Source organism: Cupressus sempervirens, chromosome 11 (genome assembly GCF_028749045.1).
Source record: "Cupressus sempervirens isolate cs-2001-9-10 chromosome 11, ASM2874904v1, whole genome shotgun sequence".
Classification (NCBI taxonomy): Eukaryota; Viridiplantae; Streptophyta; class Pinopsida; order Cupressales; family Cupressaceae; genus Cupressus; species Cupressus sempervirens.
In genome coordinates, this window is record NC_143128.1 from 102,119,998 (window position 1) to 102,192,086 (window position 72,089).

At 35.9% G+C, this 72,089-nt stretch overlaps 2 protein-coding genes across 5 annotated transcripts; one reads left to right on the plus strand and one right to left on the minus strand.

Annotated features, from left to right (window-relative positions):
* The first annotated feature begins 8,912 nt into the window (after nt 1-8,912).
* Nucleotides 8,913-17,712, plus strand: LOC149528411 (sucrose synthase 4-like). Of its 2 annotated transcripts, none has more exons than XM_089811437.1 (18): nt 8,913-9,099; nt 9,190-9,315; nt 9,789-9,921; nt 10,027-10,181; nt 11,125-11,317; nt 11,787-11,905; nt 12,132-12,348; nt 12,909-13,004; nt 13,188-13,361; nt 13,533-13,649; nt 13,767-13,933; nt 14,128-14,352; nt 14,600-14,921; nt 15,356-15,600; nt 15,904-16,042; nt 16,371-16,462; nt 17,225-17,251; nt 17,334-17,712. In XM_089811437.1, the coding sequence occupies exons 2-18, from the start codon at nt 9,221-9,223 to the stop codon at nt 17,413-17,415; spliced, it is 2,598 nt and encodes an 865-aa protein (XP_089667563.1). In that variant the 5' UTR covers nt 8,913-9,099; nt 9,190-9,220; the 3' UTR covers nt 17,416-17,712. The 2 variants fall into 2 exon arrangements, with proteins under 2 accessions (XP_089667563.1, XP_089667562.1); XM_089811436.1 differs by having other exon boundaries at nt 9,198-9,315.
* A 92-nt stretch (nt 17,713-17,804) lies between these two features.
* On the minus strand, nt 17,805-21,112 carry LOC149528412 (Tetratricopeptide repeat (TPR)-like superfamily protein). 3 transcript variants are annotated; one of them, XM_089811440.1, is made up of 3 exons: nt 20,732-21,112; nt 19,200-20,579; nt 17,805-18,398 (listed from the first exon to the last, which is right to left on the minus strand). In XM_089811440.1, the coding sequence occupies exons 1-2, from the start codon at nt 20,774-20,776 to the stop codon at nt 19,305-19,307; spliced, it is 1,320 nt and encodes a 439-aa protein (XP_089667566.1). In that variant the 5' UTR covers nt 20,777-21,112; the 3' UTR covers nt 17,805-18,398; nt 19,200-19,304. The 3 variants fall into 3 exon arrangements, with proteins under 3 accessions (XP_089667566.1, XP_089667565.1, XP_089667564.1); XM_089811439.1 differs by having other exon boundaries at nt 19,200-21,075; XM_089811438.1 differs by having other exon boundaries at nt 17,913-18,398; nt 18,530-21,082.
* Nucleotides 21,113-72,089: the final 50,977 nt, after the last annotated feature.

Consider the following 72,089-nt stretch of genomic DNA (forward strand, 5'->3'; position numbering starts at 1 on the left):
ACACCTAAATTTGATTACACCGCTTTAGTAATCCTATTTAGTTATCTCTAAGGGCATCATTAATTAAATTCCTATTTAATTAATCCTTTGCCATCCCTAGCTAATTAATTTAATTAATCATCTATAGTCCTAATTGATAAATCAAATAACCTATCATTTATCAATTAAATCCTATTCTTCTATCTAATTCCAAAAATCCCCATTTATTAAATAAATCTATTTGATAAATAAAATCCTCAAATCCAAAAACCCTTAACTTATCCCTAATCCTCCATTTAGCCTAATCCACCCCATCCACCCATACTAACCAAGGTTAGCCACTAACTCACCCACCCTCATTAATGTCATCCACTTGCACATCTCTAACATTCCTAATCTAATCCTAAACCCAAGCCTAATCCACCCCTTAATGATGTCACATTCCCTAAACAAGTTTAAGACTTTCCTAAACCAAACCAAAGTCCCCCCTCAAAAATCCCAACCACCAAGTCATGAGTGCTCTTACAAACCATAAAAGACTCTTACAGGCCCACTCATGACTCTTACATCCATCTTCCACACTCTTCCCTCTTCCACACTCATTCCTCTTACATCTCTCTTACATACTCAACCCCACTCATCATGCCTTTAACCAACCCTTCACCCTACCCTCTCACACTCATCCTCCTTGTGACAAGTGTCACCTTCCCATTGGTGCTAAACAAGCACAATCCATGTGCTCCCCTTTAAGTGCATCTTAACCCTCCTTAACCATCTCCCCATCCTTGCATCTAAGCCCTCCATCCCTCTACCCCTTCGCCTATAAATTGAATCCCATCCCAAGCCATTCATCAACAATCTTTGAGCTAAAGTTATCATGCCCTTTTGAGATCCAAAATCCATACCCATACCCTTATAATGCCAAATTGAGAGCTCACAAAGCTACCAATTTGCCATTACCCATCTCCATTGAAGCAGCTTTGAGCATCTTGAGCATACATCCACATCAAAGGACACATCTACAAAATAATAAAGCATGGAGTGTTTTCTCTTGTGAGGTTTGCACTTTCTTGTTTGCTTTTCTTTGTCTAAACATATATGTGAATTTAGTTTTGGTTTGTGAATGTTTACTTTATTGTTAATGTTCTTTGCATACTAAAATCTTGTTCTACACCAAGTACCCAAGTCAACTTTCATATGTTCATAAAATGCTTCCACATAAGAATTCAGGTAGAACTCTTGCAAACTTGCAATAAATGGATTAGAAAAAGCAAATGGGACCTCATAATATATGAATTCATTAATTTGGTTCATTCTAGGAACCTTTGCATCCATTTTTACGATGTCTTTATGCTACAATATCTCCATGCTTGGAGACAAATTCATGACTATTTGAGCCTTCTCTATTCTCTCGGCTACATCATGAGTCTTCTGCCTTGTTGCAATTATTGACCTTTTGATAGGCCATACCACCTTCTTTCTTAACTTCAAATGCCATCTCTTGGTTCCATCAATAACCATCACATCTACATCTTTTCCATCTTTATGAACCTTTTCATCACAAGGCTCATCAACAATTACCACTTCAACCTCTTTACTATCTTCAAGAACCTTTTTAGCATAAGGTCCGTCGAAAACTATTTGTTGCAAACTTTTTATATCAGCATCGATTTGTTCATTTTGTCCTTCCAATGGAGAAGTCTTCTCTCCATTGGTAACTGAGTTTTCTATTCCATCTTCACAAGCTTCTATAATTTCAATGGATTGTTTCTCCAAATCACTATTTATTTATTTTTCATATTTTTCTTCAACTCTTCTTTTAGTCTCACTAAACTTTCTTCCCCTTTTTAAAGTTCCCTCATTAGGAATCTCATTTTCTCTTCTATCTCTTGATTCATTCTATCTTCCTCTTCTCTTTTCTTTTCTTTCTCTTACTATGTTTTCTTTTTCTAAAAATTATAATATGAAACCCATGCATCTAAAAGTATCCTCTTATCATGAGATAAATCCCCTCTTGTGACCATTTTCTCCTATCTAGGTTCTCTCCACTCAACCTAGTCTTTTGGCCACTCTAAAGGTTCTCTTCCGAACCTGTTACAACAAACACAAACTCATAATTCACCTTTTCTCAGGCCTTTTCCTGAGCTCTAATACCAAAAATGATGCATAGATAAACTCAATGGAAGCAAAAACAAAAGGAACCAGCACCAGAAAGAGATAGATAACAATATTCTTCTAATTGATTCATCAAATGAACAGTTTATTCACTTGCTCTCCTAAAGATTTCTTCTTCCCGTAATTTTGTACCTAGAAATTTGGCTAAACCTAAACCTAAAAACTCTATTTATACTTGCTAGGATGGTCTACGAAACATTCTAGATTATTACGAAATAGGAAAACTGACCCAAAGAGATCTCTTGCCAAAATGACTTACAGAATGTTCTAGATCTTGCCAAAATGGAATGTTCTAGATCATTATAGAATAGGAAAACTGACCCCAAAATGGTTTGGGCACATCCCAAGAAAAGATCTTTATGTGGTTGCTCTTGCACCACAATGGTTGGGAATCTTGTAAATGCATTTGTGATGTTGTAGCTTCTTGATTTTGGCCACTAGAATTATAGGTTTTGTGAGTATGTTTGGCTAACCTTCATTCACTTCCACACATGTAGGACGCTTACCCGTGTTCATGTTCAACATCTCCCAAGAAATATAGGCTGCCATAAAATTCAAGTTGTTCAAAAAGTGCCAGTCGACTATAGTCTATTACATATATTTATCTAAATAGTATTCATTAGTTGTATGACCTACACTATAAAATATAGATGTCCTAGGTCTCCCTGGTTACTACATGACTCAGTGGTACTAGTCATTAGTCCTAGGTGATAATTGACCACTAATAGTGTAACTTGTATTTACTAAATATTAATGCACTAAAATTACAGAGAATAGACAAATAGGGGTTTGAGTTACTCACCTTTGCCTAAATTAAATTCATTGCACTCATGACTTGCTTGATAATGATCTCAGTAGTTTGAGAAATTGAGACTTCCCTATTGATTGGAATTGAGACAACCTATTGATATTTGAATGTATTTATACCACTCTTTTTTGGTGAATTTCATGGGAATATTATAGAACATACAAAATATTTGGTGAAGCCCACATAATAAAAATATGCCTTATGAAATTTCCAAGGCAAATATGGTTCATCCATTGTATGATCATGCATAATATAGTTGGCAAAATTGAATTTGTGTGTGGCATGCATCCACATATTTGTGGGGTGAATGTCATCCCCCTCCTAAAATATTTTTTAAACCAAGGGCCAATTGAGGGTATCCAAAAAGTTTCACTTAAAAAATCATAGGCGAATGTGTTTAATTTGTCATGTGCAAAAAATATTTTTGATTGGCTATTTCATTTTGAAAGGAGATTCGATGGCATAAGTCTTATGGTGATGGACCCGATGGTGTGACCCATTTTTGGTAAACTTGGGGCGATGCACCATAACACATATGTGGGAAACATTTGTTGAACCAATGTTGGTCAATGAGCCAAATTCACCAATTGGCGAATATCCACCACTAAAGTTAACCCTAACCTAGTCCAGGACTAGATTGGCCTCGACCTAGTCTATTTAGGACTAGGTCAACCTAGACCTAGGCTGCGGTGGTTTTGGGCCAAAAAGTCCTCGAGATTGCCAATTAATTAATTTTACTCCCTCGTCAACCTAATTTGTTTTCCTACTCGAAAATTAGTATAAAAGGAGGCTTGGGGACTTCATTTTCATATCTCATTCTCATCTCATTATCTCAAGACTTCCACAAGGCATCAAGTAAGGCAAGGCAAGGAGTTCAAGCATTCAACTATTCAAGCAAGCAAGTTTCTTCAAGCATTCAAGGATCATTTGTTAACATTTCCTCTTCAAGATCTAGCATATTATTGGCCATCAAGGGAGGTAATCTACATTAAAGCATTCATTATCTTCTTCATTGATGCACATTTACATGGATCCATAATTTGTTTATGGTAGACCCATTGCAATTGTGGAGATATTTTACATCCTTCATACCAAATTCAAGATCTAGAACATACATTATGATAAATCCTTACTGACAAGGGTTTCTACAAGAAAGGCAAATATTTACATTTATCTTGTTTACTTTACATTTATCATTTACCATTTATGGTTAATTCCTTAACCTAGGGTTTGACCAAGACAAGCCCTCCCCCAACAAAACCCCTAAAACCCTTCTTTTATGTCTTTATCTACCAGATATTAGTTGAAGCTTACAGATCTAGAACCTATTCTTTAGGAGCTTTCTGGGGAAGTATGTTGCAAGTCATTAGACTATGTCAACCTAAATGTAGGGCACCCTTCCAAGTTGAACTAGACCTTTAGTGCCCTTTTCCAAGGAGATTTCTATGGTTTTTTCCTTTCATCATTTAATTGCAAGATCCACATACATATATTTAAAAAATAGTTTAGGTTTGTGACTTTTAAAACTATGTATTTCAAGGTGAGTTTTTTATATTTTATTTCCTTTCATATCTTTACCTTAGGTTTATATCTTAATTGGATTGGTCGTACACACATAGCATCTAGATTTACTTTATTTAAGCAATTAGTTCAATTTTACATTCACATTATCTTATTAAGGGCCAAAAAGTACATTTCCTTGTATTGCATTCCCATTTATAATTCAAATTTAGTATAGGTGCCCTTCATCTTTTCGGTTCTAGCTAATCTAATTTGGATCATAAGTGGAATCATATTTGGAAATTCCCCTCTTTCCCTTTCATACACATTTGAATGGCTTAGGGGCCCAAAATTGTGGAGACCTACAATTGTATTAAAGTGTCTCGTCTTTCCCCCTAAATAGTTATATTTAAATATTGTAACTATTATTTTATGTCTATCTAATCTTGAAACAACACTCTATTGGCAAGGAAAACGATTCAAGAGGCTGAAAATTATGCAACACTTAAATGGAACCTTCAAGGAAAGCAAAAGACCTCATAGATACTCCAACTATGTTGCATTTGAGAGTGAAGTAATCAAATCACAACTGTCTAGTGTTGAGGAAGCTTTCAAAAATCAAGTTTGGAAAGATGGCATGATAGAAGAATATCAATATATTCTTAAGAACAATGTTTGGGACATTGTACCTAAACCAAAAGATAGATCAGTGATTTTATCTAAATGGCTCTTGAAAATCAATCATGCTATAGATGGCAGTATTGAAAAATATAAAGAAAGATTTGTTGCCAGACTTCTCTCAAAATGAGGGAATTGATTATGAAGAAACATTTTCTCCAGTTGCTAGATATACATCCACTGGGGTTGCTTGCTAATGTCACATCAAAAGAATGAAAGATTTACCAAATGGGTATAAATAATGTTTTTCTTACTAGCATAATAGAAGAGGAAGTACACCTAGAGCAACATGAAGGATTTGTGGCACATGGTAATGGTTCTTATGTTTGCAAAATAAAAAAAGGCTCTATATGGTCTTAAACAAGCTCCTCAAGCCTAGTATGAAAATATAGATCACTTCCTTTTAGGATTGAATTTCTCCAAGAATGATGCATATCTAAATCTATACTTCAAGGTAATTACTAGTGAAATGTTGATCCTCATTCTTTATGTTGATGACCTATTAATTATAGGAGAAGACCATCTCGTTACTAAATGTAAACAAGACCTAGCATCTAAATTTGACATAAAGGATTTGGGTCCTCTGCAATGTTTTCTTGGTTTAGAAGTATGGCCACAAGTTGATGGTATTAATCTAAAACAAGAAAAATAGACTATTGACATTCTAGAAAGGTTCAAAATGATGGATTGTAAAGTCGTGGCTATTCTCATGGAAACAAATTTACATAAGTTAAAAGAAGCTACAACAAACTCATAATTGGCAAATTCCACTCTCTGTTAACAAATGATTGGTTCCTTAATGTACTTGGTTAACACTAGACCAGATATTTGTTATGCAGTTTATGTACTTAGTCAATTCGTGTGTGAACCAAGAGAGTTACATCTACTTGTAGCAAAACACATTCTGAGGTACCTGCATGGTACAATTGGATATGGTTTAAAATATAATAATATATATTTAAATATGTGATTCAAATTGGCCTAAAGGTATAGTTGACCAAAAAAGTACTTTGGAATGTTGCTTCAACTAGGGTCACCTATTATCTCCTAGATTAGTAGGAAGCTATTTATAGTTGTACAAAGTTCCATAGAAGTTGAGTACATTGCAACATCTATGGGAGCACGAGAAGTCATTTGGTTAAGAAAACTTATGTAGGATTGTTTGGACAATTGTTAGATCTCACTATCATTCACTGTGACAACAAGAGTTGTATAAAGCTTTTAGTAAATCATGTGTTCTATGAAATATCAAAGCATGTATAAATTCCCTATCATTATGTTAGAGACGTGGCAAAGAGAAATGTTATCTAGTTGAGATATATTAGTACAGGTGAACAAACGACATACATTCTCACCAAGCCCCTCTCCAAAACAAAGGTCGAATACATTAGAGGTAAACTTGGTATGGTAGAAATGTAAATTCATCTGAGATTGAGTCTTAACAATAATAATTTGTTGTACTAATCTATTCTAAAGATGTTTTATTTGTAAACTCTCTTATTGCCACGTGTGTGACTCCATGGGCCCCTATGAACATCATTAAGAGGTGACAATCTTTCAATGATGAACACTTGTACTTCTGATTATTATTGTAAGCTGACAACTTTATAATGTTTGACCACACTATCACGATGGACTTAATAATCGTGGATATGTCAAGATAGTTAATATCTCTTAAGTAATAACAAATTATGATGGATATCATGAAACTTGATATCTATGGGTAGTCATAATATTACTAAGATAATCATCATGGATATTAGGCATCATGTGAATTGATGCATGTGCACATAATATAATGGATACAATGAGTATGGTGAATATCATTTGACTATATATTCATGGATATGCCATAACTTTTGACACCATAATAAGGTGATATCTTTATCTCACACAATAAATGGATCAATTGTGCTTAAATCATGGGTAGAAGTTCTCCCTAGCTAAGAGGGAGTGCTAGAGGATTGTAGCTTAGATTATATTACTCTAACCAATGAAATCAAATGCATAAGTAGCCTATTGGTCTTGGGCATTTGATTTATGTCCTTTCCATACACTGATATGATTATTTGCTATGATTATCATAATGCATGATCAATAATTAGTAAATTAATAATCACACACACACACACACTTGTGTGTGTGGGGGGGGGGGGGTGTCAAGGTTAATATAAAAATTATAAAGCATGTCATGTATCCATGTTAGTTATGATTATCACAACATACATTTCAATTTGTTAATGATTGTTGAAGACTTGTTATTAGGTGGATTAGTTATGAGAACATGTCTCCTAAACATCTTATATGTGTGAAGACCAATATCGGTATCTTGTAAGTACATAAATCAATCAATGCAAAATAAAGATATAGCAATGACTCACAATATATCTCAACAACACTGCATTATCTTAGTTTATGTTTGATTTATAGGAAATTATTACTATCATTATAATCTCATATTAATATCAATATTAAGATTATAGCAAATAGAAATCAAATCATATCAAATTGATATTCATCTACCTAATTTTGTGATCAAAAAAAGATATTAAACAAAGTATTGTTCGATCTACATTGATTAACATATACATCCACAAAATAATGATTAAAATTAAAAAAACCTTATAACACATAAAGTTGATCAAACTTTAACAATAAATACAAGTAAGATTAACAAAACCCACAACCTTCTTACAATATCGGATGAAAAATGAAAGAGGCACACAAATGCAAACCAAAACCAACCCCTCTTGCTTTCCAAACAAGATTTCAAAAAAAAAAACTCTCCATTTCATTCATTAGTTTACTTTTTCCTAAAATTAATTATTTTACATTTATAAAGCATTTAAACAAGAATTGTCTCTCACCTAAAGGAATACATCTTGAGAACACTTAGTTAAGACCATTTCATTTATAACCCGATTACCTCATCATTCTAGCATATGTTATTGACTCTAGCATATATTATATATTCTATCAGATATATTATATATTCTATCAGATAACAAGAATTTTCAAACCACCCCAGGTAGAAACTCTACCAACCAAGCGTATTTCTTTTGAGAAATACATCTATATCATCTTCTCCAAAAGAATTGTTTTGTAAATCAAAAAGGTTGATGGCAAATACCCTGATTTCAATTTGAGTCCCACCTACAATAAATATGAAAAGAAAAGATTTGGAAAACAATATTCAAGTTGACGGAAGGCATATTTAGCCATGCAAGCAAAGTTTATGCCAATATTATGCACATATATATTTTATCCAAAATACCTCCATAAATCAGCCAGAAAAGTTCTACAGCACATAAACCAATCTGAAGACAAGCTACATGCCGTTTTTGCACATCACGTTTTCATTTTCTCATATTTTAAGGGGACCCAAATCCAGCTATGAAATGGCTGTACATATAGCCTTAAGAAAGCATGTTTAGATTCTGTTATCCATTTTCTTCATTCTTTGACTCAAATGCTTTTTGCTATTGCTTGCAGCTTATTCAAATATGAACTGGGAAAGAATACATCTTTGTTGTCTTGACAATTATATTCTTTTCTCTGATAACATTCTTTGTGAAGAATATGGAAAACTGAGTCTCATTATTTTTCCTTTAAGGTTATTCAGGCAATCCTTTGCTTCATCAAAAATGTTTGGAAAATACTTTAAAACTAGAGAATATTCACTGCAACAGTTGGAGTTTGGATATGGACTTAAATCATGTTTCTTTTACACATAATTTTACTATAAAACCAAAGCGTTCCAAGAATTGCTTTCAAGCTTGCTGTTTCTTGGTACTTGCAATAGTTTGAAGTTAATACACCATTTTCAAATCTGTCCATATTTTAGGATTGATCAGCTGCATTCTCCTGATCTGGTTGAAGTTGGATCATCTATTCCTTCAAATTATATAATCATTCCTTGGCGAAAATTCAAGTTGTGTGGAACTCCTTGATACCATTTTGTAAGTTGTCGTGTATTGTTCTAGTGTGTGACCATCTGCTCTTTAAAAGATTGTAAGTTTGTTTTCAAGACTAATACAATCATCCTCAAGTTGGGCAGAACTTGTACGTTCTTCAAGAAAAATGGCCCTCTCCATACAACGGTCGGATAGTATAGCAGAAAGGCTGCCAGAAGCAGTGAGGCAAAATCGATATCAAGTTCGAAGGTGCTTTTCAAGGTAGTGTTCCATCCAACTCATATAGTTGTTCAAAACAGAGCTAATAGGCACAATTTCGGCAATTTGCAATTCACAGGCTTGCTTAATTAAGGATTGTTGGGTTGTACTTTCATTGGCATATTTATTGCAATCACACTTCTGTTATTGGTCATTCCCAAACATTAATATAATTTCTTGTATGCATTTGCTTTACTCATATTCCCGCATTAATTTAATTTCTCTCCTCCTTTTACTTGCAAACAGACGAGAAGCATATGTCTTTCTAATTAACAACATAAGAGAATTTTACACTTGACTATCATCAATATGCTGAATTATAATTTATAACATAGATGTTCCACAATAGCTTAGTGTTATACATCGAGGCAGTGGCTAAGATTGGTTAAGGCTGCACGGATGCATATACCAGAGGGAGTTAATGATAGAATTAGATGTAATTGAATTCTGAAAAGGGTCACAATGACGTGTTACAGGTATGCATCTCAAGGCAAAAGGATCATGCAGCCACAACAGTTATACAATGAATTTGCAGATTTCATAGAAGACCCTGCTGAAAGGAAGAAGATTCAACAAGGCACGCTTGGTCAGATGCTGCAGTCCACACAGGTATATTCAACCCAGCGCATATTTGGGTTTATTTTTTGGAATTTTCTGTCTGAATGTACATTGAAAAAAATATGTTGTCTCATTCCAAAAATCACTGATGTATAGGAAGCTGTTGTAGTTCCACCATTTATTGGCTTGGCTGTACGACAAAAACCTGGAATTTGGGAGTATGTCCGAGTAAAAGTTGATGATCTTTCAATAGAGCAGCTTACAGTGGCTGAGTACCTTCAACTAAAGGAATGCATTGTAGATGAAGAGTGGTAAGGAACTGAAATTATATGAAGTATTTAATAAACAGTGTCTACAATTGTGGTTGCATGCTTGAATGTTTATTTTGTTCTTCCAAAATCTACTTTTACATGTCGTGACCTGATGACAAAAATGAAAGCCACGGATCTTCTATCCTAAAGCCTCCATTGCCATGCAAATATGAGAAATGCCTACCTATTGAAGTATGGTTGTATAATTTAAATTTTTGTATGCCATAAGGAAAAATTAGAGAATAGACTCTTTTTGACAAAACAAGCAAGAGAGGGATTCATTTGAAAGGATGCGTATTAGTGTCAATATCAAACAACAAAGTTATTGAACATCTAAAAAGAAAACTTGAAGAGCATCATGAAACTCGTTAAAAAATCATAATGTTGATTTAAGAGTTCAGATACTTCTGCAGAAGCCGTGAAGACCTATTTGTATGGGCCTGTGATTGCTACAATGTAAGAATTCATATGTGGATGACTCTCTGCCACTCCTTGGAGGTCACGGATTCTCAAATTTGGTTGGAAATCCTCACTTTCTCAACACTAGTCTGCATCTAGGATGTCTGATTTACTCTAATAATTTCTTCACGAGTCATTGCTATTTCTATTTTGTCCATTTACACCCCCATCCACGAATTTTTCAAGCATAAACCAACACGAAGAACTACAATTAATTTACCCATCTAACTGTACCTGTACCTGTACCTGTACCCTGACATTTCAAATAGATTAAAAAATTAAAATATCAATAAAGGTCCAAGGTAATTGAGACTTGTCAAAAAAGTTTCAAACAGAAAATAGGATGGAGACAAATAAAAGAAAAAAGTATACCTGAAATTTTGTAGAAAGATTGAAAAATTTGATAGATACCATATATGATTGTTTGTCGCTGCTATTTCATCATTGTGCCTAATTTGTTGTGTTGAATGTGGTTGACCTGCAGGTCTAAGGACGATTATGCATTAGAACTGGACTTTGAACCTTTCAATGCATCCTTCCCTAGAATGACCAGGCCTTCTTCAATTGGAGATGGAATACATTTTTTAAGCAAGAATCTTTCATCTCGCCTCTATCATGATGGAGAAAGCATGCAGCCTTTGCTGGATTTCCTACAAATGTGTAAGCATGGGAGACAGGTAGAACAATTTGCAACTCCTCATTATGTTAATTTGATAAGGTAATCTTTAGAAGTCTGATGTGCAATTGCATACCATAACAGGGCCGTCCAATTTGAAATCATATTCTTAGGATTTGTATATTTGAATGGTTTTAAGATTACATTTTCAGGCTTTCTACCATCAGTCTCCTCATTAAACCAGTTAAGCTCTTTCATTTTAAACCTTAAGAATCGAGATAGGCAAACAAAAAAGTGCTACTTCCTCTATTGAAATATGAAGTTTTATTGCAAAGGTTTTTAAGTACTTGAGGTGCGCAAAAAAATCGTGCTACTACATATGTTAAAATATTAAGTTTCATTATGGTGGTATCGTAATTATTCAGCCTACTTATTCAAGGCCGGTAACTTTGCAGGTTCTTATATCCACATTGTACTGACGAATGACATTGGATGACCAATCTTTTTGATCCGTCTGTTTTTATTTGCAGAAATTCATGATAAAGGAGGAAATAAACAGCCTTTCTAAGCTTCAATCAACCTTAAGCACAGCAGAAGAAATATTATCCAGCCTTCCAAAGGATACATCATTTGAAGAGATTGATCGCAGGTATTTGACAAATTGATTCTTGAAGGTCATAATTCATGGCAGACTTTTGAAGAGACAATAAGGAAATTTATTCTTATAGCTAGTTAGATATTAAATACGAGTCTTTCTATGTTTCATGTACTCCCTAAGAGAACATCTACCCATAACACTATTCATCCAATTCATTCTAACAAAAATACTATGAGCATTCTCAGACTGGATCTTTTGCAATTTAACGAGTGCACAGGTTGCAAGCTATTGGACTGGAAAAAGGATGGGGAGGCAACAAAACCCATGCTCTGGATATGATACATTTACTCTTGGAGATCATACAGGCACCAGATCCAACTACTTTGGAGAAGTTTTTAGGAAAAATACCCACTGTATTCAATGTGGTAATATTCTCTCCACATGGCTACTTTGGGCAGGCAGATGTTTTGGGATTACCCGACACTGGTGGACAGGTACAAATTGTTTGTTAAGGCATAGTTTCAATTTTCCTTGAAAACATAGAAGATCTACTCACACTTTTCTGTTTATTTGTAAATCTTTCCTTCTAAATTATTTTTCCTCTTATACCAACTGGGCCAGTGATCTACTTGGTTGTATTAACACCTTCCTAATTGTATTCATTTATCAACATTTTGATATCCACATGTTTGTAGAAAGACATCTTCATCTGGATTTTGCACTCAAGAAAAACATTTATGCAAGGGTTTGATGGTCATTTTATTTTAAGAAGCACCATTAAACATTTTAACATGTAATGGAACCCTTGGAACTTCAATGCCTACGTATATGTTCTTACACCAACGCAGACGTTAAATCATATTGACTAGGATCTTAAAAAGATAACTAATGCAAAATGCATTTAGGACTTCAATGTCATATTAAAGCAATATCTCCTGCTTTATAGCAGTTATAGAATTTCAACAAATTACTTTTCTTCTTATTTATTCTTCTTATTTACCAAGTAATACCATGTAATAAAATGTCTGCACTAAGACATTGCTATGAAAGACAGGTTGTGTATATATTGGATCAAGTTAAGGCATTGGAGGAGGAAATGCTGCTCAGAGTACAGCAGCAAGGATTGGATATTACACCTCAAATCCTCGTGGTAAGGAACTATCCTCTACTCTATCACATAGTCTCCTAGGAATATAGATTATCAGTGGCTAGTTCATTTTTTATATAAAGCAGAATAAGTATAACTATTGAAATACCATTTTTCTGAATCCCAAAGAGGTCACTTTTTCATTGCATCAGTTTGTATCCCTTTCATAACTTACTTTTTTATTAGGTAACACGGCTTATTCCTGAGGCACAAGGTACTAAATGCAACCAAAGAATCGAGAAGATAATTAATACACAACATTCACAGATACTGCGAGTACCATTTAGAACAGGAAAAGGGGTTCTGCGTCGTTGGGTTTCTCGATTTGATGTCTGGCCCTACCTTGAAAAGTTTGCAGAGGTGATATTTTTATAGTTCATCAATCATTGAAGACTAAATGTGCATGTGACTTCGCTATTAACAACCCACCATTGACATTTTTACCTTATGTCCATAGTCTTCCATTTCTTCTATATTATACATCAATCATTTTGAATTTGTTGTGCATATTTTGCTCGTTTCGGCATTCAGGATGCATCACAGGAAATAACTGCCGAATTGCAAGGAAAGCCAGACCTTATAATTGGAAACTACAGTGATGGAAATCTTGTGGCTTCTTTGGTTGCAAAGAAACTGGGGGTCATTCAGGTGGGTTATCTCTGACAAGCCTGCTAGATTTCATGGTGATGACAATTACTTTCTATCCTTCCAAATATGATCATCAAAGCCAATAAATCTTTACTGTTTCATTATTTTGTGATCCAGTGCAACATTGCACATGCGTTGGAGAAGACCAAATATGCAGATTCAGATATATACTGGAAAAAATATGATGAGAAGTACCATTTCTCATGTCAATTCACAGCAGACATTCTTGCAATGAATCAAGCTGATTTTATTATTACTAGCACATATCAGGAAATCGCAGGAAGGTCGTACATATATTCTACCACTATCATATAGGATGCACTCTTTTCATAAAATTAATTAAGTTTGAAACACAGAATAGTTCCTAAACCGTGATACAGTTCAAGGTTACTGTAATTTGGATACATGAATTTGGGATTGAATCTATTCACAGTTTAAGTGACTAAATACTGGATCACCGTTTTTGTGGTTGATGCAGTAACGATACTGTTGGCCAATATGAAAGCCATGCAGCTTTTACACTTCCTGGGGAATACAGGGTGGTTTCTGGCATTGATGTTTTCAGTCCCAAGTTCAACATTGTATCACCTGGAGCAGATATGAGCATCTACTTCCCTTACACTGAGAAGCAACGTCGACTTACTTCTTTTCACCAGTCGATTGAAGATCTGTTGTTCAGTCCTGACCAAACTGCTGAACACATGTGATGCATCCTCAATTGAAATGCTACAAAACCTCAGAAGTTTAGAATAATTGTTCTTTTAAAAATATAGAAAAATAAATATAAGTATTATTTTCTTATAATTTGTCTGATGCAGTACTTTTAGGTGATTTTTCTATTTTCTGGTCAGCAATATTTCATTAAGTTTAATTACTACTCAAACTTGGTTTTGAAAAAACCGGACAGAATTGGCCCCAAAAGGTAACATTTCGTTTTTTTATGTGAACAGAGGTTTTCTCAGTGACAGGAAGAAACCCATCATCTTTTCCATGGCTAGGCTGGACCGAGTGAAGAACATGACAGGGCTGGTAGAATGGTTTGGAAAGAACAAACGGTTGAGGAATCTGGTAAATCTTGCTGTGGTTGCTGGCTTCATTAATGCCGCTCAATCGAAGGACAGGGAAGAAATAGCAGAAATTGAAAAAATGCACGAACTTATTGACAAGTATGATTTGAAGGGTGACTTTAGATGGATATGTGCTCAGAAAGACAGAGTACGGAATGGAGAACTGTATCGCTATATTGCTGACACAAAAGGGGCTTTTATACAGGTCTCTCTTTTGAGATTTCTCAGATTTAATCATTTTTATAAAGGACTAATTTTGACACCCCTACTGATAGATCTTAGCCTAATATCTTCAAAAATTGTTCGAAGTGTTGCAACAATATTTTTAATGATTAAATGACACTTTATGGTACTTATTAAGATTTATTATTATGGTGTGTTCCTATTCAATTTTTAGCTTTCTTAAAATTGGAATCAGCATTGTAAGGGTTTTGCCTATAGCCTAGATGTCAGCTAATTTCTGCTAGCAATATTATGTCCAAAGTGGCAAAACCAGACCATAAAAAAAATGTTTTAAGAGAGCTATGATTTTCTAGGTTAAGAGTACTAATAGAATTTGCTAAAATTAGTCCCAAATAAATAGTGAGTTTAGTCGTGACGAGACTACTAATACAATTGATTGCTGTGATTGCATTACAGCCCGCTCTTTATGAAGCCTTTGGTCTTACTGTCATTGAGGCCATGACGTGTGGCCTTCCAACATTCGCTACATCAAAAGGAGGTCCAGCTGAGATCATTATTGATGGTGTTTCCGGATTTCACATTGATCCCAATAATGGTGATGAAAATAGTAACAAGATTGCTGTCTTCTTTGAGAGATGCAAACAAGAGAAAAATTATTGGAGCAATGTATCAGATGCAGGGCTCCAACGCATATATGAAAGGTAATAGACATTGGTTCAGTAGCAACTGACATTCAGTTTCATAATACTTTTAATTGAATCGCAGACATTGATAATGGTCAATTGAACTAAACATAAACATGGGTTTCGTGATTTAGACATTTCTCTCTAGTATAACAGATACTATTTGTTTATTTTATGTATAAACTTCTCCCGTTATTTATTCTTTTATTGATGACACTTTGCATTGGAGATACTGTTGTACTGTACATTATCAACAGTACTATAGCAATTTGGTAAGTACTAATACAGAGTATCCCTATACTTTTCATGACCATTTTGCAGCTACACCTGGCAAATTTATGCACAGAAGTTGGTAAATTTGGCTGCTGTGTACAATTTCTGGAAATACATGTCAAAGCGTGAACGATGCCAGACTCAGCGCTATATGGAATTGTTTTACGTACTCAAGTTCAGAAAATTAGTAAGTGATATCATAATGAAGTGCACATATTATATCTATTTACTTGATTAGTTGCATTGTTCTGTAGATCAATACATGGTTTTACGTTTTGCTCTACATGTGTAGAATTGTCATTCAAATGGCATCAGAATACTTCTGTTACTAGACTACATATGAATTAATTTTAAAAAATTTCGCAAAGATGAGTCAGATGACATATTGGTGTTTGAGATCAATGATTGATTTTCAACTTAAATATTTGTCCTGAACAAGCAAATATCAAAATTCATCTATTTTCTGGATAACATATGCAGAGTGTAATGTTCTTTAACTCTGTTCTTGTATACAGGTTAAAAATGTTCCTATATATACAGAGGAACCGCAAACCCAAAAACCAGTGGAAGCAAAAAAACCCACACAAGAAGACTACAAATCTAAAAGGTTTGAATTTGTTTTTTATTTTTATTTTGAAAGAAGCAATATCTGTGACGTATTTAAGCCTTTCCAGTAATGTTTGTTTGTATTATTGGAGAGTATTACCAAATTGTTTGAAATTTTGAATAATTTAGGATGTGAAGCCCCCTTAAGTAGCTTTTGAAAAGCACTAAGAAAAAGCAAGTCCGGGTGCGTTGGTAAAAATGAATGGAACAATATTCTTCAAACTAACTCAAAGTCACTTCACTGCACCATCCTTATTTCAAAGAAGATGTCATGATCCACTGAGCTAACGGTCCTGCTTCATATCAAAACTGAGATTTCTTCTTAGTATCTAAAATTGATTTCTTCAAAGTTATGAATCTATATAGATTATGTTGATCAGTTAAACTACATGAAAGAGACCCGTTATTTCATGTGAAGAAACTTTGATAAGATATACAAACACCAATGACATCTTTCCAACGAATATACTATGACTCCATTTAAATGCAGCAACTAAAATTGATTATAGATAAATTCATTAACTGCTTTTTCTGTTTTTGAATGCCTATTTAGCACTAATTTTAATAGATAGGCCATGAATACAGTCAAGGTTTTGGATTTTTTTTGCATAGTATCAGAGATACAGGTAACCAATGATTTGCAATTAGGATATTGCTTATACTAGCAACATTTTATGTATGAAAATTTTCAATTGAAATATTTGTGTTCATATATTACCAGTGCTAATTCTTGGTATTTGTTTTTCAATGTGACATGCATTAGTCCTGGTGGCCAATCACGAATTAAGAGGTAACCACCTAACTACAAAAAACATAATACAAGAAAGATGTTCTTATAAAAGGGACTGACGATTTCTTTTGGTATATAACAGGGTCCTGACAAAATACTTCTGTTCAAATGGAACACCAAAAGAAACCGAGGATTCATCTTATAAGGAGGAAAAACATCCTTGATCATATGGCATCTGTGCCAATACATTATGTCTAAAGTTTTACCTTAAAAAGTTGGGTTTAGGTTACTTTTCTTGATAAACATTGTAAAATAGTATCGGGTGTGTAAGCTTTCTCTATTATGGCGTTAAGTGTAGCCTAAGAGGGTTTGAAACACAAAGATTATCTCACATATGATATATTTATCATCATAAGGCACATGCAAAGTGCATATTGTTATCTATTTTTTCAACATGATAGCCAAAACTTGAATTGTATTTCATTTTTTATTTTTTTAATAAATAAATAAGTTTTTGTTAACATTTGATATTGATTTTTTTATTAATCTAGTTTCCATTTTCAGTGGTCATTTTCTGTTGGAAGAAAACTGATTTTTATTTCAAAGCCACCACTTCCAGAAAAAATATAAATGCTTATTTCTTATGATAATTATAAGAAAACAAATTCACCTTTGTACGAAAACCTGCTGAAACCCACCCTTCAACATCCTTAACTTCCTATCCTTTTCAAATTTCATGTTATTTTTTATTCTGAAGTGCAATATGAGGAGGTTTAAAAGAAGACATTTGAGATCTTGTTGTTGTAGGATGAGTAAATTAACCTTGATTGAGGCAACTTTCCTCATGTACAGAACTATACCATATCTCTAAGTTCACGCAGCTCCATCTACAACTCTCAAATTGTGCTATTGTGAAGGCCAATAATCAGGTAATCGTCATCATTCTTTCAAAGCTGCAAGGATCCTTTTCGATTTTTATCTATTACTTCTGCTATCAGCCAAAGATGCATTTGGTGCAATTATGTACGGTCTCCTTTTGATAATCTCAGTAAGCAAATAATCCCTTGGAAAGATAAATCGTTGTCATTGACAGCTGTGAACCCATGATAAATCATTGCCATTGACAGTCATGGACCCATGAACAAAACTTGGATCCAAAGTCAAGCAAAGCTTCCAACTTGACCCCAAAGCAGACGGAAGATCCAACCTATAGAAAGACAATGCATAATTAATATTTTCTTATAGTGCATTTTAAACATTCAATAGAGCTCCCGAGGCCTCAACAAGTTTCCATACATAAGAAACAGTGTGTGAGAAACAAAAACTCCTAAAAGATACCTTCAGTAGCATTGCTCTAAATATCTGCTCGTCCAGTTGTATAAGTCCAAATCATTGAACTAGGCGACAGGTGGTAATTCTAATTTGAGAGGAGAAAGTAAAGACCAACAGAACTCTCCTATGCAAGGGCTCTTTATGAGATCAATACCTTATCAATATGGCAATCAAGAAAGAAAGGACTACAGTGAGCTTATTATCTTATCAATGAGACAGACCAGAAAGAATTATTCGAGTAATGTTCCTCAACATGGGAGACAAAATCTCATGTGAATAAAAGCCATAATTGTCTCCCACAATTAGAAATGCTTTGTAGAATATGACATATACCAACAGAGTTTCCAATGCATTGTATGTCAGAGTACCCAACTGCTTCAACACCTGACCTATCATGTTTCAAATATACCCAACATCAAGTATTAAATGAAACCTGTAGCCCATGGAATGGAAACCTAGTCCATAATGTTCCAAAAACTGTATTTTAGACACCTAAAGAGGGTTAAGCACTGGCTTGTACACCACCTTCAAATTTTAAAATTATGCGGCTATGCCAACAACTTCTAAAACAAGAATTGCAGTGGTTTAGACTCTCAAGCTTACAAGAAATAGTTTCCGTTCAACGATATAGCTGTGAGTGCAAAGGAAATAACATAATATCACTGGGTCTAATTACCTCGGTTGGCAATTACACTAACTCTTGTAGGGACCCACCATTGCTCCTCCCACGAATTCACAATTTCACTGACAATGAAATACCAGAAACTATATCAAGCTCACTTCAGTTGTAAAGATCACTGACGAATTTGATAGGGGCAGGCATATCTCGAGCCAATACACTCTTCAAGTAATCTTTGTAAATCTGATGAGCCCCATCTAATTTATTGCCACTAGTTAACCCATCAACTAGATATCTATATGTGAGCTCATCTGGAGTGACACCCTCCTGCAACATTTGATGAAAAAGCCTCTCAGCCTCCTCAACCTCCCCCACCTTTGAAAACTTTACGATGAGAATATTATAAGTTTGAGCATTTGGCTGGCAACCTTCCCTAAACATTTCATCCCAAAGCCTTCTAACTGGACGCAACAGATCAGCTTTGCAGCAAGCATCCATCAAAGTATTATAGCTTTCAACATTAGGATAGAGTTCATTAGTCTTCATTATTTCCAAAAGCTTGTAAGCTTCCCTTACTTTCCCACTCTTACAGAGTGAAAAAAGCATAAAATTGTAAGTAGCAATCTCTTTAACTAATCCCTTTCGTGCAAAGTCTTCAAACAACTGCCAAATCTCATCCACTTTCCTACTATTGCAAAGACCCTGAACCAAATTGCAAAGAGTAAGGCTATTAGGAATATGGCCAGTAGCTACCATTGCCTGAAGAAGTTCCAATGCAGCATCTGCATCAATGCTGGAAAGTGACCCAATAAGGACATTAAAAACATCTTCCTCCAAAGGAAAGTTTGCTCTTCTAATCAACCCTGCTATATCGTGGGCCTCCTTAATCCTTTTCTCGGCAACAAGTTCAAATATAAACTCTCTGTATTCATGTGCATGAGGAGCTACACTCAGCTTCCTCTTCTGCTTCAACACTCTCTGTGACTCATCAAACCTATGCAAATCCCTAAAAGCTTCAACTACAATTTGATACGCAATGAAATCAGGCTTACAGTCTATAGCCCTCAATTCCTCTAACGCCCACCAAGCTTCATCAATCCTAGAACCCTGGCAGAGCCCATGGATCACCAATGTAGCAATAATTGAACCCCTAAAACATGGAAAATTGATTCCTTTAGCACTGCCTATGATTTCCAGTGCCATCTTAAGGTCTGCTGACCTACAAAATCTCCCAATGAAGATCCCAAACCCAACTGCACTGACCATTACACCCTCAGACTTCATTTCAGAATACAAATCTTGAGCTAAATCAACATGACCATCTGAAGCAAAGCTCCCCAACAAAGAATTACAAAGACCCGCGTCCAGTCTATGCCCCAAACTCTTCATTTCTTTGTATGCCCTATATGCATCTAAACTCTTATTGGCCTGTTGTATCTGGGTTTTGACAATTGCAGTACAAACAGATGGTGTCAACTCTACCTTCTGTAATTTCAATTGTTTTACAACTTTTTCTATTGTTCTGAATTGCTTTGCATTTCTAAGGGATTGAATTAGAGCTTCATAAGAAGCAGAGTTGTGAGAATAACCTGGTTGTTGAGCAGCCCAGTTGAAGAAGCCAAGGGCCAGAGCATGGTGGTGTTGGAGGCCTGGAATGATGACTTGTGCTACCAGAGACGGATGGAGAAGGCTTCTGCAGCCCAGCCTGTGGAGGGCCTGTTCTAACAAGGAGTTCCATCTGCCATTGCTGGATTTGATCAGCGTTTTGCATATTGTATCTGCAGTTATGTTGGGTTTCATTGCTTGGCATCAAAATCTGCTCAGGGTTTTAAACTGAGATTCACAAGTTCAAACCTGAAAAAGACGAACCCTTAAGCTTCAACTCCATACAAATTTTTCCTTTTCGAGGAAAAAGTAGAAAGCGTCGTCGGTCCATATTAGTGAGTGGATTTGTGTTCCTGCTTTTGGCAGGGAAATTAAAGGAATCACTAAGTTATATATTAGTTCTATAATCTAAAATTTTTATTGATATACTAATGTTTGCAAAAAGTTTATTAATTTGCATTTTTTTTTTTTTGGAATTGAAAAATACAATTTTTTAAGAACTTTATTGGCTCATGATAAAAAAGGGCAATGAAAAAATTCAATTTTCTTCAACAAAAATAATATAATTATTTTTTTTAAATAATCATTTTTCTAACACTTCCATTAATGAATGCATTAAATTCAATTTTATCTTTTCCGATAAACTTTTTAAAAAATAAAAATAAAAAAGGGCAATGAAAAAATTCAATTTTCTTCAACAAAAATATAACTATTTTTCCCAACACCAATTTTATCTTTTCTTGTGACAAGTGGATAAACTTTTTTTTAAATAATCATTTTTCTAACACTTCCATTAATGAATGCATTAAATTCAATTTTATCTTTTCCGATAAACTTTAAAAAAAAAAAAATCAATTTAAATTGATGTTCATTTTTGTAATTTGTAAAATGTTATTTAAATATAAATATTTTAATCAAATATAGACATTTTAACTCTTTTAAATTGTCATTTTTCAAAAATTATTTTTTATATAGTTTAATTTCATATTTGTTTTAATTTTAATTTCTATATAAGTTTAAATTAGAATTTAATTATTTTTATTTTTACATATCTAAACCAATGCTTTTAATAGATTTCTTTTTTTTTTTTTTTTTATATATATAATTTTATTAGATTATACATTTATTTAACATATATAATTTTTATTATATTGATATTTTAATTTATACTTTAAAATACATAATATTAATTTTGTATCAATTTTAATAAAGTTCAAATTGTTTAGCTTGGTATATTATCAACTTTATTTATTATAAGTGTGTTTGAATTTTTTAAGGCATAAATGTTATTTTTAAATTAATTTATATTTATTTATTTTAATTTAGCATGATACTATAATGTTTATTTATATATTCTTTTACTATTTTAATTAATATATATCATTGCAGTTATATAATTTAATAATATACTAACTATACTCTATAATTTAATTTAGTTTAGCACTATAATCTTATAGTTTTCATTACTATTTATTTGTTATCTTATTAAATTAAATACATTGTATTTTAACCAAAACCTATTTCAATCAACCATAAAATCATGAAGGCAGGAACTTTGGTGCATGCGCCCCTTGTTAAACTAGTACTTACATCCAAAGGAACTGCAAGGGGTACGCCCACGAGAATAGAGGGTGATGTCTAAATATTAAACTAAAATGCATTTCTTATCGAGGAGGCTTTAAAAAAAATAAAAATTGTTTCATTTCTTATCAAGGAGGACACATTTTTTTTAAAACAGTTTCTAATTTCTACATTTTAGTTTCAGTTTTAGCCAATATCCCAATAGAGTGTGAGTAACTATAAGTTCCATGTATATAATTATATGTGCTAATATTTGTCATTTTTTAATATTTGTTCATAACATTTGGGAAACCATTTAATGACATGCCCCTATAGTAGAATTTTGTTGAAGTGTACTATTTGATGGGTATTCTTTAAGAGTCATTTTGGTTTCAATGTGGGCTATTGTAATTATTGAACTTGATAACCATGTAGAGAGGTAATTCTAGTGGTTTAGTGCTAATTGTGTACACAATATGTAGTACTTGACCAAGAGATCCATTGACAAGTCATGTTTGGTTCCCCAAGTTTGTGTTGACATTGTTCTTTGTCCTTTACACATTAGACTTTCTTGCGGTAAGCAATCAACAACAATATTAGTGTTTGGATTTATGTGTATTTTTACTACAATACAAAGATCAATAAAAAAAAATAGAAATTACCATATTATATTTTTGTGGACCTTCATTAAATCATTTCTATCATATAGTTGCATTGATTAGTCGATTTTCTTTTATTCTCAAGATAGTGGTTTTTTTATGTGACTTATTTGTAATTCTCAATCTTGCTCTATTGATTTTGTATTATGTATGTTTTGTAATATTTGATGAAAGTCAATTTGAACTTGAGTGTCACCTTCTTGATGAAATATTGTTTCCAATGTAACAATTGTAGTAGATTGTTCCCATTTGGCATTAGAGTGTAATGTGTAGATTGGTTTGTCCATAACATGCGGTAATTATGCTAAGTCACTCACAAGAATGGTAGTTGTTCTACCAAAACTTAATTATTATTTATGGGGAAAGCTTCATGCAATCTAGCATACATTTTCAATGGAAACTTTCTTTCTATGAAGTTCATCTCATAAACAAGGAGATAATTTAGGAAAGTATGTATAGTTGAAGCATGTACGTTGAATGTGGTAATTCCTATAGGAGAAACAAGGAGTGGACTTTGTCCAAATATTTCAAGGACATATATATTTCCACAATAAGTAAGGCCCATTTTTTACAACAACTCGTATTCTTTCATTTGAATTGTATTCCATATATCACCCTCTTTATCAAGGTCATCAACCTCTACATGGTTAGCCTCTATATGATTGAGGCAATCAATATGCTAAACATAGTATTTATGAGTGCTCATTTTCTTCCAATTTATAGAAATGGTATTTTCAATTAGACCAATATCTATAGAAATGGTCCAAAAATGATTATATAGAAGTTGTTGGAAATATAAGAAGAGTATATGAGAGGGGAGGGGTGAATCAGTTACCACAAAAAAAAATCCAAGATCGCTTAAGATGTTAGCACAAAACCAAAACTCTATTGAAACTGAAATACTATTGTAACTCGGTTAGAATAGAAACACTCGGTCAACACAACACAACTCAATTAACACTAACAATAACTGTCACTCGATAAGCACTGAAATAATAACTATTAAGATGTTTAATGTGTTTAACCTTAATTAACTTAGTTGCATACACATAAAGGAAATAACATGAAACAAGAGACACCAAGATTTAATTTGGAAACCCAATTTGAGAAAACCGCTAATTGTAACTAGTACCTAGTTTTCACTTTTTTGAAATGAGCCTTGTTAGGAGCTAACCTTGTTAAAGGTTACAAAACACATAGTTATGTGACCTTATTAAAGGATTAAGGTTACAAAACACACAGTTAGGTGTGACCTTATTAAAAAGTTTAGTTCGCCCTATTAGGAGTGACCTTGTTAGAGGTCTTTAGACATTACAATCTAGAAATGTCACCTTGTTAATTGATTTACAAAATAGCTATTAGACTAATTTTATTAGGAGATTTGATTCACTGCTACGATTGTTAGAGAGTAACAATGACTTGACCTAATTGTTGATGTAATTGACTTTGCTCGATTTAGATCTCAGTTCTAGCTTGAATACTTGATCCTCCTTGATTAGATTAATCTTTGTAGCTTAGTCAACAAGGATATTTTTCTTATCCTTCCAATTCTCTTCCTGTATTCATCTTCTTATCTTCCACACATTCACATCTTCAATTCACAACTTGACCATATACTTATATCATTTGCTTTGTCAAATCATCTTGAATACAACTTTAGATAATCATAATCCATCCCTTAAGTTGGCTAGAACTAACAAATTAATTTACCATACTCAATATGTTGTCACATGAAAAATCCTTTGTTAGCCAAACCAACTTAGTAGACACTAACTCAAAAATGGTTTTCCTATGATAACCAAGTGATCTTGAGAAACACTGCATCTTCACTAACTTCCTTTGGTAACCGAGTGAGCTCGGTTAACACTAGTTCTAGGCCAACTTTTCTTTGTTAACTGAGTGAACTCAGTTAACACTACATCATTGCAAACTTCCATTGGTAACCAAGTGAGCTCGGTTAACACTAGTCTTGAACTAATTTATGCTAACTTTCCTTCGATGCCCGAGTGAGCTCAGCAGACACTAACTTTTATTGTCATACACTAGAACTTATCTTCAATGCCCGAGTGAGCTTGGCTAACACTGATTGCTCAGTAGAGACTTGACATTTTGTGTAAAATCCAAGACAATATACAATTGAATATTTTTTTTCAACAATTATCTCACTCTAATAAAACATTTTAAATTATTTAGATTCCTCATCGGGTATAACATAGAATCAAGGAGAGACAATGATAATTATCTTTTGATTCCTACACTTTCACTTGCACCCTTTGAAATTTGACAAAAAAAGAAAAGGATTTAGAAGATTTAATTAATGTTACCAATTCCATCTTAGCAAGTCACTATATATATGTGTGTAGATAGTTCATTGGAAATGCAATTTCACATGGCTTTCTTCTGATGTGATGGAGCATTTTTCTCCCAACATTTACAGTCATAAATGAACAAATATCTCTTATGTACCTATATCATAATCTGCAATGATCTCAACCATAATTTTGTGATATATTGTTAGTACTTTTTTGTTACATATTCATGTTAGCATTCTAAGACAACTTTTTGATTTCCTTTCTTCCTTAATTCATATTTGGCAATATATTTAAGAACAAGTTCTTTTGATACAACTCGTTGAAAATTCTTATTAACTCTCCATATAGATTTTATTTTGGGTTGTGTATGTTTAAATTATCATCATTTCATGTACAAGTGTATGCTTTCTTTGTAGTTTCATCAAAGGACAAGGAAAAGATGGCACATTCAAGTTACAATAATTTGTAACAATATTCTAATTCTTGACCCCATTTGTATAGGTATGTTCCTTCAATACATTGTATGTTCCCTTGGACAAGATTGATTAAGTCTTCATAGTCATCAAGTGTATTTCTAGATAATATGTCTATTGAATTCAACAAGTAATATTCATCATGTGAAGGACAATGCCTTGTGTTTTGTCTTTTAGATTGACTATGAGGATTCCATGCACTTACATATTGACAACAAATGACTTTTCTTATTATATAGAAGTATGGTTTTTCCAATCAAGTTTGTCCATGTTTGGTGCATTGGAAAACCAAATAAATCCATTTGTGTGTTTTGATCCTTGATGTCTTTATTCATATCTATACCAATTATCTTTTGCACCTAGGAACTTCTCAATGATTTCTTCATGGAATATTGCGACCCATTATGCAAATACATAGATATAGTATGTGGGTTATCAATAATGTTTTTTATTAAGTAAAACAAGTTTTTTACAAGGGTTCCTAAAACCCACCATTTAACAACATAAAAATAAAAACTAATAGTTCAGGTCTAGCAACCAAGTAACAAAAAAAAAAAAAGCTCTGACTTGGCCAACAAACGAAAGCAAAAACCCAAAGGCCAAAAGCCAAGGAACAAGAAAAAACCAAGAAAAGCGATCAAGGGACAAGATCTTTAGCCAACTCCTATTTCTTTAACTCCATCTCTTTGTTGGCCTCAACTTTGTTAGTCTTTGAGTGACTATCATCCTAAGAAGCCTCCTCATCCCTCTTTCACTTTTCCACTATTTTTCTGCTCGGGCTCTCCCCCTACAAAGACACCTCCTCCTCAAAGAACCTTGTTCCCTCTGTAGACACCTAAAAACCTTTAGAAAATAAAGTATTTTTATTTTCTGAAAAATTCCTGATGACATCATCATTTATTAATTAATTAATTATTTAATTAATTTATTTATTTTTATGCCATTAAATCCCTTTATCTTAATTAAAAATATTTAACTAAGGAATCCCTCCCAAAAATGTTTAAATCTTATTTAAACATTATTTCCTTATTTATTAATTATTTAATTAATAAATTGACCAAAAAACCCAAAATAAATAAAAATTTTACTTTTTGCCCAAAACTTGGCCAATTTCCTTAAGACCACTAACCTCTTCCAAAATCTTCTAATCCTTCTTTAATTTTGATTAAAGGCTAATCCCATCATTTCCTACCCCTAATCCCAACTCAAAATATTTAATTAAGATTAAATATTAATCCTCATGTTTATTAAAAAAGTTTTAATAAATATCTCCTCAACCCAAACCCTTGAAATAAATAAAAGTTTATTTATTTCCTAAAAATCTAATTTATCCTCATCCTAAGAAGTTCTAGACTCTTCTAGAAAGTCTTCATCCTCATCCTAGGAAGTTCTAGACTATTTTAGAAAGTCTTTATCCTCATCCAAAGTCTAGACTCTTCTAGAAGATGTCTTTAAACCTAATCCTAATCCCCTCCTAACCTTGTCACATTCCCTAAACATGGGTTAAGACTTACTAACCCAAGCCAAAGTTAACAAATATCTCCTCCTTCACCCACCTTCATTAAATGCCAACCACTTGCCTATCCCTAAGCTAATCCTAAACCATCCTAATCCATCCTCTAATCATTTGCACAATCCTAAGCAAGCTTAAAACCCTCCTAATCAAGCCCAAGTCAAAATTTCTCTCATCTCCCTCAAAATATCTCAACCATAAAACTTTATGAAGCCCACTAGGCCATAAATGACTCTTCCAAGCCCTTTTATTGCTCTTACAAGCCATTATGAGGGTCTTTATGAAGATTTTACCCCTTGAGCCTCCTTTTTTGACTCATCCTTCCCCTTTCCTCCATCCTCTCACCATGTGACATGTGTCACTCCTTGATTGGTTGTAAGGAAGCACAATCCATGTGCTCTCCTCTCATGCAATCTGAGCCCTCCATGAGCTTTTTCCCATCCTTGCATCTTAGCCCTCAATTCCTCAAGCCTCTTGCCTATAAATTGGATCCTTCCCCTTTGCAAAATAACACAATCCATGAAGTAAAATCATAATGCCATTTTAAGAAGCCATTTTACATCAAAACCATACACTCACACCCAAATTCCAACTCCATTTGAAGCCCTTTTTGAAGCATAAGCTTGAGCATACATCCTATCTATTTAGACAAAGCCACTCAACAAGAGAGCTTCTCATTGAGAGAGTCCATTAATGGCTCATATTCTCAATTGAGAGTTCATCTTAGTCTATTTAGAAGTTTATGAATTTTGTTTAGTTTGTAGAAGCTTTATTTAAATTTGGTTTCTATTAGCATACTAATATTGCTCATATACATTTTTGCACGCCTAGTGGGACCCCGCATGGGTCATCTTCATTAGCTTTTTTAGTCAAGTTTTGTATGTCATTTGCTAATTTTGGCTAATTTTGTTTGTTTTTGTGATTGGTAGGATTGTATAAATTGGTTTTGTAGGTCCACATGAGCATGAAAAAGACAAAGGAACTCATAATCTATCTCATAGTGTTTGTAGATTTTTCAAGCTTATAGGTGGACAAAGCACTTGGAATTCTTCTTCCTCTTCTTGTCTATATTCTTCTTATTTCATCTACTTATTCTTCTTCTTCTTGTGGGAGATCTTGGCCATTTTTTTGTAAGGAAGCAAAATCATACACACTTCTTTTTAGTGCTTAAAATGAACCCCTAAATCATACTTAAATCCATTAAAAACTAAAAATTTGCAAAAAAAAAAAAACCTTTTAACAAGTGAAACTAAACCAATTCAATCATTTGCATCCTTGCAACATCAAGGTTTTAGATGCATTCATGCCAAGTTAGGAACACTTCATTTTTGGAAATTTAAAAAGAACTTCAAGTTTCCATTTCAAAAGGTTCAAAATCAACACTAAGTGCACACTAAAATCTAAATCAAACTCAAAGCATCAATCAAGGATAAAATGAACCTCATTTGCAAATATTTTAAAGCTCTTTTAAAAATCTCATGAAAACTAAGAGTCCTAAATGGTTGCCAAAAATTGTCCTAAAAGCTTTGTTATTTGTTCCAAACAAATGTCTTGTTGCAAAATCTTGAATGTTTCTTAGGTTTTTCATGCATCAAAACAATCTAGGAATATCATTTTTGGGCTTAAAATATGCAAACTAGAACACAAAATCTTGAATGAAAACCAAATTCCAAAGAGTCATTTTCACTTTTGAGTCTAAAACAATCTTGAATGATCTAAGGTTAAAAAAAAGCACTTCAAAATTCTTAAAACAACACACAAAATCTCAATCTTGAATGCTCAAAAGAAAAAACTTGAATGTTTAATCACTTGTCTTTGAATGCATGTTGCTAAACACACTCTTGAATGCCATGGATTAAAATCAAATTTTCCTTGAATGCATGATTAAAAAAACAAATCCAATCTTGAATGCCAAGGATCAATTAACCATTTCAATATCAAACACTTCATTTGGAGCTTCTAAAATTGAACAAAACAAATCTCTTTTCCACATGCAATTTAGGTAAAGTTTGATTTTTGGACATTTAAGAAACTTTGTTAAGTTAAATACAAATTTGCAAAAATCAATTTGAGTAGTTCCTTGGACTCACCTCTTTTCTAATCACCCATCAATTCAACCATTGGTTGCAATCTCAGTGCCATTTATGGGGATGGGTCTACTTGAAAAAGGTGTTAAATGTTCCACAATCTAACTCACTCACTTGGTCTTTGAACGTTTGCTTTAACTTTATCAAAAAATTTAAATGATCAAAACTCTAGATTAAATCGATCACACTTCAAGTTTGGGCACTAAAATTGAACAACTATTGACGTGGAGGGCCTCCGGGCGCACGCTTGACAAATCGAGTCTCACACATCTTTGCTTTGGGCTTAAAACAAAATCACACCAACTCTTGAATGCTTTAAAGGAAATTAATCGATACTTGACATGGAGGGCCTCCGGGGGAACGAGTTTGCTTTTGTTGACCCTAACTCTTCTTCTTGTTTGCATTCTTCGATCGATTTACTTTTGTTGGAGCTTCAAGTTGGAATTGAACATTGTCTCTTAAACATGAGTGCTTGCAAAGTCTAGATTAGCACACATAAGAGTCAGTTGGTAAAAGAACAAGTTTGTTTTTTTTTTTAGCCCAAGGTCATCCAAGTCTTCTCTCCCCTTGTCATCTTTCGAGGCCATCTTGGGTGCATAAGATTAGGATCCAAAACCTTGTTTCTTTTTAGGAGGCCTGCTTGGGAATTTCATCACCCCTTGGATGACCTCAACTCCAGCATTCTGGCAGAGTATAAGAATCGGGAGGTGAATCAAAAGACACCTCTCTTGGAATCAAGATTTTTGTCACTTAGGCTAAGCCTCAAGGAACTTTATACCCTTGAGAAGTGAAAGAGGAGAAGTGGGTTACCACTCCTCTCGGCTGTGTGACATCTTGTTGGTTTCATCTACAGATTTGGGCCTCATGTACCTTTGGGTATATCGAGGACTCCCTAGCTAAACCAACTGTCAGCCTTGTAGACAACCATCTAGAGTGTTAATGTGTTTGAAGTGACTGATTGAACATTTGTAAAACATACACACTCCTCAGCGCAAGTATCACATTCTGAGAATCAAAAACTTCTATCTGGTTGTTCTTATCTATTGCTTGCTTTATTATTTGTTGAATGAATGTTTGCCAAACTTGTTCAATCCTAGCTTAGGGTACACTTAGCGTAGTCACTGCCTATTCCAGAAGTTGAACAAGTTAAAGAAAAATAACCGAGGTCTCTCAAAGCTAAGCAGATTCAAGAATTGATGTCAGAGCAACCCAAACCCAAATAGAAGTTCCACAAAGTTAAACTCAAACCATCTCAGGCATACCAAGAACTTTCAGCCAAGAGAAAGGAACTAACACCAAGTCCTCAAATTGCCAAACTCCACAAAGCAGAGGATAAAGGTGCCGATGAAGCACTTCAAGAGGCCTGGTTAGAGCGCACCATCAAATTTAGCCAACATCCAAGAGTTAATTCTGCTTATGCCTTACCAACTAGGCATGATTTCTATGATTAGACACCCTTGTTTCTCCACACCTTCTTGGATAAACTTCACCTTAGAGTCATCTTTGTAGAAAATTCAGCCATCTTAGGTTATCCCCTTAAGCATTATTAGCTCATACATCTCATTTAGGACCAAACCATCTAGCCAGCAATCCAAAATCTTCACATCCAAGCCTTCAAAAATTGTTGTCACCTTGCTAAAAGTTTTCCATTCTTAAAATCTTTCAAAACCACCAATCTCACCAAGGTTATCCCTTTGACAAAGCTTTGTCTAGGGTAATCTAGCTTTGGCACTTGTTATCCCTCATCACCTTGAGCTAAAGGTTGGGATCCACAAGTGGTCAATCTCGTGTTCTTCCTAAAGGATCATCAGTCTATCCTTAAGTTGACACAATCACCACCAAGCTTGCACATAGGAAAGTAGACCTTTTGTGCTTTGGCAACATATCTTTGAAGTTAGAATCCCCAACCCAATCCTCCTTAGGTTTTGTCATATAGCTTTGCCTCAACCTAGGAAATCATTTGCATAGAAAAGCCTTCCTCCCTTTTGCATCCACCAGCATTTGTTGCATCTCATCCCTAGGAGCATTTTTCATGCCACCCGTCGCTCGCTTAGCCAAGAAGAAAGAAACAATGGAGCCCTATCATTTGGATCGAACAACCTCACCCCCCTTGAGCACTCAGCCATCCTTCAGCCCAGAGAAAGCTATGCCATCATCTACTGACATTGAAGCTTTCATGAACCAACCAGGAAATGCAGTATTGGTAAATGCCATTATAGACAAGAACAAAGAGACAATCATGGCTAATTTTCGAAGGGACAATGTAGGAACCTTTGACTTTGGAAGACCCCCTCCATTATCAGATCCATCTCACCCATTGTTTGGGCAGCTGCCACCACCCATAGGCTCTTACGATCCAAATTATCCTCAATATGCCAAAAGAAGAGCCTCCAGCCAATCCATATGATCCAATAGACCCAAACATACCATCATCCACCCAAGTTGAAATCTCCATGCCGCAAGCCAACCCAGCCACCACCACTCCATCCTTGGTTCATACCTCTCCGCTCCAAACCCCCTTTACCCAAAACACCTCACCGTTCACGTCCTTCACTATTGCTACTGCTGCTCCCCAACCCAGCCTTCCAAATCCACCCATCTCCCAAATCAGTGCTAGCATCTTTGGCCAACCTCAGCAATATACAACAGGGATGCCACCCATGGGGCCAAGTAATCAACCTTTCATCACCCCCAGCATGTTCACCACAGCCCAAAGCACAATCCCATCATTTCCATTAGGTCTTGGGAGCTCAGTGCCATCAGCCACAAATCCACAAGCTACTACCCTCACTCCACAAAGCTATCAAACCCCACAAGCTACTACCAATGTTCTGCCCAGCTCTCAAGTGACCCAAGCTCCTGTCACCACTCTACCAAGCTTCCAAATCTAGCCACCAAGCTATCAAACCCCATCAATTCCATTTCCTAGCTTTCAATTCCCACCACCTCCACCACCAACTAATCCATTACCTCCTATTACCAACTACTTTTCAATGCCACTTCTAGGAGGTAACCCACCAATCCAGCCAACCACCAAGTATTTGCAGGTACCATCCCAAATGGGGGCGCAACCCACATACCTTGGTCAAACCCCACAAGCCCCTTGATCCTTTCCCCAAGCTTCACAACCATCTTATACCTTACCTCCACAAAGCAATTCATTTATCCCACAGCCAGCTTATGTTCCTCAATCCCAACCTCAAATCCCATATCAATAGCAAGCCTCACAGCACATGCAGCACTATGCACCACCTCCCCCTCAACAAATCATCATCCACCATGCAGCTGCCCAAACAATGTACAATCCCTATCAGCAAATCCCTTACAACCATCCATATTCAGTGGCCCTATCTAGTGCATACCTACCTCAAGGCACTCCTACATTGGGGGTACCCCAGCCATCACCCATTAATTCAGAATGGGAAGCCATGAAAACAGCTTTGAAGAACATCCAAGAGGGAAATGATCCAAAAAATTTCAAGTTTGAGAATGTGTGCCCTTACCCATTTGACAGAGCCATTACCATGACACCATTCTCCAAGAATTTTGAGACACCCAAATTTGACAAATTTAGAGGAAAAGGAGACCCTGTCACACATATCAAAGAATTTTACATGCACTGCCAAGAAGTGGCATACGATGACATCTTCCTCTTGCGTCTCTTTCCCAAAAGCTTGGCTGGACCAGCTCTTGAATGGTTTTATAGAATTCCCTATGGCACAATTAAAAATTTTGCTGAATTATCTGAGGCATTTGTAGCCCAATATGCCCATCTTGTTGAAACAGAGCTATCAATAGTTGATCTTGTCCACACCAAGCAAAAAGGTGGAGAAAGCCTTCTCGAATATCTGCAAAGATGGCAAACCCTTACCACCCGCATATCTTGCACCTTGCCAGAGTGCCATTTGGTGAAAATGTTTATTGATAATGCCCATCCTAGCTTGGCTCACCACATGACCATGAACTGTTTGCAGACCTACAAAGATATCAAAGAGAAAGGAATGATCCTTGAGCAAGGACTCATTAAAGATGGTGTGGTCAAGATTTACAAGGAAGCCAACCAAAATCAATCACATTCCAATGACAAGTCTAGGTATTGGAACAAAAACAAGCATGTTGCAATAGATGGCGTCATTGACACCAGACATGTGAATATTGTTGGTCCTTCTCACAACCAGTCCAACCCACCGTATCAACCAAACAATCAGCAAGCTATCAACTACCAATAGCAGAATAACCACAACTATCCAAACCACAATCTAAGACCAAACTTTCAAGGGTCTAGCAATCAAGCTAATGCCATCAATGTAGCTGCAGGACAAAAGCCCAGATTCCAACCTACATCTAGAAACTATACACCCCTTGGTGAGCCATTGGATGTCATTTTTGAGAAATTAGTTAAGGAAAACCTCATCAAATTTCCTCCTACCCAGCAAATTGACCCAAGCCAATCCAAAGCTGCATGGTACAAAGACAATGAGTATTGCAAATTTCATAGGGTAAAAGGTCACACTACCCTCAGATGCATGAAATTGAAAGACTATGTGCAAGACCTCATTGATCGGAAGGAAATCACTGTTGGTGCCCAAACCTCTTCCAATGTAGGCTTAAAGATCTATCAAAATGTTTTTCCTCCTCACAACAATCAAAATCCTGGAAAAGCACCTATCCAAACCAACAACAACAACACCAACAACCGTCAGCCAAACCAACAGCATGGGAAGAACAATGACCACACTTCATCCTATATAGACTATGGTAGCCTTATAGGTTGTATATTTGAGAAAGAGCCTTCTGTCAATGTTATCAATATCCAAGGACCAAACAATGAGTGTGCAGTCACCACTCGAAGAGCCCGATTTAACATCGCAGGCCCACTCATTTCACTAGCACCATCAGCTCCATCAAAAAGCTAGTACAATATCTTGGAACACCTTGGGAACATGCCAGCCCAAATCTCAATTTTAGACCTTCTTCGCACTAGTCTTGTGTACAAGAACATCCTTGACAATGCTCTCATAGAATCTTGTGTCCCTTCTGATATCAATGCTACTGATTTTCGTAATCTTGTTGGACACCTTTCATCCTCATGTGCCCTATCGTTCAAACCCACCGACATACCCATGGTCGAGCCAGATCACACCCTTCTGCTTCGCATAGCCACCATGGTATCCAATTTTGCCATGAAAAGAGTAATGATAGATAATGGATCAGCCTTGAATATTTGCACCTAAAATTCATAAAATAAGCTGGGTATACTAAGGCAGATATCATCAGTGAGGTTATCACCATCAAAGCTTATGACAACTTGAAATGAACCACAGAAGGAACTATTTTGCTGCCAATCAAGGTTGGGCCAGTCATCCAAGAAACACTCTGCCATGTTATTGATCTAAACCTACCATTCAACATCCTCCTCGGTCGCCCATGGATTCATGCCATGAAAGCCATTCCATCCACTTACCAACAATGCGTCAAATTTCCGCATCAAGGCACTGAGGTAACCATCCATGCCGATCTAGAACCCTTTGCTTACTGCAATGCGATTGAAGCTTCATATACAAACCATTGCCCTGGAATTGATATCAGCACATCCATCGCCAGCTCATCCCACACTTGTAATGACCCAGAAACCATCCTCGCCTCTACCCTGTCTACCGTGAAGATCAATAACAAGGGCTGTGGAGAGTATAGTCTATTGGATGCATTTGCTATCGGGGCACTCCTACTTGATCCACATTCCCATGGATGACCGACATATCACAAAGCTAAGGAGATTCCACCTCCTCAATACAAACAATTTGGCCCAACAACCTTTGTATCCTCGAAAATCCCTCTTCATGAGGAGCTCACTCCAGATATCAACAATTGGTTACATAAGGATGCACCTCAAAGGAATCAGGCATGCCTTGATCACTTCAGCCAGAAGTATCCCCAAGAACATAAGCTCATCACTGACAAATGGAACTATCAAGGTGGTGGTCTAGGACCAGAAGAAAGAGGCATGCAGTGCCCCATCGACACACACAAGTGGGAATCGAAGTCAGGCCTTGGCTTTGACATACCCACAATTGAGGGCACCAATACGGATGGTCACGCTTTTTTGAACAGTCACCGCGACCTTGTCAAAATCGAAGACATTCCTGAGGAAGTTGAAAAGAGAGCCTACGATGATATCCTAGACCAAATCTCCCTCGGAGACTCTGTTCTCCAATAACTATCCATCCACCTCATTGACCTACCACTCGCCCATCCACAACTCATAGATTGGGACCAACCAAGCGTCATATGCATTGATGAGTTCACATTAGAGGAAGCACTTCTAAGATTCATGGGAGCTAAAACACCTCACAAGAAAACAAAGCCAGATTCTACCTATATCTACAAGCTAGATCCTAAGGGGTATTTTGGAGAAAATCCCCAACCTAGTTTCGATACACCCAAAACTGGAACTAAGGTGAATTTGAGACTAGCTAAGGCAGTGAACAGAACCTCTCAGTAAGAACATCCAGAGCCACAAGCAGAACATGAGGATTTAGCATTACCTCCTCAAGATAATCGACCAGAGATATCTTCTATTCTAATTGAGGATACTAGGGAAGTCAACATCGGTTCTTCAGAGATCCCTAGGCTTGTTCACATTGCTGCATACCTATCACAAGACCAAGCTGATCTCCTCTTTGAGGTCTTAAAAGAGAACATTGGCCGATTTGCATGGTCATATCAGGACATGCCAGGGCTTGATCCAAAGCTTGTAGTTCATCATCTTGCAGTCAATCCACAGATCAAGCTCGTCAGACAAAAGCTTAGAAAAATGCACCCCAAGGTGGCATTACTGGTCAAAGCTGAGTTAGAAAGAATGTTATTTGCTAAGGTTATCCGACCTATCGACTATTCAGAGTGGATCTCCAACATGGTCCCCGTCACTAAGCCTTCTGGTGACATCAAAATCTGCACTGATTTCAGAGATCTTAACAAAGCTTGTCCAAAAGATGATTTTCCCTTGCCCAACATAGATATGATTATAGATCTTACAGCTGGACATGAAATTTTGTCCCTCGTGGATGGATTTTTTGGGTATAATCAAATCAAGATTGCAGAAGAGGATCAGCATAAGACAACATTCACTACCCCTTGGGGAACCTTTTGCTACAACATGATGCCTTTTGGCCTAAAGAATGCTGGGGCTACCTATCAAAGAGCTATGACAACCATTTTTCATGATCTCATCCATAGCATTTTGGAGGATTATGTGGATGATATCTTGGTCAAGTCTCATACCTTCATGGATCATCTTGCTGACCTGGAGAAAGTCTTTGATAGGTTAGCCAAATATCATCTCATGCTAAATCCCAAGAAATGTGTCTTTGGGGTCACATCTGGCAAGCTTCTAGGCTTTATAGTTTCTAAATGAGGTATAGAGGTCGACCCCAAGAAGGTCAAGGCTATCTTAGACATGCCTCCTCCCTAGACACTGTGACAGCTTCGTTCTCTTCAGGGAAAGCTTCAATCTGTTTGGCGCTTCATCTCCTAGCTTGCAGATAAGTGTACACCATTTTCACATTTACTGAAGAAGGATGAGAACTTCAAGTGGGATCCTTTCTGTCAGCGCAGCTTTGACCATCTCGAGCAGTATCTCATCAATCCCCCTATCTTGGTTCCACCAGTTCCTGGTCGTCCCCTAATTTTGTACATATCAACAACACCTACTGCTCTAGGGGCACTTCTAGCACAACTCGATGACTACATCAGAGAAAGAGTCATCTACTACATTAGTAGAACCCTAGTTGGTTATGAACTCAATTACACTCCTATGGAAAAAGCTTGTTTGGCAGTTGTTTTCTCAACTCAAAAGCTTCGCCATTACATGCTAAGTCATACCATCCAACTAGTCTCCAAGATTGACCCTCTCAAGTATATGCTCTCTAGAATAGCACTTACAGGCCGTTTGGCCAAATGGGTTATGCTCCTTAGCGAATTTGACATCTAGTATGTGGACAAAAAGGCAATCAAAGGGCAAGCTATAGTAGATCACCTAGCTGATGCACCTCTAATAGATGCTTATCCATTGATCAACAAATTTCTAGATGAGCATATCTATCTAATTGAAGAACAACCCCCATGGAAACTTTATTTTGATGGCTCATACACATCTCATGGATTAGGGGCAGGAATACTGTTGGTCACACCTCAAGGAGATTACATTCCAAAAGCCTTCAAGCTACAATTCCCTAGCACCAACAATATAGCTGAATATGAGGCCCTCGTAGCAGGATTAAAGATAGCTGTAGAATGGAACATTGCTGAGCTACAAATCTTTGGTGATTCTTAGCTCATCATCAAGCAAGCCCTAAATGAATATCAAACCAAAGATGAAAAGCTATTACCCTACAAAGAGCTAGCTGATCAGCTAACCCAGCATTTTACAAGGCTTCAGTTTACACAAGTGCCTCGAATACAGAACAAAGCAGTAGATGCTATGGCTACTATATGCTTGCTCTTGGAAATTCCCCAAGCAGCTACACAGTATGAGTTTTTAGTGCAGTAGCTCCTCACACTCGCCTATGCGAATGAGGATTCAAACTGTGTTTGTATCTTGGTTGGTCCCCAATCCCCTTGGTACCATGAGATTCACGCTTACCTTAACGATGGTATCATATCCCCTCACCTCACACGCACCCAACACCAGAACCTCATTCAAAAATCATCCCGCTATGTTATCATAGCCAATACCCTATATCGTCGGGGTTATCACGATACTCTCTCTCGATGTTTAGACCAAAACGAGGCCGCAATGGTGTTAAAGGAAGTACACTCTAGAATTTGTGATGCCCACACGAGTGGTATTGTCCTAGCGCAACAAATCCTTAGAGCAAGCTACTATTGGCCTACCATTGAAGAAGACTCCTGCGACTTTGTCAGAAAGTGTCTCCCATGTCAACAGCATGCAAATCTTGTGCACGCTCCAGCATAGGATCTACAGCCTATTGCACCACCTTGGCCTTTCGCTTGTTGGGGCCTTGATCTAGTTGGAACTATCACACCCCTCTCATCTAATGGACATAAATGGATAATAACAGCTACAGACTATTTCACTAAATGGGTGGAAGTAGTCCCCCTAGTCTCATCTACAGGAGTTCAGGTCTCCAAGTTCATCTTGTACCACATTGTTTGCTGCTTCGGCATCCCATCCACCATCTTCACCGACCACAGAGGTAACTTTGAAAATCTCAACATGGAAGAATTATGCACTTCCCTCCGCATCCATCACCGCTTTTCTAGCCCATATTTCCCACAAGGTAATGACCAGGCAGAGGCAACTAACAAAACCCTCCTCAAAATCCTAAAGAAAGTTGTCAATGATTCCGACCGTGATTGGCACCTACAAATAAATCCAGCCCTATGGGCCTATCGAACTTCCTTCCGTACATCCAAGGCACAACTCCATACTCCCTAGTCTGTGGTGCCAAAGTGGTACTACCTATAGAGGTTGAACTTCCCTCCTTGCGCATATCTTTGCAAGGGCAAATATCAGATGAAGAATACATAGTAGCTCGGCTCACCCAGCTAGATCTCTTAGACGAGAAGCGAAAACAAGCCTATGATCATCTCACAATCTATCAAACTCGTCTCAAAAGGAATTTCAACAAGAAGGTGCTTCCACGACACTTTTAGCCAGGTGACATGGTTCTCAAAGAAAACATGAAAGTCCAAGCAGATCGAGAAAAGAAAGGCAAGTTTGAACCTACATGGCTTGGTCCTTATGTTGTCATTGCTTCCTTTGGCTCCGGAGCCTATCAGCTATCTACATCGGAAGGATAACTCTTGAATGATCCTACTAACATCATTCATCTCAAGAAGTTCTATGCTTGAAGATCCTTGGTATACCTAGCTTTTAAAAAATACAAAAAAAAAATAGTAAAGAGAAATAAGCGACCAATGGTGAAAACTTGGCAATTCAAGCGCCTTGGATAGGTACCTTGGTGAAAACTTGGTAATTCAGGCGCCTTGTGTACTAAGACTAATCCATTATCTATCACTATCCTATCCCTCATCCATTCACCCACCATCCCATAAAACACCTGCTTGTTCCCTTGGTGTTCCAACCAAATATCCAAAATCTAATGGAGCTTGTAAATACCTCCTGTACAGCTTGTAAAATCTTGTACCAAAGCTTGTATTATACCTTGTAAATCTTGTACCATACCTTGTATATCCGAATCTTGTCCAAAGTTTGTACCATATTCCAGCCTGTAAATAATCTTGTATCCTAGCTTGTATACTATCATGTGCACACACAAAACCCCATTTTCACTTAAGCTTTTCGCAAACCATCTACCTATCCACCTATCACCTATTATAGACATCCCATCCTTCACAAACATTTCCATCTCATAAAAACCAAAACATGAACAAACTTGTACATTTGTAACATATCTTGGTCCATCAGCTTGTACATCCTCTTTAGCTTAGTACCATTGTATCTATCCAGCGTTCATGTCAGTTCGTCCTTGATCAACATCTTGCACCCATCTCACATCTTGGTTAGCTATTCCAATGCATCCTTTAGCTAGATTTTTTAGTCACCAAAGTGTTATCTTTCTTAGTTCAGCTTGCCAGATGCATTACTCATCCAAATCCACCAGCCAGGTGCTCTCCGATAGGTCCTTGCAGGATATAGCTTTCCTCATGTCTAATCTTGGTCCGTTAGTACCTCATCCTACCCATCTCATTGGCAAACAGTTCTCTTTTGGATTTTCGCTTTCTTTTTATTTGGACTCTTCCCTGTTGGGTCTTGAAATATCTTTTTCAAGCAATCTCCTTGTTCCCTCCTCAAGGTTGCCACGATCTTCCATATCATGGTATATTGCGAATGGGGCAATTAGAGCATAAGGTCTTGATAATGTCTTTTGCTTGTTTTCTTTTCTGCTTGTGGGTTACCTAGTGTCATTTCCACACTGCTTCCTCTGGGATTCATGTGTGATACTGGGGCAATCCTTGCGTGTTTGTTTTGAGTCAGTTCGTCAGTCCTCTAGACAATTGGTGAAAAGGCCTTGATGTTCTTGGTAACCTTGGCAATTAACCAACAGTCCTATAGGAAATCTAGTGCTCAACTACATGGTGGTACTTATCTTTGAAGTATCCCCTCGCTCAAAAAGCTTCAATGGTTTTCCTTCATCTCCATCCATATCCAACATCTGTCTCTCCTACCCTAGCTTATGCATCAGTATCTCTTTGAATCACTCCTCACCTTTAGCTTTAGGGATCCACAATCCTAGTCTTAGGGATCCACCAATCCAAATCAATCCACCAAGCCTCATCTTTTGAGATCCACAATCCTAGTCCTAGGGATCTCCGAAACCCATCTTCTGCCAATCTGACTCTTTGAAATCCTATTGCATCAGCTTTATAATCCCCTCATCCATCTCCCTATCTTGGATTCCTTTTTATAGCACTCCGCTCCTTCATCCTCCACCTTCCCTAAAGTCTTAGGCTTGCTTCCTCTTGTGCATCTGATTCTCCTTTATCATTCTCCCATAGTGAGAGTTTGAGCTAATTCAACCCCTTCTCTTTGCCAATCTGAGTTTCCTTGCTCATCTGAGATTCTTGTACTTTTCAAGAAGTCATCAAGCCTCACTTTCTCTCCCCACCGCCTTCTTGAGGGGGCATCTCACAGTCCATTCTCTCCTCTTCTGCTCTAGCCTTGGGCATCTTATTTTCTTATCTTTGATGCCATGCCAGTTGTGGCATCACATCAAAGAGGGGCAAAATGTAGACACCTAAAAACCTTTAGAAAATAAAGTATTTTTATTTTCTGAAAAATTCCTGATGACATCATCATTAATTAATTAATTAATTAATTAATTTATTTATTTATTTATTTTTATGCCATTAAATCCCTTTGTCTTAATTAAAAATATTTAATTAAGGAATCCCTCCCAAAAATGTTTAAATCTTATTTAAACATTATTTCCTTATTTATTGATTATTTAATTAATAAATTGACCAAAAAACCCAAAATAAATTAAAAAATTATTTTTTGCCCAAAACTTGGTCAATTTCCTTAAGACCACCAACCTCTTCCAAAATCTTCTAATCCTTCTTTAATTTTGATTAAAGGCTAATCCCATCATTTCCTACCCCTAATCCCAACTCAAAATATTTAATTAAGATTAAATATTAATCCTCATGTTTATTAAAAAAGTTTTAATAAATATCTCCTCAACCCAAACCCTTGAAATAAATAAAACTTTATTTATTTCCTAAAATCTAATTTATCCTCATCCTAAGAAGTTCTAGACTCTTCTAAAAAGTCTTCATCCTCATCCTAGGAAGTTCTAGACTATTCTAGAAAGTCTTTATCCTCATCCAAAGTCTAGACTCTTCTAGAAGATGTCTTTAAACCTAATCCTAATCCCCTCCTAACCTTGTCACATTCCCTAAACATGGGTTAAGACTTACTAACCCAAGCCAAAGTTAACAAATATCTCCTCCTTCACCCACCCTCATTAAATGCCATCCACTTGCCTATCCCTAAGCTAATCCTAAACCATCCTAATCCATCCTCTAATCATTTGCACAATCCTAAGCAAGCTTAAAACCCTCCTAATCAATCCCAAGTCAAAATTTCTCTCATCTCCCTCAAAATATCTCAACCATAAAACTTTATGAAGCCCACTAGGCCATAAATGACTCTTCCAAGCCCTTTTATTGCTCTTACAAGCCATTATGAGGGTCTTTATGAAGATTTTATCCCTTGAGCCTCCTTTGTTGACTCATCCTTCCCCTTTCCTCCATCCTCTCACCATGTGACATGTGTCACTCCTTGATTGGCTGTAAGGAAGCACAATCCATGTGCTCTTCTCTCATGCAATCTGAGCCCTCCATGAGCTTTTTCCCATCCTTGCATCTTAGCCCTCAATCCCTCAAGCCTCTTGCCTATAAATTGGATCCTTCCCCTTTGCAAAATAACACAATCCATGAAGTAAAGTCATAATGCCATTTTAAGAAGCCATTTTACATCAAAACCATACACTGACACCCAAATTCCAACTCCATTTGAAGCCCTTTTTGAAGCATAAGCTTGAGCATACATCCTATCTATTTAGACAAAGCCACTCAACAAGAGACCTTCTCATTGAGAGAGTCCATTAATGGCTCATATTCTCAATTGAGAGTTCATCTTAGTCTATCTTGAAGTTTATGAATTTTGTTTAGTTTGTAGAAGCTTTATTTAAATTTGGTTTCTATTAGCATACTAACATTGCTCATATACACCCTCTTTGTCCTTATCCTCCTTCCCCTTTTTATTTTCCTCCATCATCTTGTGCAACTGAATGATGTTATCATTAGACCTTTAATAATGTTAAGGCTCTAATTAGCTAAGTTGTAAAGCATAGTCTCCATCATTTACACCCTTTTTGTAATCTCTGAAACCCTAGCCTCTAGATTGTCAATTTTGACATTCTCACCCACCACTTCTGACCTTTCCTATCCCTGCAACCTAAACTTAGTTTCCTCAATTTCATGACATATCCATTTTATGGACCAAAAATTGTCCATGAGGCTATTCCTAGCATTGTTCAGGAGGTTCATACCCATTTCCCATGCATTGTTGCTAAGAATCACTAGGCTTGGATCAATAGGATCTTCCAACTAAATTTTTCCATCTCTACCCTTGAGCACCTTTAGGTTAACATGTTCTTTGACAAGCCCCCACCTTCATTGTACTAGCATGGAAATTCCTCCATATAGTTTTTCTACCCTTTTCGTCTAAAGAAACTATAGTTTTTACCATGCCCTCTTCCTCCTTCCTCTCTTCTAGAGCTTAAAAAATTCTCTCCATAACCATTTCGTGAGCCCTTTTAGCTTCTTTCTCCCCTCCTCATTTCCTTTTGACCGAACTCTCCACTTTCCTACTTGATTGTGCCTTACTAGGTCCATCCTCTCTCACATTGCCTTCCCTATTTGTGTCCATCCCCTCTTCCTCACCATTATACTCATCCTCTAATTTCTCCTCTTTCTTAATCCTTTTATCCGAACCTCTTCTTGGCTTCTTTTTGTTTGTCTTACCCATATCCTTCATTATTTTTGCCACCTCCTCTTCTTCTCCCAAGTGTATACCTGCACTATCCTTAGTGTCCGATGGGAGGTAAGAGCTCTCTATTTCCTCAGAAGAAACTGCCTTTTGGGTAACAACCCTTCCACAAGTTTGAACTTTAAAATGCTCATATAAGAGTAATAAAAAACCCTTGTGGAAGGTAGGGTTAGATTTCACTTTCTTCTTATAATCCATTATACTCTTATTGGCAGAGAAAAATAGATAGTAGGGAATAGAAATCTTAGTTTCGTATTTTAAATGATTTAGAATAACAAAATGATAGGTTCAAATCCTATCAAACTTGGTGCCCAATGTTATGTAGAAAATAATTTCCCTTAGGACAAACCTCCACAACTTCTTAATAGAAATAGGCTCATAATAGGCACTCGTCTTCACAAGTTCCTTCATTTCCTTCGAGTCCTTAGCAAAAAATTTCACCACATTCAGGAAAATTTTTTTGTCCCTATAGAATTTCATGCCCTGGTTGGGGGATTTTATCACCTTGGCAATAAACCCTTCATTGATTTGAAAGTCCACCCCATCAATCTTCACCTTCCCCTCTCTCCATTCCTTCACCATTAGGCTAGTAATCTTCGGGCCCTAACCATGAATTTTTTCAATGAAGGACAAGATACCTCCTTCCCTCAATTTCTCCCACACCTTCAATCGCCTCTTCCACTTCTCAAATTCTCCCTCTAGATCCCTTTTATGCCTCTCCCCAACCATGTTGTTGAGAACAGAATAATAGAGACTTTGAGCTTTCCCATCTCCTTGAGTTGAGACCTAGTTTTTCTCCCAAAACCTGTACTTGACTCCGATCTCAAAAAAGAAAAATATATAGTTATTACCATAAGCCCTTAATATTTCCCATAAAATGTGCCCATAAAACCCCCAATTATGATGCCTTTAGATCAGTTCATGCCAAAATCTCATTACTTTATATGTCAGATTGACAACATTAATAACCATAATTACAATTTATATTGCCCATTTTCCCCTAGATCCTTTCCAGTTCAATAATACTTTTTGCATCCACTAGCAAAATCTCTCAACTTGACCATCTTTGTTACATGTCCCTCCTTACTACCTCATTCACCATCCAATTAGCAGTCATGTTACCTTCACAGTAGATATGTGACACAAAGACCTTTTCAAAGGAAAGGAAAATATTTTTTGTTTCCTCTATCATATTCTTTATACTCCATGCTAGAGGGTGATCTCCCCTTAGGCATTTAACAATGCTATTTGAGTCCCCCTCCAACCACAGACATTTGACCTCAACTTCTTTAACCAATTTCATAGTTTGAAGAGCAGCACTAGCCTCAGCATAATGGTTAGTTTGAAAAACCAGGGGGAAAGTAACCACCGCAATCCCATACCCATGACTATTTCTAATCACACCTCTACATCCCACCTCTCTCGGGTTGCCTTTGGCTACACCATCAAAATTGGCTTTGTGCCAACCTTCTGAAGGTAAAGACCAGAAACACCCCTTTCTTCTTGTCTGAGAATCGATAGTTCTATCATTAACACCTACAAAAGGGTTAGTTCCTTTTATAAACATATAGTTTTCCAAAAGGGCAGTTTGAATTTTACCAGACATAATTCTAGCTATTAGGTTAGCATCCCTAAAAATCTAGTTATTGTGTTCCTTCCAAATACTCCACCCAAAATGATGCAAGGCCCATTTACTAATAGTTTGGAGCCTAGATCCCCTCCAAGAATTTTCCCACTACCTTGAGAAATTGATAGACAAGTTGGGAACACACCAACTCATCCTAAAAGCTTGATTGAATCAAGAGTAGACCTCTCTAGAGAAAGAGTAGTGTATAAATAGATGATCCACTATCTTGGCCTGGTTTTTGAAAAGGAAACACCTATTTGGAATAGGATGTCCCCTATTGCAAAAGTTGTCAATAGTCAAAATATTGTTCTAGAGTAAAAGCCAGAAAAAAAATGTTGATTTTAGGGGTAAGACCAGGGTACTAGGCTTTAGCCCATTCTAGTCTCAAGTCCTGCTTCATAATAGGTTGTTACCTCGAGGCCACCGAATAGGTTCCATCTGAAGTATTCTCCCAAAAAAGCTTATCTTGATCCTAATTCACAACCACAGAGAGAAGAATAGTCATAAGGGGTTTAAGGTCCATAGAAATGGCAAAAAGATCCCTCTGGTCTTAGTCTTATCTATAATCTAATACAAATCTCCCAAAGCTTTGGATGCAAATGCTGACCCATCTCTCATAATCAGGGATGACAATAAGAGGCCCCTGAATCAACCAATTATCTTGCTAGAAAAATATTTTCCTCTCCATTCCCAACACACCATTTTTCCCTACTATTTGCAACATCTCTTACACTTAGAAATCCATTCCATATATTAGATCCCCTTGGAATTGGTTCACTAAAAAGCAATTTTCTGATTGAAGGTCTATAAAGATATTTGTCTTCCATGATGTCTCTTCATTCCCCTTTACTAGAGAAGATTCTCCAAACATGTTTAGCTTGGAGGGCTTTGTTGAAAGGTCATAGTTTCCTTATCCCCAATCCACCATTCAATTTTGGGAGACACACATTATCCCAAGCCACCAAGTGTAAACTCTTGTTGCCTTCTGATCTTGACTAAAGAAAGTTCCTTTGGATCTTCTCCACGTGATCTGCAAACTTGCTATGGATCCCAAAAAGACTCAAAACATAGGTTGGAATGTTCTTGAGAGTAGCTTTGATCAACTAAATCTTGTTAGCTTGGCTAAGAGTGACTCCCTTCCATCTAGTCAGTTTAGTTAAACTTGTCTAATAAGTTATTCCAAAAAGAATTTGAGGGCCTCAAACCCATGGGGAGACCCAAATATCTTGAAGGAGGACTACCAATATCACAACCCAAAATAGTAGCAATCTTCCTTTGACACTTAGCTAGAGTATTAATGAAGAAGATAAAACTCTTGTTCCAGTTGATAAGCTACCCTAAGCCCCTAGAGTAAGAGCTCAAAATCTTTTTCACCACCCTGGCTTCACCAACTATGGCTTTCCCACCCATTATAGTGTCATCAACAAATTGTTGGTGGGAGAAAGCTAGGAGACTAGAAGAAGATTTAATACCAGTTAAAGCACCCAAAATTATATTAGTAGAAATCATTCTTCCAAGATAGTCAACCAAAATAATGAAGAGACTGGGGGAGATTGGGTCCCCTTATCTAAGACCTCTAAAGGGCTTAAAAAAGCCAAGAGGGATCCATCAACCAACATAGCCAAGGAGGTATTTGTCACCAACTAGCCAATAAGTTTGATAACCCTTGAATTAAAGCCAAAGGCCCTAAGAAATTTGAAGAAAAAGGTCCAATCCACACAATCATAAGCCTTAGACAAGTTAAGCTTAAGGAGGAAACATGATGCAGGCAAAGGGTGAATAACTAGGGCCAAAGGCTCACCCAGCTATCCAAACCACCTTGCAAGAGTTAACACAGTGCAAGAAAATACAAGGAAAAACAACCAAAGGAGGAAGAAGAGATAAATACTTTTATTGATTCATCAAAACATCTTCATACAAGCCCAATTGTAAGGCCTTCTGGGTTACGACCAATTATAAATACATTCACATTCAAAGATCTAACTGCAAATTCACACTTTCAGTTCTGCTCTCTAGAATTCCTTCTTAAAAACTTACCTAACTCTAAGCCTAAACACTTTATATATATTTTCCAAAACAACTTACAAATTATTCTAGAACAATACATAAGAGAAGGACTAACCCAACAACGATCTGGAAACATCCCAAGAAAAGATCTTGACATAAATGTTGTGATCAAAAATAAATCCCACAAGTCAACTCGTAGAAATCACATCCAAATGCTGACACTCAACATACACTGGGTAACTCGACACATGAAGAAACACTCAACATACACTAGGTAACTCGGCACATGAAGAGTCACTCGGCATATACTGGGTAACTTGGCACATGAAGGAATTGCTACAGTAACTCGGCACATGAAGAGTCACTCGACATATACTGGGTAACTTGGCACATGAAGGAATTGCTACAGTAACTCGGCACATGAAGAGTCACTCGACATACACTGGGTAACTTGGCACATGAAGGCATTGCTACAGTAACTTGGCACATGAAGGAATTGCTACAATAACTTGGCACCAACTAAGTGCTATAGTAGCTTGACACCAATCGAGTGCTATAGTAACTTGGCACCAACTAAGTGCTATAGTAACTCGACTCCAACTAAGTGCTATAGTAACTTGGCTCCAATTGAGTGCTATGGTAACTCAGCTCCAACTGAGTGCTACAGTAACTCAGCTCCAACTAAGTGCTACAGTAACTCAGCTCTAACTAAGTGCTACAATAACTAGACTCCAACTGAGTGCTATAGTAACTTAGCTCCAACTGAGCGCTATAGTAACTCAGCTCCCATTAAGTGCTACAATAATTTAGCTCCTATTGAGTGCTACAGTAACTTAGCTCCCATTGAGTGCTATAGTAACTCAGCTCCAACTAAGTGCTATAGTAATTCGGCTCCCATTGAGTGCTATAGTAACTCGGGCTCCAACTAAGTGCTATAGTAACTTGGCTCCAACTTGCAAAATGAACAAAAACGAGTAGGATAACAAGGCAACCTAGGATGCTCTTGCATTAGACAACTGGGGTTGAAAGAAATGATTCTCTTGAATCATTTAGAGGTCACAATCTAAGTTGAATCCAACTTAGATTGAGAAATCCATGAAGCATCTTCAATAGGTCTGTTCTTCTATTTCACCAAATATTCATAGTAATCTTTTCCTCTTGTGCTCTTGCCAACTCTTTGATCCAATATCTATTTAACTTCTTCAATTTGTTTCTTAGGATAATCTTCTAATACAAAAACTTCATCCTCTGACTCGTGATACTTATACAAATCAAAAATATTGAATATAGGAGATATATCCATGTCATTAGGTAACTCAACTTCATAAGCATTACCACTGTCAAACTTCTTCAAGATCTTACAAGGTCCAAATTTCTTCATCTTCAGCTTAGTGTATGTTCCAACTAGGAATCTTCCTTTCTTTAGGTGAACTATCACCTCATCACCAACTTGAAAATTATGGTGTCTTCTAGACTGATCAACATTCTCCTTATACTTCTAATTACTTTGTTCCAACCTCAACTTCACTTCCTTATGCAAAGATTCCATAAAATCAGCAAATTCTTCTCTTGCAACACTTTTCTTTTCTTCACCAGCAACATCTCTCAAATCTAATACACCTCTAGGATGCATTCCAGTAACAATCTCAAAAGGTGTTTTCCTTGTACTCCTATTCATAGAATTATTAAATGCAAATTCAGCTTGTGCCAATACCATCTCCCAATTACTTGGCTTATTCCCAACTAAACATCTCAGCAAATTACCCAAGCTTCTATTCACAACCTCTATCTGTCCATTTGTCTGTGGATGGAATGTAGACTAAACTTCAGCTTAGTACCCATCTTCTTCCACAAAGTCTTCCAAAAATAACCAACAAACTTACTATCTCTATCAGAAATAATACTTCTTGGTAATCCATGCAATCTCACAATCTCTTTAAAGAAAAAATCAGCAATATGCTCAGCATTTGATGTCTTCTTAAATGGTATGAAATGAGCCATCTTAGAAAATCTGTCCACTACAACAAATATGGAATCATACCCTTTCACTATCTTAGGCAATCCAAGAACAAAATCCATACTAATGTCAGTCCAAGGTTTCTTAGGAACAATAATAGGTGTATACAGACCAATATTTTGACTCACCCCTTTTGCAACTTGACAAACTCCACAACTCTTTACAAATTTTTGAACATCCTTATACATTTGTGGCCAATAATACTTATCTTTCAGCAAACTCAATGTCTTATCAGTTCCAAAATGTTCAACTAATCCACCACTATGCTTGTCCTTAATTAGATTTAACCTCATAGAACTTCTAGGAATACACAATTGAATACCTTTGAACAACATACCTTCTTGAATGAAATACTCATCATACTTATGTGATTTGTCAAATTTGGTGCTCTGCACTCTCTCCATGCCTCAGAAAAATCAAGATCAACATCATACAACTCTTTCATTTCATCAAAACCAAGAAATTCAACCTTCATTTCAATCAACAGAGAACGTCTTCTACTCAATGCTTCAACAACTCTATTAGTAACTCCACTTTTGTGCTTAATAACAAACGTGAAACTCTGCAAGTACTCAACCGACTTCATATGTCTCTGATTTAGTTTATGTTGACTTCCCAAGTATTGTAAAGATTTATGATCAGTATACAACACAAACTCCTTAGAAATCAAATAATGTCTCCACTCCTTCAATGCTTGAACAATAGCATAAAAGTCTTGATCATACACAAAATATTTCCTTTTAGCATCATTCAACTTTTCACTGAAGAAAGCAATAAGTTTACCTTCTTGACTTAATACAACTCCTATTGCATTACCACTTGCAACACATTCAACTTGAAATACTTTGTTGAAATCAGGTAAATCCAATGCAAGTAATTCAACAACCTTTTGTTTCAAAGTCTCGAAACTCTTATCAACTTTGTGTGTCCACCTGAATTCCTTTTTATCTCCCCTCATTGTCTCAGTCTTAGCATTACAAACAACACTGAAATTCTTTATAAACTTTCTGTAAAAACTAGCCACACCATGAAATGATCTTACCTCACCCACATTCTCAGGTGTAGGCCATTCCAAAATTGCTTTAACCTTCTCAGGATCCATCTTCAATCCATCAGCTGAAATCACAAATCCCAAATATGCAATCTCCTCTTGCATAAAAGTACACTTTTTTAGATTAATCAATAACTTTTCCTCTTTCAACCTCTGGAATACTTGTCTAATATGCTCAAGATGTTCTTCCTTAGTCTTACTGAATATCAAAATATCATCTAAATAAACAATCAAAAACTTACTTAGAAATCTTTTTAGAACTTCATTCATCAACCTCATGAAAGTATTAGGTGCATTAGTCAAACCAGAAAGCATAACCAACCATTAATATAAACCATCTTTTGTCTTGAAAGCAGTCTTCCATTCATCACCTTCCCTAATTCTGATATGATGATAGCCACTCTTCAAATCAATCTTGGTAAAATACTTTGCTCCACTCAAAAAATCCATTATGTCATCCATCCCCAGCATAGGAAACCTATATTTCACTATGATTTTGTTAATAGCTCTAGAATCAGTACACATTCTCCATTTTCCATTCTTTTTAGGTGCTAATAGTAGGTACAACACATGGACTCAAGCTTTCTCTAATCAAACCTTTCTGCAACAACTCATGCACTTGTCTGTTAAGTTCTTCATTCTCTGTAGGTGTCAATCTATATGGTGCTTTGTTTGGCAAACTAGCTCCAAGAATAAGATCCATGCAATGACTTATACTTCTTACTGGAGTTAAACCATTAGGAATATCATTAGCAATAATGTCTTTATACTCATTTAGCAATTCTATAATTTCTACTAGTACTCAACTATCACTATCTATTGTCACTTAGTCATTACTAGCTTCTACTACTTGGTCATTACTACCAACACTCAATCCTCTAGGAACTATGGAAAAATTGACTTGATTCCTTTTCATTTCCTTTTCAATTTTTTTCCCATTAACCATGCAAATTTTTACAATAGTACAATTAACCTCATTTGGACTTTTGAAAAGGCAACAACATTTGTTTCTTTCCATTTACCCAAAGAGTATATTGATTCAATCTTCCATCATGTACAACATATCTATCATATTGCCAAGGTATACCCAACAAAATATGACAACAATCCATGGGCATAATATCACACAAAACTTCATCAAAGTAATGTCCAATTTTGAACTTCACAAGGCATTGCTCACTTACCAATATCTTATGCTCATCTTTGATCCATGAAACATGATAAGGTTTGGGATGTTTTAGCCTCTGCAACTACAACTTGGTAACCAGCTGTTCTGATGCCAGATTTGTAGAACTTCCACTGTTAATGATCACTTTGCAACATTTTCTAGCCATCTTAAATCTTGTCTTGAAAAGACTTCTCCTTAAAATAGGTTCCTCATCACTTCCCTTATTGCATAAGGTTATTCTCACCATCAAATTTTCTCCAGCCTCAAGTCCACCTGGTGAACCCTCATCATCTTCTTGAATCACAACATTTCTATTGCCTTGTCCACTTTCAGAGGATCTACATTCAAAAGATCTATGTCCCTCTTTACCACATCTAAAACAATTACCATGAAATCCACCTCTAGAATAAGAATTACCTCTTCCTTGATAAGAATTAGTGCCTCCTTGGTAAGAATTACCACTTTTCCATTTGATCTTGCCTTTTTCATCATTCCTTATTAAGATATGCCTTTATCCTACACAAAACTTTCAGATCTGCCACCTTCACCATTAGATCTACCTTTGCCTCTCTGGAATCTACCGCCTCTACCTCTTTGTCTTTGTTCATGCTTATTTGCTAAGATCTCCTCAGCTTTTAGGGCATATTGATATGCTTCTTCTAGACTTTCCAACTTCACAAAACTTATTTCATCTTGTATTCTAGATCTCAATCAATTAATGTACCTTGTAATTTTCTCAACATCATCACCCACATGTCTAGATCTAATGTCCAATCTATAGAATTCCTCAGTATATTTTTTCATAGTCATGTCCTTTTCTTTCAAATTTTGCATCTTCCTCAACAAGCTAACTTGGTAATCAGTAGGGAGGAATTTGTTCTTTACCTTGTTCACCATCTTTGGCCAAGTTCTAATCTTCTCCTTTCCTCTCCTTTGTCTATCAGTTTGTAAGTGCTCCCACCATAGTGATGCATGACCTTTCAACCTAGTGATTGCAATCTTCACCTTTCTATTATCAGAAGTGTTTTCATACTCAAATAACTTTTCCATATCAGAGATCCAATCCAAGACAACATTGGTATCCAATTTTCCATCATAAGGAACAACTTCTACAACAAGGTTTGAATTTTCCCTAGACAGCACTCGCAACAATCGTTCCTCATCTTGATCTTCTTCAAGTTCTAGATTATGGTTTGGTGTTGCTGCTTCATCATCACTTACATCATCAAGATGTGCTCCTCTCCTCTGGGCTATCTCCACAGCATCTAATCTAGCTGCAATTTGTCTCAATTGATCCAATATAGCATCATTAACATTTCTTCTACCATGAACCATCTTTACAAATCAAGTTCCTGCAAGATCATAACCCTCTACAAGTTATAGGTCAAATCCACATATCTGCCACCCTACAACCAAATCCAAATCAAGGTTCTACACAATCCAATCTCCACAAGGACAAACCTCAAGCTCTAATACCAACTGGCATAGGCAAAGGGTGAACAACTAGGGCCAAAGGTTCACCTAGCTATCCAAACCACCTTGCAAGAGTTAACATAGCATAAGAAAACACAAGCAACAACAACCAAAGGAGGAAGAAGAGAGAAATACTTTTATTGATTCATCAAAACATATTCATACATGCCTAGTTATAAGGCCTTCTGGGTTATGACCAATTATAAATACATTCACATTCAAAGATCTAACTACAAATTCACACTTTTAGTTCTACTCTCTAGAATTCCTCTTCTTAAAAATTTACCTAACTCTAAGCCTAAATGCTCTATATATACTTTTCCAAAATGGTTTACATATTATTCCAAAATATTACATAAGAGGAGGGCCAACCCAACAATAGTCTGGACACATCCCAAGAAAAGATCTTAACATAAATGTTGTGATAAAAAATAAATCCCATAAGCCATCTTGCAAAAATCACATCCAAATGCTGACACTCAACATACATTGGGTAACTCGGCACATGAAGAAACACTCAACATACACTGGGTAACTCGGCACATGAAGGAATTGCTATAGTAACTCGGCACATGAAATAATTGCTATAGTAACTTAGCTCCAACTGAGTGCTACAGTAACTTGGCTCCAACTAAGTGCTACAGTAACTCAGCTCCAACTGAGTGCTACAGTAACTTGGCTCCCACTAAGTGCTACAGTAACTCAACTCCAACTGAGTGCTATAGTAACTCGACTCCAACTAAGTGCTACAGTAACTCGGCTCCCACTCAGTGCTATATAACTTGGCTCCAACTGAGTGGTACAGTAACTTGACTCCAACTAAGTGCTACAGTAACTTGACTCCCATTGAGTGCTACAATAACTTGGCTACAACTGAGTGCTACAATAACTCAACTCTAACTAAGTGCTACAATAACTCATCTCCAACTTGCAGAATGAATAAAAATGAGTAGGATAACAAGGCAACCTAGGATTTTCTTGCATCAAAACCTTCTCTCTTACCTTCTTCCAAAGAGTGGATCACTTCATGGACAAACATAATAGAATCTAGGATTTGTCACCACAACCAAATTGTTGAGGAGCTATAATAGAAGGGAGAACCTTGATGATCCTTGAAGCCAACACTTTGGAAATAACCTTATAGAAAGATTTACATAGGTTGATAGGTCTAAATTGGTCCATAGAGTCCGCCCCTACCACCTTTGGGATAAGCACTAGGAAAGTGGCATTGGTCTCCTTGAAAAGACTTCTAGCACCAAATAATTCTTGTACTGCTTTAGTTACATCTTATTGAACCACATTCCAAAACATATGGAAGAAAAAAGATGGGAACCTATCATGACCTAGGGGTTTTCCCACTGCTAGAGAGAAATCAACCTGTTCCACTTCCTTAGTTGAGGGAATAGCCCCAATCATCTTATTCTCCTCAGGTTGGGTCAAAGCCAGAATGTTAGATAAGATTTCCAGTTGATCTTGTTTCACTAGATTAGGGTCTTTTGCAAGTAGATTAGTGGAGAAGGAAATAGCCTCACCAACTATTTCATCTTCTTCTTTGAAAACCTCTTCTCCCTTCTTGATGTTGCTAATTCTATTATGGAATTTGTGCTTCAAAGAAGAGGAGTGGAAGAACCTAGTATTACTGTCCCCCTCTTGCAACCAAACAACCCTTGACCTTTGTTTCCAATAGGTCTCTTCTTGACTAATAACATTGTGAAGCTCAAACAAGATAGATTTCTCCACCTCCATCCTCTCATCATTATACCTCTCCTTCTGAATTGCATCTTGAATGATTCCTAGGTCCTCCAAGATTCAAACTTTGGAGTGAAAGATATTACCAAAATCTAACTTGTTCCACTTTCTAACATTCAAATTCACATTTCTTAGTTTCTTGGCCACCTTGAACATAGCATATCCCTCAATATGGATATTCCACCACTCCAAGATACAGGGAAAAAATTTGAGTGAGAAGTCCCCATTTTCTCAAATTTGAAAGGGAACTTATGCTTGATATCAATAGGATCTAAAATGAGAGAAATGGGTGAGTGATCCAAACCAGCCCTAGCCATTAACAAAAGATTGCAATTATAAGAAGACAACTAGTCTAAGAAGATAAGGTCCCTATCCAAGTGCACCTAAATACAATCTCTTCCCACTCTTCTGTTACACCAAGTGAAGAGATCTCCCTAAAGATCAATATCTAGATATGCCAAATTGTTGATAAATCTGAGAGGTCCATCTGACTATCTAGATTCGGAGCCAGACCTCCGAGCTTTTCATCCTCCCTTAAGGGGGTGTTGAAGTCCCCCATAATAATACACATTCCCACTTGGAATCTTGATAAAACATTCTTAATTTTAACCCAATAATTCTTCCTACCATTCTTAGTGTTAGGAGGATAAACATTCAACAAAAACTAGGATTCTTTATTTTTAATATTTTCAACATGAATGAGGAGAATATTACCTTCAATGTAAACAACTTGAGACTTAAAGAGATAAGAGCTATAGAGGGTAAGCAGAGTCTCGAAGCTCCTTTAGAATTTGTTGCAAAGCCCTCCATACTAATACTAAAAGAGGTTCTTTCCACTACCTCCTTTCTCATTTTGGTTTCCTAAATAAGGCAAAATTCAGGCCTATGGTCCTTGATCATATTTTTGATAACCTCTTGTTTGTGGGCTCCATTTAGCCCCCTTATGTTCTAGGATAGGACCTTCGTTTCTTCTTTATGAGGTAGATCTTTGGGAGGTTCCTTTGGCTCCCATCCTCTAGGTTCCTTCTAGTCTCCTCTTTCTTGTTCTGACTATCACTATTCCTTCTAGTAGTCTTTAGGTCTCGCTTCAACATCAGCCTTCACTCTACTTCTTATTACAACTAGGGACACTAGATAAGGATCCCAAATATTCTTTTTGGTTATAGATGTCCATTTCCCTTGGCTTTCATCTATACATATCACAAACAAAGCCTCCATATGAGTTAATTGTCATAGTGAAGAGGATCAAACCATTTCCACCACTCTAGAAATCTTCCTTGAAGAGGCAATCCCCATACTGATATTATTGTTGTGATATGGATCCTAATTAGACTCAGAGGTTTATTTGACGTGATTTCCCTCCAAATTATTTCTATGGGGGTTTGGGGGCAGCACCCTTGTGGGGCCATGGGGCAATGCCCCAGGTGCACTCCCTATCATAGTACAAGGTGGGGTTGAGGGGCAACACCCTTGTGGGGATTTTCGAGGGTAGCATCCCCAAAGCTGAAAATGACCTTATATTGTAAAAGGCATTGGCTACTATTTTTCTATTATCCTAGCCCTAATTTTGTAAGTGGCAAAAGATTGTATAAAAAGGCTTAGGGTTAGGGATTTGCATAATGTGTGATGCAAAAATTGGTTCTTATGACGATATTGAGCTATAAGGGATTACAAATTGCAATCAGGTTATAATCATTGGATAATAATAATATTGGACTTGTTGTTAGTGGATGTAGCCTAGGTATTGGGTGAACCACATTAAATTTTGGTGTCTTGTGTTCTCTTTTATGCGATCTACTATTTTTTGGTATTGGTTGTATTTGCATGTAACTGTTATTTCTATTTGAGGTTAATCCTACTAATTATTGCTTCCATTGAGTATTAACTCACCTGAGAGAGCTGCATCCTCCTTTTCCTCCCTGACTTGGGGTCTTGGGAGTATAAGAAATTTCATTTCCTACTGCTAGTTCAAGACTCTCCTTTCCAGGCTGAACCTTTTGGATTACTTCACCCTTATGGGATGACTGCTTCAAGTTTTCTAGATCCTTTTGCCCAGTCACCATCATCTGCTTCTTAGATACTAGCCTTTGTGATTCCTCACAAAAAGTTTTGGTACATGTTGATTCTGTCCCTAGGACTTCCTCTATCACCAAAGTAGGAGCAACCACCGATTGCTCCTGCTGCTACTCCAGTCCTATTTCTTTATTAGTAAATCCCTTTCATTTCAACACTTTCTCTCCCTCTTTTGAATTACTGATTCTATCCTTTGTCAATCCCTTTTCCCTAATCTTATTCTAGTTTTTTTTTCTAGTTTTCTCCTCCAAGACCCTAGGGCAAATCTTAGCCACATGGATCACCTTCTTACAATAGAAATAGGCAAATGAGACACTTTAAAAATCCATCTTTTGAATATGGGTGCCCAACTTTGAGTGTAGGTACACCACTTCTAGCATATCTCTACCCTCACTTACTCCAATGCATATTCTTGCATAAGTTAACTAACTCCTCACCATCATAATAGGGTTAATGGATAAGAGCTCCTTGAAGGATTTAGCTATGCCATCAAAAAAATCCTCATACCAAAATTCAATTGGAAGTTTTGAAAACTAGAACTAGATAGGATCCAACTTTGAAGTCCATTTCTATAGGGCTAGCATCGAACATCCAAAAGGACCAAGATTCAACACACAAAATCCTCATGAGATCCTCCATACAAGAGAACTCAAAAGAGAGGAAACCCTTAGCCATAGTTGCTATCTCCACATGTCCTTTCAATTCTCACTTATTTCTCACATAGGTCCTCTCAATGTCAATATTCAGCCTTGGGCCTATGAACTTCCCAACCATAGAGGACGCCATTGAAGCAATGTTATGGTCTACTAGTTCATCAAGGATTTCAATAGTAAACATAACCATTTTCTTTGTCTGAGATGTCTTTGATCTTCAGGAAAGAAGACTTACCTATTGGTTTAATCCCAAAGAGAGAAGACCATTTCCCTTTTGAACTTGAGTCAGGGACCCTCCGCTCATTTTGTAGGCCCAACGAAGTCCTCCTAGAGTCCAAAACCTTCCTTCTTAGGGCCTGTCGAGATTCCTATGGGCCCTCATTTCCCAAGGGAAAAATATTCCCTTGGCCTTCCTCCTTTGGACAGTCCCCCAAAACCTTCTCTACTCCATCTTGGACAGATCCTCCCATTGCTAAATTCACATTTCCAATCTCTCCAATTCATGCTCCTACACCCACTCCCTCCCCGCATACCATTGGGTTATCAATAATGTTATTTGTGTGGTCTTTGTTAGGTTGTTTTCTAGATATCATTCTATTTGAAAATAGTTGTTTTAGACATGTCCGTTTAGTATTTGTTATACTCAATATGAAGAAAAGAGTAGGGGATCCTAGTTGGTTGATCATGTTGGAAATATCACTATGACACTTGTTCTAATATGAGTGAGTTTCCCTCAAAGAAGATCCAAAATGAATCAATTCTTCACCTGTGTGTTGGTAAATTATTGTAAGTGGAGTCAAAGACTACCAAGGGTTACGGGAATGTAATCGTTTGCATTTTTCTTCATATAAATAAAAGAAAGTCCATGGCTATGATATCACATAATAAGATTCAAACCAAAATATTGAATCTTGAGTGACTTCAAAATATATTATAATGAAATCTCATCAAGTGCAAAATATATTCATGTATCTCAAATTGCATATATCAAGGTTATAAGTGTAATGTATTACCATTAAAGAAGAGTGTAGAAAAACCCATGAACATATTACCCTCATATTATATTCATTTATTGGAGAACATTAAGTTCTTGCCAGTGAGAAGCGGTATAATTTTCATTTTTCATTTCCAAGGTTTATTTGATGATTTCTATTTCATAGAATTTTTTTGGTAATTTAGCTATAAATGATGATGAGCATGTTACTTCATAGTAAATTTGATCTTCAACACTCATAGATTCAGTGTCCATATTAACTCTGCATATGGATTTTATTTTGGGTTGTGTATGTTTAAATTATCATCATTTTGTTTATAGGTGTATGCTTTCTTTGTAGTGTCATCAAAGGACAAGGAAAAGATGGCACATTCAGGTTATGATGCTTTGTAACAATATTCTAATTCTTAACCCCATTTGCATAGATATGTTTCTTCAATACATTGTGTGTGCCCTTAGACATGATTGATTAAGTCTTCATAGTCATCAAGTGTATTTTTAGATAATATGTCTATTGAATTCAACAAGAAAGGTTCTTCATGTGAAGGAAAATGCCTTGTATTTTTTCTTTTAGATTGATTGTGAGGATTCCATGCACTTACATAATGATAACAAATGGATTCTCTTGCTCTATAGAAGCATGATTTTTTCAATCAAGTTTGTCCATGTGTGGTGTATTGCGAAGCCAAATAAATCCATGAGTGTGTGTTGACCCTTGATTTTTTTCATTCATATCTATACCAATTATCTTTTGCACCTAAGAACTTCTAAATTATTTCTTTATGGAATATTGTAACCCATTGATGCAAATACATAGATGTAGTATGTGATTTATCAATAATGGTATTTGTGTGGTCTTTGTTAGAATGTTTTCTAGATGTCGTGCCATTTGAAAATAGTTGTTTTAAATTTATCCATTTAGTATTTGTTACACTCAATATGAAGAAAAGAGTAGGGGATCCTAGTTGGTTGATCATGTTTGAAATATCATTATGGCACTTGTTCTAATATAAGTGAGTTCCCCTTGAAGAAGATCCAAAATGCATCAATTCTTCACCTAACTGTGTGTTGGTAAATTATTTTATGCGGAGGTGAAGACTACCAAGGGTTGTGGGCATGCAATCCTCTACACTTTTCTTTATATAAATAGAAGAAAGTACTTGGATATGATATTGCATAATAACATTTAAAACAAGATATTGAATCTTGGGTGACTTTAACATCTATAGTTAGGAAATCTCATCAAGTGCAAAACATATTCATGTATCTCAAATTGTCTATATCAAGGCTGTAAGTGTAATGCAATACCATTCAAGAAGAGTGTGGGAAACACCATGAAAAAAAGGTCATCAATATTATATTCATTTATTGGAGAAGTGTAAGTTCTGGCTGATAAGAAGGGGCGTCATTTTCAGTCTAAATTTCCAAGGTTTCTTTGATGATTTATATTTCATAGCATTTGTTTGGTAATTTAGCTATAAAAGATGATGAACATATTACTTCATTGTAAAATTAATCTTCAACACTCACACATTTAGTGTTTTCTTCCATCATATATTCATGTTTGACATTAATGGTATGCATTATTCTTGAAATGCCTTTATTTGTATCTAGAAGTTGTGCTAGATAGTTAACATATATTTCAACATCCTTGTAATATGGGTCATATTTGATCTAATATTATAGTGTAGACCATACATGACTTCTACTCATGCAACAATTATAATGGTATCCCTATGTATTGGAATTTGCAAACTAATAGGCCATCCAACTTTTCAATTTTATGTGGGAGATATTTTTTTATTTTTTAATATCTTGAGCAAAGATAATTATGTGACCACTATACATGTATTGTCCTATATGTACATGGTTACTTGCACTATCATATTTATGTGTTTTGCGAGCACCTCTTCAACTTGGATTAGTTTTTTTAACTCATTTGGTTGATTTTCTAGGTCCATATTATTAGATATTGAGAACCTATTGATATATAGGAAATATTTTCCACAATAAGACCTAGATCAAATGAGTGACAAGTGTTCTATTCGTTGGCATAATAGATGGGTTTGTGTAAAACACTACTAATGAAATATGGCTCAATGAGTTTGATTCAAAAACTACACAGTTAAATCTTGATAGCAATATTAGAAATTGAGAATCCATGTATACCATTTTTCACAAGAGCATCTAGTACAAGTTAGACATAGTCTATTTGTTGAATTGGTGTGAATTGTTGGAAATTTTTTCAGTGCTCCCCTCGAGATTTGTGACAAGGGCTTAACTATTGACATTATGGTCAAGTTTGTTTATTAGTGACCCACACTTAGTCAAATGGTTAGCATCTACTGAGCTTATCTTGCAGTTTATAGTGTTAACTAAGTAATCCAGGTTCTACAAAGTTCTATAGTTGCTACTGAGTTCCAAAATTAGTAGTCAGCTCACACTGAGAAGTATTTACTGAGTTGATAAGTAACAGTGCAAACCGAGCTTCGTAGTATTAACTAGGTTGCATAGTGTTAACCATGGTCTCCAGTGTCTATCGAGTTAGCCATATCAATGATGTGAATCTAGTGTTGATCAAGCCAAGAAGTGTCAACTGAGTGATTTAGTTTATACCAAGCTCATAGTTTTAGTGTTGACTGAGCCATGTAGTGTCAACCAAGTGATTTAGTTTATATGCTAAGTTTCATAGTATTCACTGACTCACTAGTGTTGACCAAGTTTAGACTACTTAGAAGTGATTAGTATGAATTGAGCTTCTATTTCTATGGAGAGCATGCCAATACCGAGTGTTGACAATGATTTCCAAGTATTAGAACCTCACCAAGTTTGTCTTCAAAACTCGAGTGGTAACGGTTGAGCTAACTTTGTGTTTTTTTGTGAAACTTGTATTGTAGTAGACTTTGATGAATTATAGTTTGGATTGATAAATATAATGTATTGTATCACATCCAAATATGAGAGGATAATAAAATTAGAAAGTAATCATATGAGCAGAAGTATGAATTAAGAAGGCTATAAGTAGTATAAGGAGTAGTAAAGATTTATCTATCACAATAAGGTGATCATTGCACTTTAAAGAAATCTCAACCAGTAAATCAAAATTATAGATCAGAGATCAGCTACTGGTTCATCCTAATAGGTTTATCAGTTGAATCCTTTCACATGGTAGACTTAACAGTCTTGTGCAAATCTCTTTACTGAGTGCATACTTCATTATATGTTTTGTAAATCCTTTAACAAGGTGGACTTAGTGGTCCTTATTGCTCCTAATAGGTCAAATCATCAAAAGTGATCAATTGTAAACCTTAACCAGACAACTTTATACTATAGTACTAAAGCTTGTGGGTATCATCCCCACCCCAGTTTTACTTTCTATTTCAAAGGTTTTTGGGTCACCATATCTTGTGTCAATATGTTATGAATGTTTTATTACTTTTAGTCTTTCATGCATGCAACCATATCAGAATATAAATGAAGGATTATTTGGTGTGATAAGTTTAAGTTTTATTGGTTCTTGATTCACCCTTCCCCTCTCAGTTACCTAGCCTATCCTATATTTCCAACAATTGGTATCAGAGCTTTGTGGTTCTTAGAAAAGAATTTAACAACTTGAGCAAAGATCAGAGGTAATGGAGGTATATAGGCTATATAAGGATATTGACAATCAAAAGTTGGATTTGGAATTAGCTATTGGGCAACTAAGGAAAGAAAATGAGAAACTCTCTCAATCCTTGAAAATAAGAAAAGATCTTGCAATACAAATGAATGATAATCTCTACACTGAAGAAAGTATTGAAGATATCTATCCTGAAAGAATCTTAGATGAAGCTAATGAGGAAATCAAAGACCTATTGGAAAAGAATTGAAATCTTCAAGAAGAAGTTAGAAAGTTGAAAAGAGAACAAGAAATTAAGTTAGTAAGATTATGTGAAGTCATGGAAAAAAAGACAAAGCCAAAGAAGAGATAGAAGGAAAGAACAATGAAATTCAACATCTATCCCTTCAACAGGTAGACATCATTGATCAACTTACTAATACAAATAAAGAAATCACAAATCTAAGCTTAGAGAATGAAAGATTGCAAAATGATCTAAACACTGAAAAGAAAACCAATGAGAGGATGATGAAATCTCAAGAAGACATGAATTAGTTGAATGAGCAAAGTCAATATAGACATAAAGGCAAAGTAGGAATAGGATACATAGAAGAAGGTGAATCACCCAAGCAAGGAGCTCAAAAGATTCAAAGGCCTACTTGTAGTCACTGTGGTAGGTTAGGTAATACATCAAACAAATGTTGGAGTAATCATAAAGAAAAATTTGATGGAAAGTGTTACAATTGCAATAAACATGGTCATAGAGCAAGTGAATGCAAGGAGAAACCTAAGTTTGAAGGTAAATGTCACAAGTGCAATAAACAAGTCATAAATCTTCTAAATGCAAAACCAAGATATTGAAACCAACAAAATAGATTGTGAAAGCTATATTTGGTTGGGACTACAATACATGGTGCAGATGCCACAACTATGGAGAATTTGGGCAAATTGGAGAAAATTGTGTGAAACATCACATGAAGACAAGAGACACCACTAGAAGATGTTTTATTTGTACAAAACTTGGACATCTTTCCAAGAACTGTATGAATACTGGAAGGATTGAAGATGAAAAGATAGCCAAAGCTAACAATATTAGAAAGTAGATGAGGCAACAATGGATTCTAAAATCTTCTGAGAATGCAAATCTAAGCCATGAAGCACATGTCACTCAAGAATTGGGTGACTCAAGCAATTCAACTTGATCCCCCATAGGAATGACTAAACTAAGACTTTGAAGGAGACATCTTACATTAGTTTTAGCCAACTAGAAGGAAAGATCCATATCAACATTCAAGATGCAAAGAGAGCACTGAGTGACTAAGGAAAATCAAGACCTTACTGAGCTAGGTTAGGTTGCAAGACCCTATCGAGCAAGGTTGGGATATACTAAAATATTGTATGGACATCGAGCTATGAATGTCTCTACCAAGCATTAAGGTTGAACCAAGTGGAAGACAGTCTATCATCGAATGAGTGATCATACCAAGCATTTATGGCAATTGAAAAAGTGAAAATATGTTAAAAGGAAGGAAATAAAATTGATTTTTCACCATGAATTTTTGAAGAGCTATTTGCAAGAGTGATTTCTATGCTTCCAAGTGATTTGTATGTTTATCGTTGAAGATTTTCTTGTTTTCATTAACCCTATTGAGCATGGTGTCTTCTAGTAGCAAAAATAGGAAAGGATCCAAGATATTGGTTCGAGAAGTTAGTCGGAAGGCACCAAATTTCAACTTGAGTCTAGTAATTGAAAAAACACTTGACCCAACTAGAGCTCACTATAGATTCCACCAAAGGTATTACTTGTTAATGATATTCATTCACATTTTTGTTGTTCGATACAAGAAATTGGAACCCTATAGATGGATGAGACTCAAAAAGTTATGTATGAATGGTGCATTGAAACTTGAGCATTAACATTGGAGACCAAGGGTTTAACACACATTTTGCATATACCCAAAGACTTTCAGATAAAATGGACAAGATTTATTCTTAGCTGTATACATAATGGGCAGCTATGGTTGGAGTAGCCTATTCAAATAACAAAGAAAATGATTCGTCAAATCATAGGGCTCCCAATGTTGAACAAAGAAAAGTCTACCAAAACCCTAAGTTAGGTAGAACTGGAAAGAAAAACTCATGCCGAGTCTTAGTGACAAAGAGGTGAAAGAATACTTGAAGAAAAATGAGGAAAATCTCACTCTAAAATTCAACACATGCATGATATTGGTAAATAACATTGAACATGTGGTGAAGACATCTACAACTACATGGAAGAATATCTACAGACTTCATCAACAGGGCGATTTTGTTGTTCATTTTAGTGACATAGATGATGAAGATGACAAGGAAGAAAATGAAAACAATGATGAAGAAGATATAGAAACAAATGATGTAAATCTGGATGATGAGGAGCAAGAATAGGAAGCTATAAAGGAGAATCTCTCTAAGATTTAGAGTATTGAGGAAACTGACCCAAAGAAGATTGTAGTAGTAGTAATGGCCTCATTTCCTCACTCTTTTAGAAAAGCTTTAATGGCATCAAGCTCAGAGAAAGCTTCTGCCGAGTTGGTTGTAGCAACCACTACAACAGCATGTACCCAACCATTCTTTGTACTTGTTCAATTCAGTACCATATTGATGGAAGTGATCAACACTTCATCTACTGAACAACTAGTGCTTCCTCCATCATCAGATTTGGCTACACTACAACAAGGTATTTCTATTATCAGTGCAATATCTACTTTTTTTGCTAGCCCTTCTATTTCTACTATTTTTATAATTCCAAGTATGTAAATAGTAAGTACAAAGATAGTTGAGAGCAAGCCTCAACTGAGTACTAAAGTTTTAATCAAAGATAAAGGTAAAGAAGAAGACATTGATCTTGATGAGGATATAGTTATCCCAAATTGGGATATCTCTACTCTAAATCTCAATCAAATGAACATCATAGGTGAATTATTGCAAAAGAAAGCTAAGCAATAAAAGCTTAGAGAAGAGAAAAGTAGAGAAAATTAAGTGCTTGAAGATGTGAAAAACATACTTGTAGATGCATTAAGTATTGAGGTTGATAGTAGACAACCTATTTTGGTTTAGTTAGAAGAAGTTGTCTAGAAATTTAATGAAGATCTAAATGGACGAGAAAAATTGTTACAAAGAGTAGAGAGGAAATTTAAGAACAAAGTATTGGAGCAAGTTGCAAAAAAAGTTGCAATAAATCAAGTAGAATTGTCTACTATTCTCAACTCATTGGAGACCTTTGTAAATAATGTAACTTTATTATTCAGAAAGTTATGTGATACATCTATCTTCACTCAAGAAATCAAAGATAAAATATCTAAGATAGATGAAGACTTGAAGGAAAGTGCAAACCAATTTTCACTTGACTTGAGCTATAGTTCTGCTCACTACTCAAAGATCAAATTCCTAACTAATTTGCAAGCATTATTATTAAGGGAAGAAGCCAGGATCAAGGCCACACTTGTAGACATCCAAGGCATGATTCTCACAAACATGGATGCATCACATAAACACATTGCACATGCCAAAACTCTCATCCATGACAATAACTTCTCCATAGCTGATCACATGATAAAGTTATCTGCATAAGTACAGATTGCACTTCATGCAAGCAAGGTGTTACAAGAAAATTGGGATAAGACTATGGAATTGATTTTGAAGGTAAATTTTGACTTCTTGTCACATTTTGGCATTCCCATGTAGCATACACCTTTGGCATTTATGTCAAAAAGGAGGAGAAGATGTGATATATAAAGATATAAAGGGGAGAAAATAAGATATGGGATATATATATATTTGAGAAAACTATAATATGTGATATATGTATGGGGGAGAAACATAATATTATACAAAAATATGTACAGATAATTTGAAAACATCTTTTACAAAAGTAATTTTTGACAAATCCCAAAAATAGAGTATGTTACCAAGTTGAAGACATAGGATGGACACAAAAAAAAAGTTTTGGACTTGAAATTTTGAGAGTTCAGTTTTTGGTTGATAAGTTTTTTTTGTCACTAATGACAAAGGGGGAGATTGTTGAAATCATGGTCAAGTTTTTTTATTAGTGACTCAGACTTAGTCAAATGGTTAGGTACTACTGAGCTTATCTTGCAGTTTACAATGTTAACTGAGTAATCTAGGTTATATCAAGTTCTACAATTGTTATCGAGTTCTAGAATCAATATTCAATTCACTAAACAATATCTACCAAGTTGATAAGTAATAGTGCAAACTGAGCTTCATAGTATTAACTGAGTTGCACAGTGTTAACTGTGGTTTCTAGTGTCTACCAAGTTTGTAGTATCAATGATGTGAATCTAGTGTTGATCAAGCCAGGAAGTGTCAACTAAGTGATTAATTTTATACCTAGCTTGTAGTGTTAATTCTGACCGAGCCATGCAGTGTCAACTAAGTGATTTAGTTTATATGCCAAGTTTCACAGTATTCACCAAGTCACTGGTGTTGACTAAGTTTAGATTACTTGGAAGTGATTAGTATGAATCAAGCTTCTACATCTACCAAGAGCATGACGATGCCAAGTGTTGAAAATGGTTGTCAAGTATTAAAACCTCATCAAGTTTTTCTTCAGAACCTAAGTGCCAAAAGTTGAGCTGACTTTGTGTATTTTGGTGAAACTTGTATTGTAGCCGACTTTGATGAATTGTAGTTTGGATTGATATATATAATGTATTGGATCACATCCAAATATGAGAAGATAATAAAAATAGAAAGTAATCATATGAGAAAAAGAAAAAATTAAGAAGGCTACAAGTAGTATAAGGAGAAAAAAATATTTATCCATCATAGCAAGGTGATCGTTACACTTCAAAGGAATCTCAACGAGCAAATCAGAATTACAAATCAAAGACCAACCACTAGTTCATCCTAAAAGGTGTATCAGTTAAATCCTTTCACAAGGTAGACTTAATAGTCTTGTGAAAACCTCTTTACCAAGTGCATAATTCATTGTATATTTTGTAAATCCTTTAACAAGGTGGACCTAGTAGTCCTCATTGCTCCTAATAGGAAAGATCATCAAAAGTGATCAATTGTAAGCCTTAACCAACCAACTTTTTACTGTAGTACTAAAGCTTGAGGGTATCATCCCCACCTTAGTTTTAATTTCTATTTGGAAGGTTTCTAGATCACTATATCTTGTGCCAATATGTTATGAATGTTTTATTAATTTCAATCTTTCATGCGTGCAATCCAATCATAATATAAATGAAGGATTATTTGGTGTAATAGGATTAAGTTTTATTGGTTCCTAATTCACCCCTCCCCTCTTAGTAACCTAGCCTATTCTATATTTCCAAAACTTAACCACCTCTTGTGTACTATAAGTTGAGTGGTTGTATCAGGCATCTTGGGACTCAAAATCACCTTCCCCATTTGAGTACAATTCCAAGCTTTTGAGCCTTATGAGCACACTAAATGTAGGTGTACCCGGCTATCATTTTGAGGCATAAGAGGTGTTTAATATTTCTAACACCTTGCATTCAATATTTCCATGTGTCCTATAATGACAAACTATCATTCTGAGTCATTCCATGAAGTTCTATTTTTAGCAATGTTCATTTCTACATTTTTGCCCAAGTGTTAAACAATGACAGGAAGCCTAGTTTGTGTTTGAATATCTCACACCCAGTAATGTTTTATGACTCGCTACTTTGGAAGTGTATAGTATGCATATTAGAGAAGCTATGTTTCAGATTTCAAGTCATTTTGATATGTTTTGACTAGGTTTTGAATCCCTCAAATTCTGTTGTTTAATGTTGTCATGCTGATGCTAATTGTTCAGAATTCTGGGAGGCCCTCTTTGACCAATTATAACTTTGACCTAGTTGACCAAAATGAGATAATTTCTTTTGTATTGCATTCTAGAGGTTAGAGACTTGTTATGTTTTAGATTTGAGCTTATGAAAAATCCATTTGATCAGTTTTTGAATGTGATTCCATATGTAAATTGTAAAGTTTTATTGGTGTCATAAAGTGTAGATTGATCAGTTGCTCTATTCGGGATTTCATAACTCTGAATCCATGATAGGTGAGATCAAATGGATTGAACCAATATGATCTACTCTAAAAATTCTTTAAGTGTGTTAGTTTTCAAGTCTTGATGAATCCGTTTCCACACTATCTCAGGTCCATTCCGTTTGTATAAATTGTTATTCTGCCATTGTTTCCATTTCTGCAAATCCAAGTAGCCCACTTTGACCGCTTGCCAAATTTGCCCAGTTATTTTTCATGAGCCCAAATCACAAATTTATACTCTTCTCATGATAGTGAACCAATGTCCTAGTTTTCATGCCCTCAAATGCCAGTTTGACCTATTTTCAAAGCTAAAACGAAACACGTTTTATTATTTTCTGACATGTTTGCTTGCAAGTAGTTTTGAGAAGGCAAGTTTGATAGTCAATATCTTTTGACTGAGTGATTTTCATAAGGTGAGATCTAATAGGGTAAGAGATTGTTGGACAAAGAATAAAAATATTTGATTTCATAGCTCGGTTAGGTGTTTTGGTTAGTTTTTAAAGCCAGTAAGAGGACCACTTTTCATGAAATTAACACTTTGCAAAAGCATGAAAATTGAGTTTTAACTAGCATTTTAGCGATGGATTTTGATTTTGATTAGTACCAAGCATTCAATGAGTTAGTCTTAAGGATTAGGTGTTTTAGTTCAATTTTTTTTTACCCAGACCCATTTTGGGGTCCAACTAATTCTGTTAGACTGTTAAGATGATAAGAGATTGAGGGTTTTTCAAGGGAGGATTATAAAAGTTTAATTAATATAATTCCATAGTACACATACATCATAATTTTCTTTCAAAGTGGATGAAAAGTGAAGTGTTAAATAAAATAGCTAGTACCTTTTAGCACACTTTTTATTCCCCCTATTGGTGTTGGAGTACACATTGGCAAATGTTACATAAGTGATATAAAAGCTCATGAAAGACATGCAAATTGATGAATGTAAGAAGACTAAGGACGAGAAAGGTGGAGTCCTTATGCAGGGCCTTGATGAAGAAGAACTTATGAGTGCTAGTGAAATCTTTACTTTACTCAAACAAGGTTCTACCAAGAGACATACATCAGAAAACACTCCTTAATAAGTAGTCCAGTCTTTCACACTCACTATTTTCTATAAATAATTTACATCAAATGAACTTGGGGAGCCTTAGGGTTTTGACATGTTTTTTAGAGGAAGAATGTGGAATGTACATCAATTTTTTCACCAAAGACTCCATTGTGAAGAGGGATATTTTAAATATTGATAAAGAAGTTATTGACATGTTTTTTTATTGAGCATCATTGATTTACATATAATGATGAAACAAGTGGGCCCTAGTCAATGGTGGTTTTAAACAAAATCAATTCATTTTCTCACTCTACACTAGGACATTGGAAGTAGGATATGTGAAAGCTACAGACTATAAGCCTTTCTTTTACTCTTTATTAGGCTAAAACATTGTAGGTGAGTGCGTTCTTTTCAAATAGTCTAGTATCCAGCTAAAGTGTGGAGTGACAATGCATACATGTTTTATGTAGACTTCATGGTGGTTGCAAAAAGATGGGTCATACATGGGAATCAAGATGTCTTAGGTTTATGAAAATAGGGAGCAAGCCATGGAACAACAGGCTCGTGAGGCAAGGGTGGACCATCCCACTTAGCACGAGGAACATGGAGAAGTTACTAATATTTTGGATTGTTTTCCAATCACTTCCTCCCTTCTATGTTTCATTTCTTTTCATTCACCATTGCATTATGTGCTCAGCCTTATGCAACAAATTTGGAGGGTTTACTTGGCTAGAGATAAGGGTGATTTGCAGATGATTTGAAGTGCCATTTTTTCAAAGGTAAAATTTACTCTTTTCCACCTTTTCTTAGACCAACATGATGCTAAGAGTTGACCAAGAGATGTTAACCAAGTGAAGGAGGAAAATACAAACAACAATTTTCTTTGAAGCACATGGAGTACCAAAATGTTTTGGCTTCATTGGATATAGATCTATGTATATTTGAGGCCATGTTATGCCATGAGCATCTAGGCCAAGGGAGGACTTGCAATGGAGATGAAGTTGCAACGTAACAAGGAGAAGTCAACACTAGTTACACCTCCATTCATGTTTGTTATACCCACTTGAGATATCTTTTTCTTGGGCCTGATTTTCCAATGGCATAATCAAATTTTTGAACTAGTTGTGACATGTTCATGAGTTTCTTTCATCAGTAGCAATGGAGAAATATTTTTCTTTTGGTTTTTAGCTCAGTCATTTATCCCACATTGACTGAGGGAGGTCTTTTTTTGTTGTTTAAAAGCTACACTACACAAAGGTAAGTTCTCTTAAAAGAAAATGCCTTTTGAGATAAGAGAAGCTCACACAGGGCCCATGGTCGAATGGAGTGAAACATGAAGAAATTTTGAACATACAGGCATATTGAGATGATGACATGGTCAGCTCGACCAACCAAAAAGTGACAAGTGGTGTCAGGTGAATGAAATATCACAATGCAACACATGGCATGTAGTTCAAGGTCCAAATGACATAGTAGATTGAAATTAGATGATCTAGATTTTGCCATGCGGCAAGATATGACGGTTGATACTTTCCCACATTATGAAGTTGCTTGGCCATTAGGCAATGCAGGGAAGCACCTAACCGACATGTGGCAATGGGCCCTAGTTGGTGATGACATGGAAAGGTAGGATCCTGACAATTAATGAGGTGCCACATGGTAGTGACGTGGTGAGGGGCCAACAAGAGATGATGTGGCAATGATTGAGCAATAGGAGGTCTAGTGAAATACTGCCACATGGAAGATTGGTGGACCAATTAGAGGGTACCACATGGCACCTAGGTGGAAGGTGATGATGCAGAGGTCTAACCAATCATAGGCTAACACGTGTTAGGCTTGGTCAAAGTAGGTTGACCCAAATTGCATAATAAGAGGGAAATTTTGAAATTAAGAAAACAAATTATTCTCCTCTTTAAAACATGTGTAGGGTCTTTTAAATGAAAAAATGATATATTCTAAAGTTTTGACTTTAGGAAATTTCAAATTTTTGAATTAAAGTATTTGAAGGAAAATGCAGTCCTTAGAGCTAGTTTAGGAGCCTAATTTTCAAAATGGTCCCTTGGGGATTCCTAATATGATGACATAGCACTATTATATATTGTCAAAACTAGGAGAGAGAGAATTTTTCATATTTGTGGTTTGCTTCTACACAATAAGTTACTAGTTCAAGTTATGCAAGGTTTTGTAGGAGGTACCCATTTTTTAGTCTCAATCAGGTATAACAGTTTAGATTTGATTTTTAGCAAGATGTCGAACTAGATGAATACCAAAGGTAGTAAGAATGTAGTTAGGGGCAGATTTTGTCACCTCCAAGCAAGTTTAGTGAAGGTTTTACCAACATTTAAAATGCATATGTAATGTTTTTGTTAGAGATAGGGTTTCTCAATAGTTAGAGGAGATATTTTCAATTTTTAACAGACTGTTGATGAGTTTATGTTCCAATTTTGATTGTAGAAAGATGAGATATGCTTTACAACATCAAGGAATGAAGAATGAAGTGGACACATATCACTTCTAGATCAAATTCAAGATTTCATTCCTTTCATATATCTTTCTCTTTCTCATTCATTGCAAGGGTTCCAATTTTTATTGTGAGACTAGTTGGTTCCAGTTTTTGGAGAAAGTTTCTCATGACTGTGATACCATTGTCTTCAACATATTTTTCTTGTATGAACGGTAGTAAATAAATTTAACATAGATAGTTCTAATCCATTTAGTGGTTTCAAGAGTTATTTACATGCATCTTGAATGTATAGTTTCAAAGAAATGAATTCAATGAGCAAGAATCTTCTTAGTTTCATTCTGATTCTTGTCTCATATCTTTATAATCTGCAATATTTTGTGGTGTAGGGACAAAGAAATTAGACCCTTTTGCATCACCTTAAGGTTGTATGCTTGGTATATTTTGCTATTGGAATGAAGATCCAAGTAAATGCTTGATGTATTTGACAGGGTTGCTAGTTATTTGAGAAGGATATTTTATGAGAATGAGGTCTTTATGAATGTTGATGTCTAAATCACAAAGTGATAGGATAGATCTGATATCTTGATGTATGGAATATGTTAGTGATACCATAGATGTATGTGTGTGATTTATGGAACTACCCAATAGATAAGGCATTGATTAG

Coding starts and splice junctions, on each gene's coding strand:
- LOC149528411 (XM_089811437.1), top strand. CDS start 9,221: ATGGCCCTCTCCATACAACGGTCGGATAGTATAGCAGAAAGGCTGCCA. Junction 13,005..13,187: donor TTACACCTCAAATCCTCGTG/GTAAGGAACTAT, acceptor CTTTTTTATTAG/GTAACACGGCTTATTCCTGA. Junction 16,043..16,370: donor TACTCAAGTTCAGAAAATTA/GTAAGTGATATC, acceptor TCTTGTATACAG/GTTAAAAATGTTCCTATATA.
- LOC149528412 (XM_089811439.1), bottom strand. CDS start 20,942: ATGAAACCCAACATAACTGCAGATACAATATGCAAAACGCTGATCAAA.